At 46.6% G+C, this 71,738-nt stretch overlaps 2 protein-coding genes across 2 annotated transcripts; one reads left to right on the top strand and one right to left on the bottom strand.

Annotated features, from left to right (window-relative positions):
- Positions 1 to 42,971: 42,971 nt before the first annotated feature.
- Tsn (translin) lies at positions 42,972 to 47,561 on the bottom strand. The gene is made up of 6 exons (XM_038350168.2): positions 47,306 to 47,561; positions 46,093 to 46,186; positions 45,337 to 45,433; positions 44,343 to 44,458; positions 43,842 to 43,921; positions 42,972 to 43,491 (listed from the first exon to the last, which is right to left on the bottom strand). Exons 1-6 carry the CDS (start codon positions 47,369 to 47,371, stop codon positions 43,258 to 43,260), a joined length of 687 nt encoding a protein of 228 aa, XP_038206096.1. The 5' UTR covers positions 47,372 to 47,561; the 3' UTR covers positions 42,972 to 43,257.
- Positions 47,562 to 58,979: 11,418 nt separating this feature from the next.
- Nifk (nucleolar protein interacting with the FHA domain of MKI67) lies at positions 58,980 to 67,104 on the top strand. Its single transcript, XM_038349347.2, has 6 exons — positions 58,980 to 59,118; positions 60,860 to 61,000; positions 62,324 to 62,432; positions 64,088 to 64,299; positions 65,394 to 65,453; positions 66,311 to 67,104. Exons 1-6 carry the CDS (start codon positions 59,026 to 59,028, stop codon positions 66,500 to 66,502), a joined length of 807 nt encoding a protein of 268 aa, XP_038205275.1. The 5' UTR covers positions 58,980 to 59,025; the 3' UTR covers positions 66,503 to 67,104.
- The last annotated feature ends 4,634 nt before the right edge of the window (positions 67,105 to 71,738 follow it).

The following is a 71,738-nucleotide window of genomic DNA, read 5'->3' as shown; positions in this document are numbered from 1 at the left end:
ACCAACCAAGCTGATAATAAAAAAGAAAGAAAACTTAGCTTTCACTTTAGAGGGAAAGTAAATAACTCTATTGATAGATAAGCAGACACTTCCCTGGGAATTCATAACCACAAACCTGCCTTCACACAGATTTTAGGCTCAAGTTTATATAATCCAAGTTGATCTGGGAAACCCCAAGGTAAAAAGAAACAACACACAACTTGGTTCTTGACTAATGACGTCCCAAGGGACTTGGCCAAAGTCAACACTCCAGAGCTGGCTACATTCTAAGAAGACATAATATTACAGACATATCTGTCCTTTCCAAATAGATTCACAGAGTCAACAAATGCCATCAGAAGCCTAGCAAGCGTTTTCCTAGAAACCAATGCCTGACAACCTGAGGTCACTGCCTCCATCCCACAAGGTTACAGGAGACACGTGGCTCCCAGAATTGTCCTCTGACCTCCACAGACGCACATGTATGAACATAAATAAACACAAATAAATAAACAGAATTTTAAAGATAAATGCAAGAAGTGGCTGGAGAGATGGCTCAGTGGTTAAAAGCACTGGATTCTCTTGCAGAGGACACAGGTTCAGTTCCCGGCATCCACATGATGCCTCACAACCATGTACAACTTTAGTTTCAAGGGATCCAACATCTTCTTTGGCACCAGGCATGCATATAGAATACATATATACATGTAGGCAAAAGATTCATATGCCTACAATAGAATAAATAAATCTATAAATAAAAAGATTTTAATGTAAAAGCAAGAGAGCCAAAAGAAAAAAGCCCAAAAAGCAAAATTACAAGGTAGCCAAATAGAAGTACCCATGTAAAGAAAGAGGACTATATTCCTTTGCTTCAAGGATGGCCAAGGGACAACTAAGGGGCCCAGCAATGCACAGAGGCCTAGGCTGACAGTGCAGAAAAAGCACAGACCACTGGCAACTGTGACCCTGCCTCCCTGGCCAAGGAGATTTACCTCCTTGTTCCAGGAAAAAGATTAGACTGGAGACGCCTAGAAGATTTGATCACTGCAAACCCAGACATTCCTGCTTCCTACAAAGTCCCACAGTCACCACGGGATTAGAACCCAGTTGTGGCAACAGCCTTGGGTTCACACAAGAGTTCCATTTCCGAGAAGGAAGTCCCACCGTCACTCACCCAGTCCCTAGACACCAGGCTGCTAGAGCACAGTGATGTCCCCAGAAAGAAGCTGCTGTTGGAAAAAGCGCTGCCTTAAAGGACAGAAGCCCTGCATTCCCTGTCCCTGGCCACAGATGCCCACTACACTATCAAAGTCCCAGCTAGGGGCTAGAGAGACGGCCCAGTCTGTACAGTGCTTGCCATGCAAGCACACGAAAAGCCAGGTGTGGTGGCATGTACCTGTATCCCCAACACTGAAGGGACAGAAAAGGGGATCCTGGGAACTCACTGACCAGGCAGTCTAACCAACCACAGTGCAAATTCACATCGAGGCTCCTCCAGGAACTTGACTACCGTCTGACCCATCTACACCATCCTTGGGTAAACATTTGTGCTGAATAGCTTTGTCTTGATGCAAACCAGAGGCAACTGGGTAGAGGGAACCTCACCTGAGGATTTACCACAATCAGATTGGCCCATGGAGAGTTCTTGTGATTCATGATTGCTGTGGAAGGGCCCAGCCCACTCTGGGTGGTGTCATCCTTGGGCAGGTGGTCCTGGGGTGTATAGGAAAGATGATAGCTGACCCAGCCAGGGGAAGCAAGCCAGTAAGTAACATTCTTCTATGGTCTCTGTTTTCATTCCTGCCTCCCAGTCCTGCCTTAGTTCCTGCCCTGGCCTCCCATGTGATGGGCTATAAAGTGTAAACTGAACCCTCTCCTCCCCAAGCTGGCTTTGGTCAGGGTTTTAGCATGGCAACAGAAACCTAACAGAACAATACCCAAAGAAATCCAAATAGGCAAACTTGAGGGATACTTACATACCCATGTTTACAGCTGCTCTGAATGAATGGGAAGATAAAGAAAATGTTAAAAATACACACAATGGATTTTTATCCTACATGAAATAATTAAATTATATTATATGCAAGAAAGTAGATGAGACTGGAGATCATGTTAAGGGAAGTAAGTCAGACTCTGAAAAATAACTACAGCATGTTTTCTCTTGGATGGGGAGTATGGATTGAAATACAGAGTGTGAATGAAAAAAATGGAAGGGAAGCTTTGCAGCAGGAGGAAGGAGTTCAAAGGGGACAAAAGATAGTAATGGGGAGAAAGCAGAAAACATCGCCTGTTATCTCCACTGACAGAATATAGATTTAATTAGGAGTCGGAGGGTAGCAAGTAAGATGGCTCAGCAGGTAAAGCTGCCAAGCCCGACAACCTGAGTTCAATCTCACCCCTGTAAGTTGTCCTCTCCTCTCCACACATGTACTGAGTGCTCTCTCAGAGAGGACTGTCTGAGGGCATAAAGGGACCAGTGATCTGGGAGGAGAGCAGGAGGAGGGGTGGTGTGGATGTGTGTGGGGAAGTGTGATGGCAAAGCCATTTGGGGTACAGTAAATAGAAGTGTAAAGAAGGGGCTGTCAAGACAGCTCAGACAGTAAAGTGCGTGTCATCAAGTCTGATGACCTCAGCTCAATCCCAGTGAGCTACATGGGGAAAGGAAAGAACTAACTCCCGTAAATCCTCCTCTAACTTCCACACCCTTGTGAAGGCATGTACGTGCACAAAGACACAGATACACGCGCAAATAAATAAAAAGTAGCAAACCCTTAATAGATTTCAAATAAACAAGATTACAATTCAGTGAACTAAAAAAAATTACAAACCAAAATTAAAATTAGTAAGTAAAATAATAAAAATGAAAGCAGAAATAAACTAGAAACAAAAGATCAATGAAACAAATATCTGGGTTTTTATATTTAATAATAAACATAATTGAAAATCTTTACCCTACCTAACCTGGGTGGGGGGGACAAAGAAAGAGAGAGCATAGAAACACAAATACAAGAGTTCACTAAGGACAATTGCAGACAAACATACAGCAGGAAACTGGAAAACCTAAGAAACAGACCAATTTCTGCACACGTGTGGTCAACCAAAACTGAACCAAGAAAATGGAAAGCACTGTAGAACAGTGAGCAGCCAGACTGCCTCGGTAATGAAGCCTCCCAGCTAAGAGCAGCCCAAGGCTGGAAGGATTCACTGCATAGTTCTACAAGACCTTTGCAGGAGACACAAGGCCAATCCTTCTCCTACTATTCCAAAAATCTGAGAAGGGGGGAACTGCCAAAACTGCCTGACCAGGCTGGTGTTACTATGATCACAAAGACAGAGGGCAACGTAACAAAAGCTGAACCGTGGGCCTGGAGGTTGGCTCAGCAGTGAAGAGCACTTGCTGCTGCTGCACAGGACCTGAGTTTGGTTCCAGCACCCATTCTGGCCAGCTCATAATCACCTATAGCTCTAGTGCCAAAGATCAACCACGTGCACACACACACATACACACACACACACACATACACACACATACACACACATAAAATCTTTAAAAAGGAAAATGATCAACAAATACCCCTAATAAAAAATTCTCAAACCAGGTGGTCACCTTTAATTCTAATACTTGGGAGGCAGAGGTAAGCAACAGAGCAAGTTCCAGGACAGCCAGAGCTATACAGAGAAACCCTGTGTCAAAACAAACAAATAAATAAAACCAAAAATTTTCAACAAAATATTAACAAACTAAAGCCAAGCATAGTGGTGCACACCTTTAATCTCAGCACTCAGGAGGCAGAGGCAGGTGAATCTCTGTGAGTTCAAGGACAGCCAGAGCTATATATTAATACTCTTTCGTGGGGGGGAGGAAAAGAGAGTGTGTGTGTGTGTGTGTGTGTGTGTGTGTGTGTGCATATACATACATCTATATAATTTAACAGCACACTAGAAAGTCTATATACACTGGTCAAGTGATTTATCCTAGGTATTTAAGGATGGTTCAATTCACACAAAACAACAAAAGCAATATGTGAGATAGCACACACCAATAGGCTATCTTGTAGGAAAATCATCTGGTAAAACTCAACACTCTTCCATGAAAATGAAAAAAAAACACAACAAATCAGGTATTGGAGGAGTATAAGCAACCATGAGAAAGGACCCATATGAAAAACATCACCAACAAGAGACAGGAACATTGATTAAACATCTCCACTGAGATCTTGAGCAAACACAAAGATGTCCACTTTTACCATTCCTGTTCTGCAAACACTGGACATCTTTTACAGAATATGTAGGCATAAGGGCCATTCAAACTCAAAAGGAAACCAAGGTCTGCAGAGATGACTCGGAGTGCAGCTGTCTTGCCGTGAGTACATGAGCCCTGAGTTTGAATCTCCAGAACCCACGTGTTGTCTGGGTTTCTGTCCTGCTGAGTTCCCACAGTCATTTAGTCCCAAAGAAATCACACAGAGGTCTACATTAGTTATAAACTGGTTGGCCCATTAACTCAGGCTTCTTATTAACTCTTACAACTTATATTAGCCCATTATTCTTGTCTATGTTAGCCACGTGACTCAGTACCTTTTTCGGCAAGGCAGTCACATCTTGCTCCTTCTGTGGCTGGGTCAGGACTGCAGAATAGGACTTCCTTTTTCCCAGAATTTTCCTGTTCTCATTGACCCACCTCTACTTCCTGTCTGATTGTCCTGCCTATACTTCCCGCCTGGCTACTGGCCAATCAGCATTTATTTAAAATATAATTGACAGAAGACTGACCATTTTCCCACTCCACCCACATAAAAAGGACAAGGTAGCGTGCATCTGTGTCCTAATTTGGTTCTCATGCTGCGATAAGACACTGATAAAAAAAAAATAACTGAGGGAGGAAAGGTTTCCTGGCTAGCTGGTGCCAACTTGACACATCTGAGAGGAGGGAGCCTCAATTGAGAAAATGCATCTTTAAGATATGGCTGTAGGCAAGCTTGTTGTATTTTCTTAATTAGTGACCAATGGGGGAGGACCCAGCCCACTGTGGGTGGTGCCACTGCTTGGCTAGTGGTCCTGGGTTCTATGAGAAAGCCAACAAACAGCATTCCTCCATGACCTCTGCATCAGCTCCTGTCTCCAGGCTCCTGCCCTGCTTGACTTCCTGCCCTGACTGCCCTCAAGGATGAACAGTGAAGCTGAAGTGTAAGCCAAATAAGTACTTTCCTACCCAAGCTACCTTTGGCCATGTTATTTCACCACAGCAATAGCAACCCTGACTGAGGCAGAAGATTTATTTGGCTAACAGGTTATAGTCCTTCAGCAGAAAAGTCAAGGCAGGAACTGAGGCAGAAACCACAGAGGAGTGCTGGCTTGCTCCCCTGGCTTGCTAAGCTACCTTTCTTACACATCCCAGATCACCCCCCACTCACAGATGGCACCACCCACAGAGGACTGGGCCCTTTTGTGTCAATCAGTCATCAAGAAAATGCCTCCACAGGCATAACCACAGCCAATCTGACAGAGGAAATTCCTCAGCTGAGACTCCCTCTTGCCAGGTATGTCTAGGTTTGCTTCAAGTCGACAAAAACCATCTGTAACTCAAGCACTCTTATGGGGAGATGGGAGGCAGAGACGAGAGAATCCCCAGAAGTCTGTGGGCTAACTAGCCTGGTGCACACACTGGGGAGCAATGAGGCCTGTCTCAAACAAGACGGAAGGTGAGGGCTGACACTCAAGGTTGTCATGTTATCTCAGTGCACATGCTGTGGCCTGTGTACACCTGTACTCACACACCATGTGATGCACACACTCTCTCTCACACACACACACACACACACACACACACACATACACACACACACATGAATATAAGGACTAAATAAATACAAGCGGGCTGACAGTGCAACAGATAAGTGTGCAGCAGGTCTAATGAAAGGCCCTGTCCAAAAATAAATAAATCAAAATAAATGGAGTGCAATAGATGTAGATGTAGGTCTAGGCAAGTACAACATACATATACCAAATCACAAATCACACACACACACACAAACACACACACACACGCTAAAGATACAGCTCGATTGAAAGCACTTTTCTAGCAAGCTCACTGCCCCAGTCCCAAACACAGAGAGAAAGAGAAAGGGATGGAGGAAGGGGGAAGGAGGGAGAGAGAGAGAGAGAGAGAGAGAGAGAGAGAGAGAGAGAGAGAGAGAGAGAGATCCCCAGTTTGTTCCTCCTGGCCTCTGGAGTACCTTAACCCATCACCGTCCAGGATGTCATCACTACCTTGGGGGATGCCCCAGATCCATCATGGTTTGGCCCTCCAGAGAGACACCAAGTCAGTGGATGGAGCCACGCTGCTCTTTGATGGCAGAGTTCAAAGATGGCCAACGCCTTCTCTTGTACAATAATTTTCCCACTGATGGTGAAAACGGGCCAGCCCGTGGCTCTCTCCTTCACTTACAGTTACTTAAAATTCAGTGTACAGGACAATGGGACCTAAGACAATTTCTAAATTCTCCTTGATTAGAAGTTGAATCACCTCTCTAGTTGTATCCAAAAATATGTATTTTAACCACATCTGGGTTTTGATGGAAGGAAGTTACAGTTTGGTTATGGACTCGTGCTGATAAGCTCAGCTGACATCAGAGGGAAGAGCAGGGATGCCTGCCCCAGAGCCAGTGTGAACACTGTGAGTACCTGATTCCCAGAAGGCTGCCGATAAATACTCAACAAGCAAGGCCAGGAAGATGGTTCAGTCAGGAAAGTGCTTGCTAAGCCAGCTGCGGGGCCTGGGTTCCATTTCCCAGAACCACGTAAAGAAGCCAGACACTGCTCACAAACCTGGGGTTCCAGCACTAAGAAACAGGCTCACTTGCCAACCAGTAGAGCAAGCTCCAGGCTCAGGAAGAGACCTTGCCTCAAAAAACAAGGTGGAGGGCTAGTAAGATGGCTCAGTGGAATCCTTGCTGCCAAGTCTGACAACCTGAGTTCAATCCCGAGAAACCACATGATAGAAGGAGAGAACCAAATCCCACAAGGTGTCCTGACCTCCCAGTGTGTGCCACTGTATGCCCCATACACACAATAAATAAATAAAGGTATACAATTAATAGATAGGGTAGAGATCAATTAAGGAGAACACCTGATGTTGACACATGCAAACACACACATACACACACAAAAACTGTCATTATGACACTGCTGTCTATTTCCTATCAAAGGAAGAGCTTGTTTTTCAACTTGGGTATCTGTCACTTTGTCGTGTTGGAAATGAGTGTAATCTCTCAGCTTCAAACCATGTTGAACAAGGATCATTTCTAGGGACAGAGGTCATAGAGGAGAGTAAAGAGATAGGACCCCAGAGCTCTGAGAAGAGAGCCAGTGCCAGGCATGGTGGCATACAACTTTGATCCCAGCATTCAGGAGGCAGAGGTGGATGGATCTCTGTGAGTTTGAGGCCAGTCATGGCTACACGGTGAGATGATGTCACACACAAACACACACACACACACACACACACATCAGTCCCAGATTAATAAGGGACCCACCTCTGCAAACCTCTCTGGGACTCAGCTGGCTGTAGCTTTCTCTCTACTCAGATCCCACTACTCCTGTGAGGGAAGAGTCATTCGAGGATGCCCGTTCTTGAATGGATCACAGGTTAATCTCAACTTAGCCCCTAGTACTGTGGCCAGGAAAGGCAGGGTTCAGTCTGCTCTCTAAACCTTAGTTCTACAAGGACAGAATGCAGATCACCCTGATATTGTCTCGAGGAGGGCTGTTGATGTAGCTCAGCCGGTAGGAAGTTTACTGGGTGTGCATGAAGCCCTAAATTCAGTCCCAAGTCCTACATAAAGCTGGGCATGGTGGTGCACATCTATAATCCAGAGATGAGGGTAAGGAAAATAGGAGTTCAAGATCATCCTCAGCCATGCAGCAAGTTTGAGGCCAGCCTGAGATACATGAAACTTCTGTCTCAAAATGTGTGTGTGTGTGTGTGTAATTTTTAATAAAAGACCCAGTTTATTTCACAAGCATCTAACACAATGCCTGTCCAGGAGTAGGAATTATTAGTTTAATTATTATCATTGCTGCTGCTGCCACCAAGAATGAGCAGTTTACCAGCACATCTGAAAGAACCAAACCTCAACAGCAATCAGCAAAGATCACACTTAAAGAAAGACTTGAGCAATCCTACCACTATCCCAGAAGGGTGCTTTCTGAAAATTAGAAACGGGGTCCCACAAGACAAGCTTCCACTTGCCAAAAGACTGTCACATGACTCCCGGACCTACTAATGAGGCGACTTCCGGAGCAGCTACAAAGGCTTGCAGAATAGGGCACACATACAGGCTATGAGGAACCACAGGAAACGAGTTCACTGTCAGGATGAAGACTCATAGCCTCCCATGGGAGCTCAGCTGCAGCCCAGAGTTCACACAGAGGAAAGCCACATGGTCATCCACCGGGTTAGAAAGACAGAGCAGAGAGCGGATTATTGAGATGAGCCCTTCCCCAAAAGTCAATTCACCTCTTTCAAAAAGATTCTGTCTTTTTCCATTTGGCTATATAACATTAGAGGGGAAGAAAACTGGCAATACAGGCCGATCACTTCAAATATTGAGAATTTCCTCACCAAATGTTTGCTGTTTCTCTCCTTAGAAAAACAGAATCAGAGGACTGGGTGTGTGTCTCGGCTGGGGATTTGCCTCATATGTACCAAGCTCTGGGCTGTATCCCTAGTGTGTAACAGGCATACACATGTTAGGTAATCCCAGCCCGTAGGGAATGTGGAGGGAAGAGGGAAGTTCAAAGTCATCCTTGGCTACACAGACAGTTGAGAACAGCCTGGATGGGAGATCTTTTAAAGAGATAATCAGTCAATCCAGATAAATTAAAACCAAATAAATAAATAAATAAGCAATTATTTTTTCCTCATAATTCAGAGCAACTGTAACAAGAAAGACCTATTCCCAGGGTGCCTGGCAGGATATGACAAGAAGAGATGGGCAGATCTCTGGAAGATCAGGCCAGGAAAACGAGACCCTGGTCGAAAAGACAGAGAGAAAATACGAGCCAAACAACCAGGGCCCCGCTCCATTTTGCCCAAGCAGCCAGATAGTGAGGCTACTTTTAAGTGCCAAGTCTAAGCAGAACCCAGTTTTGCAGAGGCAAATAGATCTTCGTGAGTCTGAGGATAGCCAAGGTGACATAGTGAGGCCCTGCCTCAAAAAAAAAAAATTTAATATAAGACTCACCATATTTCTAACAGAATCCCCAATTTGGGATCACAATAAAGAATGGATTGAAAGATCATCTATAAATTTTCCAATCCAGTCCAGCCTATGTTCTGCAAACTGCCCCCTTCTCAGCCCTCACAACGGATTGTGAGTATCATGCATGTCACAGACTGTCTCCCACTCCAAATAAAACACAGAGCCAGACAGAAAGTGGAGTCTAAAGGCCTTATTTGTAGTAGTTTGAAAGAAAATGCCCCCCCCCTAGGGGATTGGTGCTAATAGTGGCCTTGTTGGAGAAAGTGTGTCATTGTGGAGGCAGCTTTGAGGTCTCATATATGCTCAGGTCACACCCAATATCTCCTGTGAGTCACGCTGTAGGACTCTCGGCTCCCTCTCCAGCACCATGCCTACCTCCACACCACAATGCTCCCCACCATGACAATAATGGACGAAACTTCCGAACTGTAAGCAAGCCACCACAATTAAATGTTTTCCTTTATAAGGGAATAGAAACACAGCAACAAAAACCCTAAGACAATACTAAAAAGTCTCTCCACCACTAGGAAAACAGTGGTTTGAAATTGTGCTGTCAGGGACTCGTTGCTGGGCTAGTAAGATGGCTGTCAGTAAAACGTCTGTCTTGCAAGCATGAGGACCTGAGTTCAATCTCCCAGAACCCATGGAGTAGAAAGGCCAAGTGTGATAACACGCTTATAATCGTGCAGGTAGAAAGGAGAGACAGGTAGCTCTCTGGAGATCAATGGCCAACCTCACCAACCTGGCAACTTTCAGGCCAGTAGAGGTACTATCTCAAAAAGCAGGGTGGGAGGCAGGAAATGGCTCAGCTGTTCAAGGTACCTGCCGCCAAGCCTGATAATCCCTAGGATCCATGTGTGAGAACTGACTCCCACAAGTTGTCCTCTGATCCCCACACACATGCCGTAACATGTATGTGTACATATACAAATAATATGTTTTTTTAAAAGTTTGAAAGACAATGTGGGCAACTCCTGAGGAATGGCACCAGACACTAACATCTGGCTTACTGACTTTACACACATACACGTACACACACACACACACACACACACACATACATCAAAAAATAAATAAAAGATTTATTGCTTATTTGGGGCATTAAAGGGAAGCACAGTAACCTGGGCTTGTAGGTGCTCACAGGGACTGAACTGCTAACCAGGGAGCCTGCACGGGACTAACCTAGGCCCTCTGCATATATGTGACAGTTGTGTAGCTTGGTCTTCCTGTGAGTCACCTAGTAGAGGAGCAGGGCCTGTCTCTGAGTCTGTTGCCTACTTTTGGGAACCTACTCCTCATACAGGGTTGCCTTGTCCAGCCTTAATAGAAGAGGAGGTGCCCAGAGTCACCGCAGCTTGCTATGCCGTGGCTGGCTGATATACACGGGAGGCCTGACCTTCTCTGAAAAGAAATAGAGGAGGATGGATGAGGAGGGGGTGGGGGAGGGGCTGAAAAAGAGCAAGTTCAGAACAGACATGGCAGGGTGGGGAGGGTGCGGAGACGGGATGGCCTTCCTCCAGCTTCGGAAAGGAGGTCAAGGGATGCAAGAGTGGATGCGTGACTGCTGGTGGCCTGCTCTGCGGGCTGCAGCGCTTACAGGGCACTGGGCTACAGATGCATGCTAGAAAACCCTTGAAAACGAGCCCCAGAGAAGAGAGCGACGGCAGGGCCTAGAAGTAAATCAACTATGGGAGAATTAAGAGAATCAATAAAAGAGTTTAATGAAACATAAACAGGTGCGGGAAGGGCTTAAATAAATCCACAGGCAATCCATAGTCAGTACTTAAGGTGCAGCCCCTCCTCTTGAAGGCTGGAGTTGTGGAGACCAGCCATGCCCTCCTCCAGGGCATCCCCAGAGACGGTGCCAGAGACGGAAGTTCTGGCTCCAGTCCTAGTGACCAGCCTAGGAGAGCATCCTCTTATTAATTTGTGAGTGTTGGGGCGGAATGGGAGCTGGAAGGCTGTCCCAAAAACACTGGCAAGCGACTCTTGCCTGGCTACGGGATTCAGAGCCGCGGGAGCAGAGCCAGGGAACAAGTCCAAGCTCCACTGGGATACGCAAGAAGGCCACAGTGTTGCAGGCAGACAACAGGGGAGTGTGTGCTGCTCAGCTGCCCTCCCATGGAAACTCAGGTCCTGAGGCCCCACCACATGGGAGCCCAAGCAACCCAGGATCGCCCTTCTGTTCCCTACACAGTATGTGCCCTTATACATCCCCCACGTGGAGGCAGGGGCAGGAGCTCCATGAAGAGGTCCACACTGGAGAGAACAGCGAAGCCCGTCTGCTTCCGTACCCCACTGGTCCTACCCCACTGGTCCTACCCCTCACCAAGCCTGCCGGGGTTCCAGCACTCTCAGCTGCAGAGAGGCCAGCCCCCAATCTGACCACTGCCTGCCTCTCTGCTGCTTCCCTAGATGGAAGGAAAAGCTGACCACACGTTCTTGCCTAGATAAAGCTCTCTCCCAGCTAAGGCTCACACCCACGCCACCCCACCCCAAGCAGCAAAGAAGGCTCAGCACCTGCCCATCCTGATGAGGAAGCTCTTGTCACTCCCTGTGAGCTGAGGCCTCAGCATTAAAATCCATGTACAGGACCCCAAGGAAGAACCCACCAAGCACATCCACTTTCCCAGAATGAATGGGACAGTTCTGTAGGTCATAAGCCTCTCTGCGTGCCTCCTGCTTCCAAGAGGAGAGGAGCACAGGAGCAGAGAGAGCGCTTCCTCTCCCCAGTTCCCAGTATTGTCAAGGTAAATCCAGGGCTTCGTTGCTGCATGTATTGCTAGGACAGATAAATACCTACTCACTTTTCCTTCCCTTCTATTGAGAGTCAGGCTTCAGTAAGGGACCCATGCACCCCAAAGGTTAGAAGACAATTCCTCCTCCCAGCCAAAGTATGCCTCTCTATCCCCCTGCACTTATAAATGAGCATGCCATCTGCTCCAGGCAGACAGGTGGGCGTGTCAGAAAGACAGGAGGCTGCAGAGGACGGAGCTGTGAGTGGAGGCAATGCAACTTCCCCAGCCTTCTTCCCTATGAAGTAAGGCCCCTTGGGTTTGAGCAGAAACACACACAGGCAAGCTAGCAGTGCACTTTCTTGATTAATGGTTGATTTAGGAAGGCCCAGTTCATGTGGGCAGTGCCATCTCTGGGCTGATGACTCTGGGTACTATAGAGCAAGCAAGCTATGGGGAGCTATGGTGAGCAAACCACGGCCTGCCTGTGCTTCAGTTCCTGCCTCAAGATCCTGCCCTGGCTGGGTGGTGGTGGCACCCTGGGAGATAAATTCTGCTGTCTGCTGGGTTGACAGACTACGGAAACGTTAATCCCAGCATTCGGGAGACAGAGGCGGACGGATCTCTGTGAGTTTGAGGCCAGCCTGGTCTACAAGAGCTAGTTCAGGACAGGCTCCAAAGCTACAGAGAAACCCTGTCTCAAAAAAAAAAATCCTTCCCTGACTTTCCTGGATAACGGACTGTGAGCTGTACGATGAAATAAACACTCCCTTCCCAAGCTTTTGGTTATGGGAACCCTAAAACAGTAGAATTCAGCTTCCAGGGTGCATGTGACTCTCAGTGAAGAGATGAAGATTCAAACCTGAACACAAAAACTAGTATTTACCATGTGGCTATTATAACAGCTGGCATTTTCATTACAGGGAGCCCCCATTGAAAGCCATAGGCCCTAGCGTAGAAGCTACTATTGTTATTTGCTAAGTGGTCATGTCATCAAATTGCCCTCTAAATATTTACGTTTGTACCCACAGACCTGGAAAGCTCTCAGCCTTGGTGAGAGCCGCTTCTTCTCGCAGAGGGCAGCAGTCCACAGAAAGATGCAGAACCTCCCACGGTGCTGAGAATGAGACAGAGCTCAGCCGGAAATGAGACATCAACGCGCACGCGCACACACCTCCCCCGCCCCCACCACTACTCCCGCCCCCACCCCCACCCCCCGTGGCTCGGGAACTCCAGGAGGAGGGGCAGAAAGACGGTGGGAGGAGTTGCTGTGAAATAGGCAGAGTCAAGCCAGTCACAATCCCAGCATAAATGGACAAAGTGTCCCAGCGCCCACCCCGGTGATGAATTATTGGCAAGATTATTTTTCTTAAGTTGATAACGGAGTTTATAGAATTAGTAGTGTACATAATAAGTTACAAGCTTGCAAGATGGCTTGACAGGTAAGGCACCTGGTCACCAAGCCTGATGACCTGAGTTCATTCCCTAGGGCCCATGTGGTAGAAGAGAGAACAGAGTATAGACTACCCTAGCCTCAAACTCAGAGAGGCAAGATTATTTTTTTTTAATTTTTATTGCTTTATAAATAATACCATTCAAAATTTCCACTTCCTCCCCTCCTCCCATTTCCCTCTCACTCCCCCACTCACCCTCCCCCCCTCCAGTCCTAAGAGAGGGCAGGGTATCCTGCCCTGTGGGAAGTCCAAGGCCCTCCCCCCTCTATCCAGGTCTAGGAAGGTGTGCATCCAAACAGGCTAGGATCTCAAAAAGCCAGTACATGCAGTAGAATCAAATCCCAGTGCCATCATCATTGACTTCTCAGTCTGCCCCCATTGTCAGCCACATTCAGAGAGTCCGGTTTGATCAAAAGCTTGTTCAGTCCCAGTTCGGCTGGCCTTAGTGAGCTCCCTTTAGATCAGTCACACCGTCTCAGTGAGTGGACAAACCCCTCACGGTCCTGACCTCCTTGCTCATCTTCTCCCTCTTTCTGCTGCAAGATTATTTTTTTAAAATATTTATTTATTAAGTATACAGTATTCTGTCTGCTTGCATGCCTGCAGGCACCAGACCTCATTACAGATGGTTGTGAGCCACCATGTGGTTGCTGGGAATTGAACTCAGGACCTTTGGAAGAGCAGGCAGTGCTCTTAACCTCTGAGCCATTTCTCCAGCCCCTTGCAAGATTATTTTTAAAGAGAAGATATGAAGTTGATTTGGAAAGAGGATTTGTTGGGGGCAGTATGGAAGGAATTGGAGAGGAACATCTGGGATGGATATGACATTTCACTATATAATTATAAAATACTTTTTTAAAAAAAAAGTCCCTCAGCCAGGCATTGGGGCCCACACCTTTAATCCCAACACTCAAGAGGCAGAGGCAAGTAGACTCTGAGTTCAAGGCTTGACTGGTCTATACAGCGAGTTCTAGGCCAACCAGAGTTACATAATGAGACCTTGGTGGGGTTTTTTGTTTTGTTTTTTAAAAGTCCCACCCAATTTCTCATGTGCTAATAAAACTGTGGATGGCAGGGAGCAAGGCTGGACTGTTGGGGGAACTCTGTGAAAGCAGACTGTTTTCTCATCCGCTTAGCTAATATTCCGGGCCTCTGCAGAAGAAAAAAAAAAGTAAGGAAAGGATTGCTGCATAGGTCAGCTCTGCCCTCTCCTGCCCCTTTCTTTTCCCTGAGGAAGTTTCTGGCCTTTGAAAGCTGGACTCGGTGCCACTTTCCCATCTATTCCCTCAGCATCAACACCCTAAAGATTTCCATTTTCTTTATTGCTTTGCTCTCCTCCTCCACGACTTCATACTCCTCGCCTCGGCCCGCACTGGACTCAAGTGAAGACTTGAGTCTTATTAACGCTGCTGGCGGCTTCACCTCCCTCCAGAGCACCTGGCACTGGCTGTCATAACCAGCATGTCACTCAGGCAGCACACACACAGCCCTGAGAGATGCGAGGAACCGTCTGATAAAATAAGGTAAGATCACTGAGGAAGAGCATGTACAGCAGTGTGAGGTGCAGAGGAGGAGGCAGAGGAAGAGGAGCCCACTCTGGCTCCAGTAAGTTCTACTAAGCCAAGACCATCATCTAAACCTCATCACCTAAACCTCGTCACCTAAACCTCATCCCATCCCATTCATATTCATCTCCCCTTTCCAATAGATGACAGGAGAGAGAGAGAGAGGGAGAGAGAGAGAGAGAGAGAGAGTTGTGGCTAGTGATAATTATCAGCTTGATGGAATCTAGAATTTCTGGGACTGAATCTCTGGACATGGGGGTTTACTTTGATGATCTTAATTGTGGATGGGGCCGTCTCTGGACCAGGCATCCTGCACTGTAAGAAGTAGAGAAATCACATGAACAAGCATGTGTGCATTGCTCTCGGTTTTTGATTGTGGGTTGCGGTCTGCGCAGCTGCCAAACTCCTGCTGCCTTGACGTCAGCACCATGACAGACTGTCCTATAAAGTCTAGACAAAATCACCCTTCCCTCTCTTGTGTCCCTTCTGTCAGGTGTTCTGTTACAGCAACAGGAAACCAAACTTTAAAAGCGTTCCACTGTAAACAGTATTTCGGTTTCTTTGTTTTGTTTTGGGTTTCGGTTATGGGTTTTTGGTTTTTGTTTTTTTTTTGTTTTTTTTTTAAGACAGGGTTTCTCTAGTTTTGGAGCCTGCCCTAGAACTCACTTGTTAAACCAGGCTAGCCTCAAACTCACGGAGATCCATCTGTCTCTGCCTCCTGAGTGCTGGGATTAGAGGTGTGGGCCACACCACCACCCAGCTGTGGACAACCTTTTCAAATCAGAGTTCCTGCTCAGCTGCTTCCATTGAGCTGAAAACTGACTGCCCCACCCCACCTCCCTCCCAACACACACACACACACACACACACACACACACACACACCTGCGAAGAAAGCCCTAAGGCTGAGGTTTTCCCAGAAGACTCATCCCTTGATGAGAACCAAGATGGGATCCTGCCCAGCAGTGATGTCCTTGCCCCCGCTCTGCAGTAAAGAGGAGCTGGGGTGAAAGGAAGAAAGAAATAGAAAGATAAAAGAGAGGTTCCTAAAGTGGAAACCACACCCAAAACTCCTGGGGGGGGCTCCTACAGCCGTACTTGGGAGGCAAGACCCGGTGGTCCCTGAAAAATGGGGGCTTCTGTGCCTGCCTCTAGGGCTCCTTTGCCCTCTCCACAGCCCCCTTGCCACTTGGTTTATTTAACGAAGTCATTTGATGTGCTAACGCTAGGACCATCCCAGCGGCGCTGTCCCCATCTCTGTCACTTCCATAGGAAGGAATGAGGACTCAGGAATGCGGTAAGGTCCCCCGTACTCGCTTATTGTGAACTACCCAGGGTGAGACTAAGGGGCAGAAGCCAAAGGTGGCAGCTAGAATAGAGACAAAAGACGCCACAGAAAAAGAGGACAGGGTCACCAGGGCCAGACTCAGGGAGGGTGTAGAACAGGCCCTAAGAAAGATATATCTGGGGCTAGAGACAGCACATTTTTGCTTAGGAGCTCCGGGCTGAAAACACTTGCTACCCCGACTCGCCGTGAGGCCCCAAATGCCTGTGCAGGACTGACCTGGGACCAGGCAGCCTGCTGGCTCGGCTTCTGCACTTGAAGCCAGCCAGTCCCTTTACACAGCAAAAGAAGGACTGTGTTGGCCTTCCCTATTGTTCTGCTTGTTGGCTTGCTTTCTCTGTTTCTTTTCCTGGTTTTTTGGCTTCCTCGTTAACATCATGTTCTGCGGAGGATTAAGAGCTCCAGTAGCCTAGGAACAGGCCAGGAGGCTCGGCAGAATCCGGGTTTTGAGGTTTCCCGGAAAGCCGCCAGCGCCCTGGAGCTATGCGGACTCGTTTGTGTCTGGTGTCCTCTTTTGGCCATTTTGGAGAAATGCATGTAACGGAGTCAAGGCACCGGGCTTTCAAGGCTGGAAAATCTTTACTTGTAGTCTAGCCGTGGTAGGAAAAAAGAAGGGGGTGGGGGAGGAAGGGAAGGAAGAGAAGGAGGTGGGGAAGGAAGAAAGGGGGAAGTGAGGGAGTCTTCTGCGACTTCATTTCTGAAACTTTAGGTCATGACGCAAGATGGCTAAGTAAAGAAAGGTACTTTGTATTGGCTCACACAGACTGGGTATCCCAGTGACTGCCTACACTGTGAGACGCTGAGAGCCTAGTAGCTGCTCAGTCCACGAGGCTACTGCCTCACCAGAAGGTTCCTACTTCAGATAACCTAATCATCAAGAAAGTCCTTCCTCACAGGCACGCCCCCACGGCTTGTCTCTGGTTGATTCCTGATCCAGTCAAGTTGGCAGCCAGGATTAAACCCTCGCATACCGAGTAACAATTTTAATACAGGCATTTAGAAAAGGCCATCAAAGCTGTAGCTCCAATGAGTGTTCCCCAAAGGCCCGTGACACTGTCAGGAGATGACAGACCCTTTAAGAGACAGGAGCTATGGACAGTAGAGATGGCTCTGCCGTTAAGAGCACCGGTTGCTTTTCCACAGGACCCAGGTTCATCTCCAGCACCCACATGGTGGCTCACAACCACCTGAAACCCCAGTCCCAAGGGATCCAACACCTTCTGGCTCCTCGGGCAGCACATGTATGTGTGCTCAGACACACATGCAGGCAAAATGCCCGTGCACAAAAAAATGAAAGGCGAGCGCAGGAAAGAATGCACAAGAGTGGAGGCAGTTCCTGGCAGAGGGCCCCGAGTGCTCACGGGAGTCTGAAGAGGACCGTGCACCCATCTCCAGTTACGTTCAGTTTCCTGCTCACCATGTAGGGAATTTTCTCACCACACGCTCCTCCCTCCCCCCCCCCCATATGCTGCCCTTGGCACAAACCAAAAGCAATGTGTCCATTCTATCTTGGATTGGAACTGTGAACTTTTCTCTTTATAAGTTTAATTGCCTTGGGTATCTCATTATAGTGGTGGACCACTGACTAATACACATCTCAAGAGAGAAAGCCTCCCCTCCAGATGCTCCTCTTCCAGAAAGAAGAAAGGCGGGAACAAATGAGAGCAGGAAGAAGGAAAATCCAAAATATTAACACCGAATAACCCAAGATCAGAGGTATTTAATTGCGAAGTGGGGAAAAGCTTTAACTACTGTAAGCTCTGCCTTTCAAGACTCTATCTCTTTTGAGTGTTGGATGCACGCCTTCTTAGAACAAAAATAAACACTTCTGGAGATTTAAAAGATGGTTTTACATAACAAATGTTTTTTTTTTTTTTTGGTTTTTCGAGACAGGGTTTCTCTGTGGCTTTGGAGCCTGTCCTGGAACTAGCTCTTGTAGACCAGGCTGGTCTCGAACTCACAGAGATCCGCCTGCCTCTGCCTCCCGAGTGCTGGGATTAAAGGCGTGCGCCACCACCGCCCGGCAACAAATGTTTTAAATGTCAGGGAAAAAAATGATTCGTATTTGATCCTGTCCTAAGTGGCCTGGGGGATTTTCACTCAAGTCGATGAGAGTGGGTTCGCTACAGTTGAAATGATGGGGAAGAGGGAGACTCAGGGCCCTGGAGGCCTCTGCCTGGCAGCCAGTCAAACAGCAAAATTATGTCACCTACCCAAGACGACCGGGACAGGTCTTGCTTTAAAAGAGAGAGAGAGAGAGAGAGAGAGAGAGAGAGAGAGAGAGAGAGAGAGAGAGAGAGAGAGAGAGAGAGAGAGAGAGAACCGAGCAAGCACTTGCCTTCTGCCTTTTGTCGGCACAGACAGAACAATGCTGATCAAATCTGCATAGAGGACGCTCTCTGTTGGGAAGTTTTACTAGGCAGTTTTCTTCCAGATTTACAGTTGGGTTGTGAGTTAGAAAGAACAATTGAGCTGTAATCACATCGCCCTCCCTGAGGTGATCTCTGAACAAGGAGGAGGGCTGCAGTTTAGATAGGGAAGGTCTGTCTCCTGTGTGCAGCTGGGTACAGCTGGGAGGTGGCCCACCAAGTAACAGGGCTTGCTGCGCAAAGCCGGCAATCTGAATTCAGTTTGTTTTTGATTTGTATAGCCAAATACAATAACATTCACTTGTGATTTCAATAGTGGAAGGAAGACCCCAAGAGCTCTCTGGAGCTCACTGGCTGACCAGTCTAGACAAATAGGCCAGTGGGAGACTTTGCTTCAAAACAAAGATGAAACCAGAAAAAACAAAAAAGAAAAAAGAAAACACACATACACAGAGCTATGGCCACCTAATTTTTAATAAAGGTATCAAAACACACTGGGAAAACAAATCATGCTGGCAAAACTACATTCACACACACAACATACACTCCCACAGACACATATACATAAATAAAAATAGTAAAAAACTTCAAATTAACTCAAAATGGATCAAAGACTTTTATGTGAGACCTGAAACTCCTAGAAGGAAACACAGGCAGAACACCTCAAGACACAAACACAGGCTGCTGTAGGAAATCCTTCAGTAGCCTTTAAGTTACCCGCCCACTTATAGGCCTATCATACTATAAATGCCAACGTAAAGGGTGCATTCCCTCTCCCAGCTGCTGGATCCGGTTGCTGTTCCCCGTTCGAGCAGAGGACTGTGATCTGTGAGTGTACCCCTAAATAAATAACCCTTTATCATCCTCGATTCTGAACTAGTGTGGGATTTCATTTTAGCATCCGCCTTCAACAGGCAACAGCTTCCTGGCGTGGACTCCAAAGGCTCAGAGATTGATAGCAAGAGCGGTAAATGGGATTGCATGACATTAAAGAGTTCTGTCAGTCAAGGAGGGCATCAAGAGATTGGAGCGACAGCTACACAAGGGGAAAGCGGGAGGGGCTGCCACCTTTACAGCCAACAGCTAATATTCAGAACCAATAAAGAACCCAGATTGTCCAATCAATAAATAAGCAAATGAATTGAACAGACAGTTCTGACCTCCTCCACCTGGAATCAGGCTTCAAATAGACCCTGTGGTGACACACATACAAGGACACGAGAAAGCCAAGCAGGGAGCATCAGGACCCAGCACCCAGACTCTCCAGGCAGCCCTCTGCACAGCTCCTTCCCAGCCTTACTAGCCCCATCCAAAGTTCAGAGTTCATAAAATGTGACCCTCTGAATTCTGAGATATCATTCTGAGGGGATTTATGGCATTATTAATATGGAAATATGCAATAACACCTCTGTAAGCCGCTCACTCTTTTATTAATAATAGTTATTCACGGTCCAGGAATCAAAGGCTTTTCTGTATGGATGCTAATGAAAACTGGCCCATGAAGAATGAGAGCAAGACCACAACAAATCCACCAAGGGTCTGACCATCTGTGTCAATGGGGTAGAGAAGGTCATCACCAGAGTGGGGTGACAAGCAGGGGTGAACCTCAAACTGTGGTCACTGAGCAGTGTGCTGGGCAGAGTACCATCCCTGTCACCACCTGGTATCTGTCACTGGGAAAGAAGCTCTATGTCCCAAAATCACCCATCATCCCCAAACTCTGCAGTCATTCAGGAGTGAGGAAAAAGAATTCCACAACACACACAAAATTCTGTTCTTGGCGTGAGACAAGGTTAAATCCCTAAAGAATTCCTATGGGAGGTGGAGGGGTCAATATGGATTGATTTGACTCGTTTCCTCAGGAAGAAAGGGGATTATAAAGTGTTTTTTCCTTCAGTGTTTGTACATGAAAACATGACATCAGCATGCAGGAAGGATAATTGCATTAGACCTGAGGAAAAGAGATTAACATACCAAACAGACATGAGTTAAGGAAGATGATGGGAAACCAGCACACCAGAAAATGAGGTCATCACTAGACCCAGACATAAATCCACACTCCTATGGACACCTGATTTTTGATAAAGAAGCCAGAAATACACAATGAAACAAAAGGATCTTCAACAAATGGTGCTGATCAAACTGATGTCAGCATATAAAACAATGCAAAAAGATCCATATCTATCACCCTACACAAAACTCAAGTCCAAGTGGATCAAAGACCTCCCTCAATATAAAACCAAACACACTAAACCTAAGAGAAAGTGGGGAGTAGCTTTGAACTCATTGTCATAGGAGACAACTTCCTGAACAGAAAATCAATCACACAGGCACTAAGATCAACAATAAATAAATGGGACCTCCTGAAACTGAAAAGCTTCTGTAAGACACTATCAATAGGATAAAACAGCAGCCTACAGAATGGGAAAAGATTCTCACCAACCCCACATCTGACAGAGGGCTGATCTCCAAAATATATAAAGAACTCAAGAAACTAGACACCAAAATGCCAAATAATCAAATTTTAAAATGGGGTACATATTTAAATAGAGAATTCTCAAAAGAATCTCAAATGGCTGAGACATACTTGAAGAATTGTTCAACATCCTTAGTCACCAGAGAAATGCAAATCAAAATGACTCTGAGATTCCATCTTACACCTGTCAGAATGGCCAAGATCAAAAACACTAATGACAGCTTATGTTGGAGAGGATGTGAAGTAAGGGGAACACTCCTCCACTGCTGGTGAGAGCACAAACCTGTACAGTTACTTTGGAAATCAATACAGTGATTTCTCAGAAAACTGGGAATCAATCTATCTCAAGATGCAGCTAAACCACGCTTGGGCATATACCCAAAGGATACTCAATCATACCACAAGGACACTTGCCCAGCTATGTTCATAGCAGTGTTATTTGCAATAGCCAGAACCTGGAAACAACCTAGATACCCCTCAACCAAAGAATGGATACAGAAAATGTGGTACATTTACAAAATGGAATATTACTCAGCAAAAAAAAAACAATGACATCATGAAATTTGCAGGCAAATGGATGGAACTATAAAAAAAATCATCCTGAGTGAGGTAACCCAGGCCCATAAAGATAAACATGTTATTTACTCACTTATAAGTAGGCATTAACTGGTGTAGGAGGACCTTTTGTATTTGTGTTGCTTTTATTGGTTATTAAAGAAACTGACTTGGCCTAGTAGATAGGGTGGAACTTAGGTAAGCAGAGAAGACAGAACTGAATGCTGGGAGGAAGAAGGTGGACAGAGAGAACCGCCATGGAGCTGCCAGAATCAGACATGCTGAATCTTTCCTGGTAAGCCACAACCTCGTGGTAAATACAGATTATTAGAAATAGGTTAAATCAAGATGTGAGAGTTATTCAATAAGAGGCTAGAGATGGGGCTGGAGAGATGGATCAGTGGTTAAGAGCATTGACTGCTCTCCCACAGGTCCTGAGTTCAATTCCCAACAACCATATGGTGGCTCACAACCACCAGTAATAAGATCTGTTGCCAACTTCTGTCTGCAGGGACACATGCAGGCAGACCATTATATACATAATAAATAAATAAATCTTTTTTTAAAAAAAAGGCTAGAGATAATGGGCCAGGCAGTAATTTAATTAATACAGTTTCTGTGTGGTTATTTAGGGTGTAAACTAGCCAGGCGGCAGGATGCAGCCCGCTCCTCCTGTTACAATTAACTGTTAAATAAAGGATAATCATGCTACAATCCACAGACCCAGAGAACCTAAGTAACAAGGAGGACTGGGGGTGGGACAATGGATCTCCCTGGAAAGGGAAAATAGAATACATTGTGCGGGTGAACTGGGGGTGGGTGGAGATGGGAACATGGCGAATCGGTTGGTGGGTGGAGAGAGAGGTACTGGGAGAGACAACTGGAATTGGGGGCACTGGGTATGGAGCAACATAGAAACCTAGTGTAGTGGGAACTCCTGGATCTTTGAGAGTGATCCTAGTGAAGACTCCTAGTAACAGGGATACAGAGCCTGAACCAACCATCTCCTAAAACCAGGCAAGGCCTCCAGCATAGGGACTGGGACATCAACCCAGCCACAAAACCTTTGACCTATAATCTGTCCTGCCTGCAAGATGTGCTGGGTAATGGTGGCATAAAGTTTGTGAGAATGGTCAACCGACTGATGCAACTTGAGGGCTATAACGCAAGAGGGAGCCCATGCCTGACACTGCCTGAATGGCCAGGAACCAGAGGGAGACCCAGGATGGGGGGGGGTCGTGAATTCAATAAAATGATTCCTAATGATATCCTACTCTACTCATAGATTGGTGCCTAGCCCAGCTGTCACCAGAGAGGAATCATCCCAGAAACTGATGAGGGCAGATGCAGAGACCACCATTAGGCAGAGCCAGGGGAATCCCGAAAAAGGGGGGCATTACAGGAGCCATAAGGGTCAAGGACACTACAAGAACACAACTCACAGAAACAACTAAGCAGGGCTCGTAGGGGATCACACAGGGGAATCACAGAGACCAAAGCGACGATCACAGATCCTATCTGGGTCTGCACTAGGTCCTCCACACATATGGTTGTATAGCTGAGTGCACTGGGGAGTGTCTCAGACTCTTTTGCCTGCTCTTAGGACTCTTTTCCTCATATTAGGTTGCCGCATCCAGCCTTGGTATGAGGGTTTACGCCTAATCTTATTGTAACTTGTTATGCAGTATTCAGTTGCTATCCCTGGGAGGCCTGCTCTGTTTTTGAAGGGAAATGAAGAAGTGAACTGGGGAAGGGGGAAGGTAGCAAAGAGAGCTGGAAACTGCGGTCAGGATATCATGTACGAGAGAAGAATAAGAGGAAAAATGAAAGGAATGAAGATGAAGCCATCACTTATGAGGGGCCCTGCATGGCCCATGTGTGCAACAGAAACAACAGCAAATCTTACTTTTCATGAATGGAAGATTTTAGGGGCTGGCAAGATGGCTCAGCGGGTTAAGGGCCTTGCTGCTGAGAATGACTGCCTGAGTTTGATCCTCAAGACCTAATGTTGGCAGAAAAGAACCAACTCCCAGAAGTCATTTGCTAACCTCCACATGTGCTGTAGCATGAACGCAGACATACATACACATGCATGCACACACTCATGTGCACATACAATAAATAAATAAACATTTTATATGGGAATTTCTAAAGTATTACAAGCCAAGCCTTTTCATCCACAGCTCTAGCCGTTGGTGAGGTTCCCTTGCAGTCAGCCCAGCCCCTCTCATGGTTCCAGTTTCCTGCTGTGTACCGCCAGGTCCAGCCCCCACACGGCAGCTCAAGATCGTTTCCTTTGTTTGATCTTCATGTAAAGATTCAGAAGTGTAATTTTCACATCCTACCTATCACACCCAGAACCCTGGCCCTATACATACTGTAATCTCAGCCGGCTGCTCTGAGGATGTCTGGACCAGCACCCAGAAGAGCCCATTAACTCAGATCTGAAACAGTTCTAGATGATGCAACTCAGGCTGCTGTGGGCAGTGTGTGCAACCAAGCATCAGCCTTGGAGTGCACAGGCTAAGCACAGAGCAGGACCCTCATGCTTATGAACTCAAAGAAACGATCCCAAAAGTAGAGGCTTGGGCTCTTGGCATTAACTTAAACCCTTTCACCTAAGGACCTGACACAGTGCACCGCGTTCCTTGTCTCCAGCCCCTATGCAAGGCTGCAACTTCCTTTAACATCAGAGCCCTTTGATGCTACTTGCTGAGATCCATGGGAAGCCCTGCCAGAGCTGTAGTTCAAAATCCCTGCTTGCCAGGGGCATATGTGACTATAACGCTAGGGATCACTTCCTCCAAGAAGCCTGGCTCTCCATCTCCATGTTTCCTAGGGAGCTGCCTGCCGTGCCCCTTCTGTAGCTTCATAACTATGTATTCTGGCATTCTGCACAGAGATGTGGTATCTAAAGTGTGACTCTCTTGAGAGCTAGTCAAAGGGGACGTCCAAACTGGGGTTCAAGGTTAAAATGCCTCCTTCTCTGTGCTGTCTCTCTTATCACTTTTTAAAAGTCACATTTTTGGCTGGGCACGGTGGTACATGCTTTCAATCCCAGCACTCAGGAGGCAAAGAAAGGCAGATCTCTGTGAGTTTGAGGGCAGCTGGTCTATATAGTGTGTTCCAGGACAGCCAGGGCTATGTAAAGACCCTGTCCAAAAAAATCACATTTTTATTTACTTGTATGTGTTTATATGCATCAGCCATGAAATGTGTATAGAGGTCAGAGAACAACCTTTGAGAGTCTGTTCTTCCCTCAGCCATGTGGGTTCCTGTTGCAAAGGTCATCAGCAAGTATATTTATCCACTGAGCCCAGTCTGGCCTTGAATTCAAGCCTCCTGCCTCAGCTCTCAAGTGTTGGGATGACCAGCCTATGTCCACATACCCAGCCCTCTCTCGTCTTGTATGTACATGTCTGTGTGTGCATACATACCTGCGTTGAAGGCCGGGGATCATCAATGCTCTTTGTCTTTGTCATTCTCCGCCTTATTTTTGAGACAAGGTCTCTTACTGAACCTGGAGCTCAATTCAACTAGACTGTTGGGCCAGCAAGCCTCAGGATTCTCTTGCTCCAACCAACCAGCTCAAGCATTACAAGTGTGCACTGTGGCACCTGGCTATTCAGGTCCTCATGCTTGTACAGGCAAGGGTTTTACCAGCTGGGCCATCCATCTTCCAGTCCCTCTACCCATCTGTGAACCACTACCACCATCCTCAAGGCCACCATGGAATGCCTGTCTAACAGTGCTGGCATGTACTTCAATGAGGCTATGCAATGCCCTGGGGGGTACACAGACTGCTGATGGTCTCATGAGCTACACAAGCCTGGAGAATCCAAATCAAGATTTTCTTAGAACCAAAAGCCCCTAGAGACTAAAGCCATCCTTCTCAATGCCGAAATAAGGACACCGAGGCCCTGAGAAGAGATTCCATCCATGTTTTCCCAGGTGCAAACAGGGCACAAACTCTGGTTCGTTAATGTCTCCTGTAAGATCTGGGATACGATAGATGCACAGAGACATGAACAAGCTCTTCCCGGGCTCAAGTCTGACATGTGTTTCCTCTTTTGCATCTCTTCACTGTACAGAGCCCACAAATGGAGGTGGCCCAGCCAAGACCAGCATCACCAAGGTGTGCACTGAACACACAAGACTCAGCACTATGCTTGGCTTAAAGACCACTGCCAATGCATCAATATTTTTGTTTGTTTCAGTTTTGTTTTTCAAGTCTCAGGCTGGTTTCCAATGTCCTGTGTAGCCAAGGATAATCTTGAACATATGATCCTCCTGTCTCTTGAGTGCTGAGATGAGACATACATGTACCACCACCTCCACATGTGGTACTGAGGACTGACCCCAAGGCTCCCTGCATGCTATGCCAGCATGCTACCAACTGCACTACATCTGCAGCCCATCTTTACATTCTTTGTAGTTTTGGGTTTTCATTTTGCACTGAGCTCCATCAGCTGCATAACCAGTCCTTAGCACAGCACACACCTACCATGTGAAATAGTCCCCTTTGCTTAGTAATAATAGGTTTTCTGTATCGCGATAATAGGCTTCTCTGCTAACGCAGTAAGCCAGAGCAAGCCAAATTGAAAAAGTAAAAGAACATGTTTATTTGAGCAAAGCAACTCCCAGGTGTGTCCTCCAGTCCCAGAGATCGAGGCCAGAGAAGTCACAAGACTGAACTAAAGCAGGGAGCTTACATAGCCTGGAGGCTAGGGGTGGTGACATGTATCCTCCACAAGCTGGGTTTGTGCCAAAGTATGGTCAAAAGCTGGGAAGCTGAGGCAGGGACTTGGGCTGCTGGCAGCTTCAGGGAAGGGCTACCGTAGCCACCAAGAATACTGGGCTTTTTGGTGCCTTCCCTTTGTTTAGAGATTCTCTAAGAGGGTGGAGTTGGAGAGAAAGGAACAGGCTTTCTGGATTAAGCAGGAGTGAGCTGGAGGTTCCAGCTAAACACTTAGCTAGCAAGAAACACGAGGCTGGGTCCTGCCTATGATCCCAAACATGGAAGGGACAGGATGGTTCCCAAGCTCAGATCTCTTCTCCTCCCCATGGCTGAGCCTCCCCTTCTGGGGACTTTCATGTTGAGCCCCAACTAAATCCTTCTGTGAATACACAGTACGGGCCACCTTCCTCTAATTAACCAACCTCTCTAAATTCTGTTTTCTTCAATTATAAAACCAATAAATACCCACCCACTGAGGTGGTGGGGCTGATCTAATGGGAGCTCACCAAGGCCAGCTGAACTGGGACTGAAAAAGCATGGGATAAAACCGAACTTCCTGAACACGGCGGACAATGAGGGCTGCTGAGAAGCCAAGGACAATGGCACTGGGTTTTGATCCTACTGCATGTACTGGCTTTGGAGGGGCCTAGCCTGTTTGGATGCTCACCTTCCTAGACCTGGATGGAGGGGGGAGGACCGTGGACTTCCCACAGGGCAGGGAACCCTTACTGCTCTTCAGACGGGAGAGAAAGGGAGAGTGGAGGTGGGGAGAGGGAGGAAAATGGGAGGCTGGGAGGAGGCAGAGAGGAGGCGGAAATTTTTAATAAAAAAATAATAATAAAATAAATAAATAAAACCAATAAATATTAGAGAAAACAAAGACAAAACATGTTTTTGGCTTTTGTGGGGGGATGTATATTGTTTTTGTATTTATTTGTTTTTAGATAGTATTTTGTGTCCCATGCTGGCCTTGAACAAGCTGTATGGCAGACAGCTTTTATTGACTGATTCTTTGACAGTTTCATATATGCATCTTGATCATAGCCACCCCAACTCCCTCTCTCCAGTCTCCTCCAAACCCCACAAATCATCTCCCTCCCAAATTCTCTTTATAGGAGATCCATAAGTCCAGGAAGTGCTGTCTTCCCGAACACTCCCATCGCTGCTGCTCTCACTCTCAAGGGCTGGGTTACAGCAGGTGCCACCACACTGGTTTAGGAGGAGGAACCAAGGTTTTGTGTATTCTATGCAAGCATTCTAGTGGTGGAGCAGAAATTACAAGATGTTTAAGGTGCCAAAGATAACAGTAAGAGTAAAGGCCACTAATAATCTCCCTATCCACACACCGTTATTGTCCAGACTGTTGGGTCTTCCTTCTCTTTATACTTAAGCTTTGATCTTCCATAGAAGGAAAGCCCACCTTCTGCTCTACCCCCCTCTCCACCCTCACTAAAAAACAAAAATATACTGGTAATTTTGGGATTCCGTGGCTCGTGGCCTAGAAGGCCCATTGAAGGATCAAAACCAAGTTGTTGTTGTTGCCATGGAGGAGGGGCTCAAATCTCTCCCCATCCCTGAAGATTTAGAAGGCAGCTAAAAGTTGCTGAAGGGAAAGGCTGACAAGACCCTACCCTGTCTGAGATCTATAGACAGATATATACATATATACATACATGTATTATTTGTTAAATATATACATATATGGATATATATAATCAGGGGCCAGTAAAACTGCTTGTTGTAGAATTTTTTGTACTCTGTGAAGATGTTACTCTGATTGGTTTAATAAAGAGGTGAACGGTCAATAGCTAGGCAGGATTTCCAGTCACAGGATGCTAGGAAGAGGAAGGGCAGAGTCACCAGCCAGGTACACACACACACACACACACACACACACACACAAACACACAAATAATAAATAACCTTTAAAAATTCCAGTATTCAGAAGATACAGGCAGATATCTATGAGTTCAAGACTACCCTGCTCTACAGAGTTGGTTCCAAGCCAACCTGCTGATTACACTGTGATAGTGACTCAAAAAAAGAAAAGAAGGAAGGATGGAAGGAAGAAAGGGAGGGAGGGAGGGAGGGAGGGAGGGAGGGAGGGAGGGAGGGAGGGAGGGAGGGAGAAAAGAAAAAGAGAAAAGACTAAAAGGTTTAATAAGAGATTTAAAATAGGAGCTGGTGAGGTGGCTCAGAGGTTAAGAGCACTGACTGCTTTTCCAGAAGTTTTTGAGTTCAAGTTTCAGCAACCACATGTTGGCTCACAACCATCTATTGTGAGATCTGGTGCCCTTTTCTGGCATGCAGGCATATATGCAAAAGGAACACTGTGTACATAATAAATCTTTAAAAATGCAAAAACCACAAAAAAGGTTTTAAATAAATAAATAAATCATAGCTGTTGTAATCCTGCTGGCCTGCCCTGTCACCTGGGTATCCTGTCCCTTTAAGAGTCAAATCTGCCGCTCCCAATCTCCCCCTTCCCAGCGAGGCAAGCTGATCTCCTGCCTCTTCTCATCCACTTTCTGTGTGTCAGTTCTTCTTCTGAAGAGGCAGCCTCTGCCTTCTCTTCCTCCCAACTTTCCTCTCTTTCTCTGTCCCCACCTCCCCTCCATAACCCCGTTACCCTTATATCTTATACTCTTCCAATACCCACTAAATAAACTCTATACCCAAGCTCTCTAGACATGGCACATGTGTCTGTCTCCCACCCTCCAGGGTCTTCCACCCATAATGGGACCCCACCCGGGTTGCACTGCCATAAATCACAACAATAGCATATTCTATAGAAGTAAAACAAAACAGGGAACTGGGCTACAGGGGCGTTGACTTGAAGCATCAGATGTGCTGACAGGGGCAGTCCTCTTGACTGTGGGCCAACAAAATTTGCTTCCGACCTGGCTCTTAGCACTGTAAGTCAGCGGCAATTTCTGCTGTCCTCTCTCCCTCGTTCCTGCCTGTTCTCCAGCCTGTTTCTCTAGCCCTACAGTCAACTCAGTATTTGCACAATGGCCTTCCTAGAACACCTGTTATGGCTGCTATCGGCCGGAGTGTGAAGAATGAAGTGAGCTAGCCAGCAGAGGTGTCTAGCACAGTTCTCTGGTTGGAACACAATACCTACACTGGCTGATTTATAAGGAAAAGACTCTTCTTGCAGTTCTGGAGGCTGGGACACCCAAGGGTGGGTGTCTGCTGAGGACCTTCTTGCTGCATCGTGCAACAGTGGAAAGCAGAGGCAGGTAGGGGTTGAACCCCTAAACAGCACCTTTAATCAGGACCCCCACATAATCACCTGCTCCCACAACTGTTTATTCATTTGCAAAGTTACCTTATCACCCCCTAGAAACCCCACTTCTCAAAGTGGTTGCATGTGGGTTAAATTTTCAAATGTGAACTAGAGGAACAAAACCACAGAGGTGGGGGCTGGTTGAGGAGCCCAAGACAAAGAGGGGAAGAGAGAGCTAGATGGATAGGGTGCTCAACAGGAGACCAGGGAGAGGGGAGATGGTCGATTTGGGAACTGAATTCATTTTACAGGATGCAGGTTTCAAACCCAGCCCACTTAAATTCTGAATCCTACCAATCTATCTTCCCCATCTGTCATGTTCCCTTAGCAGTGTGGAAAGGCTCTGAAGGGGCGGGGAGAGAAAAGAGATTGAGGCACGAGCCTCACTCTATTTATGCAGAATAGTGCACTGCTGGTGTCTGCCTGTTCCCCTGCCTGCGTGACCTAGTCTTGAGACTGCTGAGTCTCCAGGAAACAGTCCATATGAAGAATACACATTGTTTTTTCTGTGTGTGTTTGAGTATGGGTGTTCATAAAGGTATAATGTGTACAGGTGTACCATGCCTCAGACTCCTTCTGTTTTTTATTTCAGATGAGGTCAACCCTGGACCTGAAATGTTTCCAAATAAGTTAGACTAATTAGTGTTGACTGAGTTTTCTATCCTGCCCAGTTCCTGTACTCGTTAAGTCCCAAAGAAATCACACAGAGCTCTACATTAACTATAAACTGATTGGCCCAATAGCTCAGGCTTTTTATTAACTCTTATAACTTCTATTAGCCCATTATTCTTGTCTGTTAGCCACATGGCTCAGTACCTTATTCAGCGAAGCAGTCACATCTTGCTTCTTCTGTGGTTAGGTCAGGACTGCAGATTAGGACTTCCTTCTTCCCAGAATTCTCCTGTTCTCATTGACCCACCTCTACTTCCTGTCTGGTTGTCACACCTATATTCCTGCCTGGCTACTAGCCAATCAGCATTTATTTAAAATATAATTGACAGAACACAGACCATTGTCCCACACCAAATTAGTGTCAGGATTTGCCTATTACTGCCTCCTGTCTCACTACTGGGATAGAAAGCCATTGTGGCTGATTTTATGCACAGGTTTGGGGGATCACACTTGGATCCTTGTGCTTGCTTGTGAGACAGGCACTTTTACCAGCTAAGCCATCTCCCATCTCAAGACCTTCATGTTAAAAGAAAAATGTATTACATTATTCAGTAGGGAGGGGCTGTATACCACATCATGCATGCGAACAGAGAAAATGTTTTTAGAAGCTGGTTTTCTCCTTCCACCATATAAGATCTAGGGATCAAATTTGGGTTGTCAGACTTGGCAGCAAACACCTACTATGCCATCTCATAGCTCCCAACCCCCACCTCAAATGTGTTCTTATTTTATGTGTACGAGTATTTGGTCTGCAAGTATATCTGTGTACCACGGGCATGTTGACATGCATACAGAAGCCAGAAGAGGTCATTGGATGTCCCAGAACTGGAATTGTAAGTCACCATGTGCTGGGACTCAAACCCCACCATCTGGAAGAGCAGCCAGTGCTCTTAACCACTGAGCCGTCTCTCCACAGCCCTAGACTGTCTCTCTCAAGTAGCAGTTCTCTGGGCCCCTCCCAGTGGCCCAGAGCAGCCATACAATTGCTCCAGAGGGTTAAGTATGTGAAAAAGCTGGCTACTGTGTTAGCAAAAACACAGTAGAAATAGAAACAGCCCTGCCTCTCTAGCGGCCTCCCAGGCACTGTCTGTTACCCCTGCAATGTTAGCTAGCATGGCATTTTGTCTGAATTAGTTGCTGATATCTAAAAACTTGGGAGGATGCAATAAGTAAGTGGGTAAGTAAATAGATAGATGGATAGATGGAAGGATGGACAGACAGACAGACAGGCAGGCAGGCAGACAGACAGACAGACAGACAGACAGACAGACAGACAGACAGACAGACAGATAAAAATAGGGAATTCAAAAAAGTGTCTGCCAAGTTGGGGAGATGGCTCAGCAGTAAAATACTTGCCTTGCAGGCTCAAGACTTTCAATCCCAAGACTTTACCATAAAAAAATAAAAATAAAAATAAACAAGCCAGGCATGATGTCATTGCTTACAATCCCAGTGTTCAGGAGCCAAAAGCTAGTTGATTGCTGAGGCACAATGGCTCTCCAGCATAGCCACAAAACAAAGAAAAGAGACAAGAAGGGTGGTGCCTGACAGATAACAGCTGAGAGCCCTGACCTCTGCACATATGGTCACACAAGTACAGGCACCTGCAGACAGACAGACACACACACACACACACACACACACACACACAGAGAGAGAGAGAGAGAGAGAGAGAGAGAGAGAGAGAGAGAGAGAGAGAAATAACAGCTGAGAGCTCCAGACTCTGCACATACGGTCACACAAGTACAGCCACCTGCAGACACATACGTGCGTGCACACACACACACAGAAATAACAGCTGAGAGCTCCAGACTCTGCATATACGGTCACACAAGTACAGGCACCTGCAGACACATACATACATACACACAAAAATAAACAAATAAACAAACGAATAAACAAATAAATAAATAAATAAATAAATAAATCAGGAGGTCCAGCAACGGCCCACCCCAAGGCCTAGCCTCCCATGGCCTAGAAATCCTGTTTGAGCAGGGCACCTGCCTGCCTCCCTTGGGTGTGAGACTGACGGCTGCCATTGGTCATGATCACCTCTGTCACCTGCTGCACTGGGAACACTAAGAAACAATGAATACAGCACACAAACATACCCTGAGAGGCACCCAGGACTATTTCTCCACATTCTTAAATGCTTTGTAACCTAGCATTTTCTACTTACCTGTGGGAAGGTCAGAATCCAGAATCATGAGATTCTCTGATTCTCTGGTCACAAGGTGGGGGATTGTCCGATGACGCTAGTTGAGCTGGGAAGACCCTTCCTGAATGTGGACAGATCTGACCCCGGGTTATACAGTGGAGGACACAGCTGAGGACCAACATTCACCCCACTGCCTGATGAGGGCCGGATACAACAAGACTTCATGCCTGATGAGGGACGGATACAACAAGACTTCATGCCTGATAAGGGACAGATACAACAAGACTTCAAGCTCCTGTAGCCTTGACTTCCCACCATGATGAACTGCGCCTTGATCTAGAGCTGGAATAATCCCTCTGGGCCAGTGAGTTGGCTCACCAGGTCACCAGGCTTGCTGCCGGGCCTGGCGACCAGAGTTTGAGCTTCCATCCTTGGGACCCACATGGCTGAAGAGGGTACTGACTCCCAAAAGTTGTCTTCTAACCTCCACATGTGTGCCATGTTACACACACACACACACACACAAAATATATATCAATTTTTTAATTTTTTTTATAAAAAGCCCTTTCTCCCTTAAGTTGCCTTTTTGAGGATGTTTTATCATAGCAACAGAAAAAAAAACTAACACACTCCCACCCCCTCACCCCTCCATTCCCTTCGCCCCCTCACCCCTCCATTCCCCACCCCCACACGCCGCCAAACCACAAGAGCAGTGAGTGATGACGCAGCATCTGCCAGTGAGAACTCAGAATTATCCACATGGGAGATGGCCTCACCCAGGGCTGAAATCACACTCAGCCTCAGGCAGGGCAGCTCTCTGAGCAGCTGGTGCTGGCAGTCATGGTCAGCTTTGCAGGGTGCTCCAGGAAATGATACTGAGCAGAGGCTAGCTGCAGGCATGGGGCATAATGAACTCCCTTTGCAGTCAGCAGAGGCTTCAGAACCCTAGCCTTGGCTTTGGGCCTGGGGAGAGCTCACTAATTCAAAACCAGAAGTCCTTTCTCTTCCTCCTTTGTTTGGAATAAGCTTCCCACACCTTTAAAACATTCACTCATTCGGTAGGCAATGCTGAGCATCTATTGTGAATGAAGAGACCTTCTCTACCTGTCCTCTGAGAACGGCAAACTACAGAAATATCACACGGGGACTGGGGATGGCTCAACTAGTGAAGCACTTGCTGTACAAGCATGAGGACCAGAGTTTGAGTCCAGACACAAGAAAAGGAGGAGGAGGAGGAGGAAGAAGAAGAAGAGGAAGAAGAAGAGGAGGAGGAAGAAAAGGAGGAGGAAGAGGAAGGAGGAGGGGGAAGGAAGAGGAGGAGGAAAAGAGAAGAGGAGAAGAGGAGGAGGAGGAGGAGGAGGAAGAGGAGGAGGAGGAGGAAGAGGAGGAAGAGGAGGAAGAGGAGGAGGAGGAAAGAAAGAGAAAAATAAAGTTGGGCATGTATAGAATATTATTTTAATTGTATACAGATGTGTTGCATTTGTTTCACCTTGCCTGCCTAAGGCACCTGATTGGTCTACTAAAGAGCTGAATGGCCAATAGCTGGGCAGAGAAAGGACAGGTGGGGCTGGAAGGCAGAGAGAACAAATAAAGAAGAAAAATCTAGGCTTAAAAACAAAAAAGAAGGGATTGAGGGATATACTTAGAATAAGAATCCAGGCAGCTGCCAGGCAGCAGACATAAGAAGCAGCAAAAGTAAGATACACAGAAAGAAGGAAGAAAAAAAAAAAGCCCAAGGCAAAAGGTAGATAAAGAGAAACAGGTCAATTAAAGAGTTAGCCAGAAACTAAGGCTGAGCATTTATAACTGGTAAGAAGTCTTTGTGTCATGATTTGGGATGAAACACCATGACCAAAAACAATTAGGTGAGGAAGCAGTTTACTTAGCTTATGCTTCACATCATAGACCATCACTGAAGGAAGTCAAGGCAGGAACTCAAACAGGGCAGAAACCTGGAGGCAGGAGCTGATGCACAAGCCACTGAGGGGTGTTGCTTACTGACTTGTTCCTTGTGGCTTGCTCAGCCTGATTTCTTACAGAACCCAGGGACAGCACTGTTTGGGTGGAAAGTTCCAACTGGAGCCCCCTCCCTTGAGTTGCCTCAGTCTAGACTCCACCCCAAAGTCCGCCAAATGATGACTCCTCCTCAGAGATGCTCAAGACCACTCCCACAGCGTTTTTTAACTACCCCCTAGAGAACAAACACATGGTTTCCTGTCTTCCTTCCCCATCTCCTCTCTGAGGGCCTGGAAGGCCACATGAGAACGCTAGCATCCATTAAGCCTGGACTTTTTTCTAATTTGGTTTGATTAGATCTGATTTGGATTACATCAGCGGAAAGGTTTATTGGGCCACAAAAACTGTTCAGGCACCACCCAGAATGGGCTGGGCCCTCCCACATCAATCACGAATTAAGAAAATGCTCCACAGGTCTGCTACTCAATCATATGGAGACATTCTCTCTACTGGGTTTCCTCCTCTCAGAGCTCTAGCCTGTCTAGGCAGCATGGACACATGCCAGGGACACTCATATTTATCTGAATACTCAATCTCTTACCTGTTCACATATTGTTTCAGCACCCCAACACCTTTGTGGGGTGGGGTACACATGTATGCAGGTACATTTACATATGCAGAAGTCAGTGCATAACCTCGGGTTTCTTAGGCACCCTTTCTTTTTTTGAGGCAAAGACAGTCTCTTACAAACCTGTGATTCACTAGGTATTAGGAATATTTCTCAGACTAGCCTCTCTGCCCATGCAAATAATTCCAATCAGACCAAATTAGATAGAATAAAGGATGCCCATGTTCTAATGCAGTGACCCTGGATGGCACTGGGAAAGCATGGTGAGGGGGAGAGAGAAGAGAGGCCACGCGAAACCTGTAGACCACGTGTTGATTTTCTGGGGGGGCAGCTTAAATAGCCTGTGGGAGTGGTCCTGACCCTCCCTGGGAAGGGGTTACCGCTTGGCCGACTTTCCCGGAGGTGGAGTCCAGACCAAGGCAACTCCCAGGGGAGGGGGCTTGAAATGGATGCCTGGGGCTAGGGTGACACTTCCAACCAAATATCCCAGACTCCTTGGATATAGGGGTGTCAGGGGGCTGGGATCTCACTCCCAACCAAACAGTAAGCTACAGTGGCTAGCCAGTGAGCCAGGAGGGGGTATGGGCAGAGGTGGGGGCAACAGTAGACAACCAGTCCTAGCCTCCCCCACCACTGGCTACTGTAAGGACACATGGACAAGCCTGGATTTTTTCCAATTTGTTGAGAATGAACTCAGGTCCTCGAGTTTGTTAGGTGTGCCAGTTAATGTTAATCACCAACTCGGCAGAATCTAGACTCTCCTGGAAGACGGGCCTCTGGGCATGCTTTGTAGGGGTTATTTTGATTGGCATGAGGTGGAAGACCCACCCATTTTGAATGGTTCCTTTCAGTGGGCTCTGATATTGGACTGAATAAAAGGGAGAAGCCAGCTGAGCACCAGAGTGATTTCATTTCTGTCTCCAGATGGAGAACGAGATGTGAGCTGGTGCCTCAAGCTCCTGCTACCAGGAGTTCCCCACTGTGCCGCAGGGACTCTTGACCTGCGATCCAAAGTCAAACGTTTCTATTTGGTTTGCTCTTGTCAGAGTATCTAATCACAAACAACAAGAAACATAAGACACAAAGCCCTAACATTTTTAAAAAAGCCAAATCACCCCCGTATTTTCATGTTAATTTTAAAGGCAACTCTACCCAGATCAAAGTTAGGTTACTCTAGGATTTCCTCTCGGTCTTCTTGGGCTAGGGAGTAATCCCACAAATCATCAAGGTTAAAACGGTCTACGTGAACACTGAAGATACAGTTAAAGCAAGCCCAATAGCACGTGACTACAACCCAACTCCTTAAAAGACTAGCTGAAGCATCGCTTGAGCCAGAGTACAAGGCTAGCGTGGGCAACACATCAAGAGCCCATCTCCTTAAATCATTTCGATACAATCGTAAAAGGTAATTGGCTTTGCTTCAGTTTAGAACTTAGGAAGTTAAGGGCAATTCCTCTCCAAGCCAAGAAGCACATACAGCTCCCTGAATGCTGGCTGGGGTGCGCTCCAATGGGCAGAGTGCTCGCCTGCCGGACACAAAGCCTAGCACTGAAAAGTAAAATCAGGTATGGTCAAGCCTGGAATCCCAGCTCTGAGAGCGTAGAGGCAGTGTTAGGGGTCAGAAGACATCCAGAAAGCACCTGAATTCTATCAAGTTGTAATTAGCCGAGTTTTTATTTAAGCTACAGCTATCCTCAGTTCCCACGGGTGGCTCTGGAACTGAGCTAAGAGAGGGCTGCTATTAAAGCCGAAGGCCACGATTTACTCTTGTGAGAGAAAGTCACAGGTCTTTTGCATTCCTGCAATTCCTCCTGGTGTTGCCTCAGGAGCTGCAGACATCTAAGATGGAGTCCTCAGCTGCTACATTCCCTGCTGTCTCTGGCTCCTGTAAACCCAGTCATTGGCTCACATTTATGCAGTTCTAAAGGTTGATATCTTAACTGTGTTGACTGTCCTTTTTACTCTAAGTAGCCAGTTTGTGACACAGGGCCCTATGGTAACAATCAGAGCGAGAGGGGAGGATTTTAGCTGATGAGTACTATTTCTTCCTCTCTTCCACATAGATGTGGGGACGGGACAGGGAGGACACAGACCAAGACACAAGGGCGTCCCCCATGGGGTTCCAATTCCAGATACTTAGCAGGCAGTTTTCCTTAGCTATCAAAGCAGGAAGATGCAGGAGTTCAAGGTCATTCTTGGCTAAACAGCAAGCTGAAGATCAGTATTGGATAGATGAGGTCTTGTCTCAAAAAAAAAAAAAAGTTATAAAACACACATACAAAGCCAACACTGATGCCAGCTCAACTGTTATCTCCCAGGCAGGAAACCACAGATCCACCTGTCAGAACAGGCAAGTGTGGCCTGCGACCCAAGCCCACTCTCACTCTTGTGTATCGAGAGACACACTGAATAACCATTCTCCCACCCTCATATTTACTCTCCAGCTCCAGCTCCTGTCCTGCACCACACGATTTCACGTCCTGGCTTTTTATAGTTTAACAGGGCCATGAGTCTAGTTCACAGGAACTGACTCTAAAGGTGATGTGTCATCTCCAAAGAGGAGCATGTGTGGGTGCGAGAGCTTGCAGTTTTTTGCCTCTCCCTGTGACTGCCATTGTCAGGTTTGTAGCTGCCAGCTAGGAAATAAATAGAAGCAGATTCCCAGCCATCCTGCACTGCACAGGGCCTGCGTCAGAACGAGACCACCTTCAGGCAATGCCTGCAGACCTTGGCAGTGTTAGGACAACACAGCCCAAGTGACCTACCCTACAGTCACATGGTTCTCGGACCATGAGATGCTGTGTTAAAAATCTCCCGGCCTGAGTTTGATCCTCAGGATCCAGCAGGGGAGAAAACTGGTTCCTGCAAGTTGTTCTCTGACTCCACCGGTACCACTGCAGCACACCAATACCGGAAAGAGAACAGGAACAGCCAGAAGGGCCGTGATGTGGGCATGTCACAGCCCACGCGACCATGATCCCACAGCAGCAGCCACCGCCTACAGCGGGCCTGTAGACGGTCTCTCGACAGCCCATTAACAGTAAGCCCATGCGACCCAACCCTTCCCTGCCAAACTATACGCTGCCAAACTATATGGATTCTAGATGTGCCGGCTGGTGTATGGCAACTTGATACATTCTAGAATCATCTGAGACAATACCTATGTAAGATCCAGCTATAGGCAAGCCTGTAGAGCATTTTCTTAATTAGTGACTGCTGAGGAAGGGCCCAGTCCATTGTGGGTGGGACCAATTCTGGGCTGGCAGTCCTGTGGAAATGTAAATCGTATAAACCCTTTCCTCCCCCACTTGCTGCTGCTCACAGTGTTTCATCACAGCAATAGTAACCCTTAGACACTAGAGGAGGGGCAGGCGTGAATTATGAAACAAAACAGACAGGAACCTGGAAAAGGGACTAGGGGGGATAGGGCATTAGGGGTAGGAGGGAGACAGGAGGCAAATGCACTACATACAGGTAGGACACTGTCACAAGATCCATGTATTTATTCATTCATTCATTTATTGGTTTTTCCAGACAGGGTTTCTCTGTGTAGCTGTGGTGCCTGTCCTAGAATTCACTCTGCAGACCAGACTGGCCTCTAACTCAGAGATCTGCCTGCCTCTGCCTCCCGAGTACTGAGATTAAAGGTGTGCACGGCCACCACCACCCAGCTATAAAATTTAACTCTTATTCCAAAACCTTGTTAAGATTGCATCTTCTACTGGTTTCTGTGACAACCACTCCCACTTTTCTGCCAACCCCTCTATTTCCTCTGCCTAACAGATCTGGGTATTGTTTTGTTTTGGGGGTGGGATATGGCACCTGCTCACATGCATGTCCCAGTACATGCACCCGTACACAGGTGGGGGCCCAAGGAGAAGCCAAGCGTCCTACTCTGTCACACTCCCCTTCCCCAGAGACAGGGTTTCCCACTGAACCTGGAGTTGGCTGGCAGGCTGCAGGCCCCAGCAATTCTCCCATGTATCCCCAATATCACTTGAGTAAGAGCCACACTCATATCGAGTTTGTTTTTTTTTTTTAACTTGGTACTGGGGATCTGAATTCAGGTCCTCAAGCTTATGCAATCTGTGCTCTTAGCCACTTGGCCTTCTCCCCAGCCCCAACTCATTAAACCATGCCCTTAGGTGGTTTCTGCCTTCAGCTTGTGTTCAACATTTCACACATTCCCATGGAGCTTGACCATTTCTGACCAACCAACTAGCTGCTACACAGCATCACCCCAGACATTTGAAGGTGGCACTTTTAACTGTCTGTGGCCCATGCAGATGAACAGTTCCTCCTCCACTCCCCAGCTGAGTCAACTGCACCTCAGTCTGTTACCCAGCCCGTCCGCCCTCAACCATCCAGTACTAGCGGTTTACACAGATTCAACAGCATGGGTGTGGGTCACTGTCCGGTGAGGAAGTTGTTTTTATTTGTATAGATCTTACTATAATGGCCTTGACAGTTAATGTTAATCTCGGTTGTCAATTTGATTGGACCTAGGATCAACTAAAAGACACCTCTCTCTAGTTGGGTCTACGAGGGTATTCCCAGGAAAGACTGACTGAAGGGGGAAGACCCTCCCAGAGGGCCTTCGTGCCCTGCCGGTGAGAGCATCTGCCCTGCTGCTGCCATCAGCAGTCACCCTTCACTCAAGTCACTGGGGGACTAAGCCTCAGCCCCTGCAGTGTGCAGACAGCCACTGTTGAACTAAGCAGTCCGTATTATACAAGGAAGCCAATCTAACAGATTTATAATTTCCTCATTGCAAGAATCCTGTTCCTCTAGAGACCTGAATACAGCTGGATACCAAGAGAAAGTACTTTCGGCTTGTCCAAAGCCCTCCTGTCAGGCATGGCTAGGAAGCTCCAGCTGAAAGAAAAACAGTTCAGTCCAAATAAAGAAAACCTCAGTAAGAACAGGGCTCGGGCAGCTCTTCTACCTACCCAGGAGCTAGGAAGTCTTTCTGGTGCTTCCCTCTAAGAAACCCTTATTATAGCTTATTTACTCTGTGTACACATTAATGTGTAAATCAGAAGACAACCTGTGGACGTCCTTTCTCTCCTTACACCATGTGGGATCCTCAGTTATGTTTGATGGCAAGAGCCTTTCCCCATCAAACCATTTTGCCGGGCCCTATCTGGTTTTCTTTTTTAGTTTTGTTGTTGTTTTTGAATTTTACTTTTAATTATATGTATGCATGTATACTATGTAGGAGTACACAAATGTGTGTACAATTGCCCAAGGAAACCAGAAGAGAGCATCAGATTTCCTGGTATCCCTGAAGCTGCAGTTACAGCAGTTGAGACACCAGACTGGCATGGGTGCTGGACAGCCAATGCAGGTCCTCTGAAAGAGCCATCATCTCTTCAGCTGCCCTGGTTTCCTAAAATCAAAACACAGTTGAGGCTGAAGCTATCCATAGTTGGTAGAGTGTTTGCCTAGCATGTGCAAAGCCCTGGACTTAATCCCCAGCAGGACAGTTCTGGGGATCACACCTGAAAGCCTGGCACTCAGGAACTAGAGGCAGGAAGATCAGAAGTCTAAATAATCCTCAGCTACACAGCAAACTGAAGGCCAGTCTGGGCTCCGTGAGAATGTGTATCTCAGTGGTAGAATGAACGTTTAGCTATATGAGGCCCTGGGTTTAATCCACGGGTCATCAAAACAAAAACATAACTAAAACCAGAGGCACAGTTTCTTGACATCTTCAATTCAAATCCCTTTAGTTTCCTGGTGGAGGTAGAGTCCAGACATCGCCTGCACTTCGCATTAGAGCCCAGGAGTGGTCAGCGGTGTCTTGGTTAGTGTCACTGTCACACAGCAGCACACGCTTACCTCTCTCGGCTCCTTCTCCACGGAGGAGAGCTCAAACAGAAGCACACTAAGTTACAAAGGGACCAACAACAGTTTTATTGCTTTACAAGCCAGCAGCGAACACAACTAATTATCAACATGACGCTTCTAAACTCTCCAAGAGAATCACGACACCAGAGGTGCCCTTCGCTCTAAGTGCGATTTCACTGCACTGTTAGAACTCAAGTTCAAGAGTAGGAGCTGCAGCGGCACTGGAGAGAGTCCCAGCTGCTTGGGAGGCTGACACAGAAGGAGGGCTTGAGCCCAGTCTAGACAACACTACAGGTGGGACGTCACACCCTCTGTCTCTGAACAGGAAAATCTAAAACGTTTGGCAAGAGCTTTAATGTGTCCAGCAGAACCCACACCTGAGCAACAAGGTAAGGACCTGTGGAACCTTCTGTCTCTAACTGAATGTGCTGCTGAAAAACCTACTCAGTCCAGCCTGTGCTAACACTGAGCATTTTAAACAACCTTCCTGGACACTTTCAAGAGCCTAAACCTGTACTCAGGTGGAAACAGAGGTGTGAGTCCCAGGCCAGCCTGGACTATAAGCAAATCCCTGTTTCAAGGGCAAACTAACAAAAAATAGCCTAATAACCTATTCTAACCCCGCAAAAAGGACCATGAAGAAAGCTGGTCTACATGCCCAACCATACAGAGCAATCACATATCATCCCTGTGACGGGGATTAAGGTCGGCCTTGCCTCATCCCACTGCAAAATGAGGGGCTGAACCTAGGCCTCGAACACGCTAGAAAGACACGGTCGCTGAAACACCCTAGTCTTCTAGGTTGTTTATGTCACAAGGTCTCATTCAATTAGCCAGGCAAGCCTTGAGGCCTGAGTTTGCCATCCTCCTGCCTTAGCCTCCTGAGTAACTGGAGTACAGGCCTTCACTCTCAGGCCCCACTTTCCAACCACCACCTGATAAAAGCCAATGTCAAATATCCCACTGCACAAACAAGAAGCCCAAACTATTATCAAGCAAGAAAGGGACACTCCTAAATAGTTCCTTACACCAGCAACACCCGCAGCTGCCTTTCACAGGCTACAAAAAAAAAAAAAAGCAGGGTATTTTGTTCATTGGATTTTGGGCTTTTTGTTTTTTTAAGTCCCAGGGATGGACCCAGGGCCTCACACCTGCCAGGCAAGTGCTCTACCACCGAGCTACATCACTAGCTGTGACTTTTAACAATTTCAGTCCTGCCCCAAGAATGGCCAGATATGCATTCTTATACTATCTAAAGAGAAGAAGGGTCGGAGAAGTTCACAGGGTTTACATGACTACCCTGAACTACACATTTAAAACGTACTGAGAGCATCAAAACCTGAAATTTCTTATTCCAAAAAATACTACCAATCACATGGAATTTTTAAAGCCAAGTTTTACTTTCTTCCACAGCAACGGCACTGTTTTCTGTAAGAAGACGCTCCTCGGGTACAGCTAATGGATGAATGCTCGAGGATGGCTTTCTACTCCCAGACCAGGTCTAGTGCCTGCTGGGAAAACGTCTCATGGCTCACGGATACAGCACACAGGTGTTAGCTCAAGACAGGTGTGGAGACTACAACTGCTATGGCAGGCAGGACGTAAGGTGGCCTCAGAAGACAAGGTGCTCTAAGCAAACAGACATCACTTCAGAGAAGGTCTTTCTAAACTGGCCTTGCTGAGCTGGACTACACAGCTCCATCTGCTATATTCTCACGGCAGTGAAGGAATCGGGGCCTCTAATTTTCTTGGAAAAAACTTAACTAATTTACACAGCTTACAATAAAAAGGGGAAAATAAAGTTCCCTTGTCTATTCTCACACTATATCCAGGCTAGGACTGGGAATGGAGCACAAACTCGGACCTAGAAAACATGGGTCACTTCTGGAAGAATCACAAACAAGACAACAAACTTGTTAATCAGTACATCAACAGTCTGGTAAGCAAGAAAAAGACTTTTACCAAGAGACCGACATTTACACTTTTGACAAAATGGGAATACAACAAAAGTACACAGCAAGTTCACTGAAACTTCAACAAAAATCCTATCCGTGGAAAGGGCTTTTATATATCCAAAAAGTATCTCAATTCTGATACGCACACCACACAGCTGGTTACGAAAATAAAGCGCAGTGTTTAGCAACTGGCGTGCTGACTACAGAAGAGGCACCGTGCTACCCTCCCTAGCAAAGGCCGGGTCGGCAAGGCCAGCGCAGGGAGAAGCTTCTATTTTTCACCACCAGCCGCCGCTGCCTCCTTGTTGAAGCCGCGGATGGAAAGGTCGTAGACCACCTCCTCCACTTTCTTCACGTCGTACTTTAGGCCGTCGTAGCGCTTCCTCAGCGAGTCGTTCTTCAGGTTGAGAAGGCGGAAGCCCGAGTCCAGCTCATTGATGAAAGTCGAGATGTGAAGGGGCCGAGAGTAGTCCCCGGCCGTCACACTGTTGACAGACAGCCGCGACTGCACGGGAGAAATCGGGCATCACTGTGTGGTTTCTCCCTCGGCACCTCCTCCCAGTAACCGCTAGAACCTCAAATCTAGACACCTACATGAACTGGTGCTCCGTGTCATGTACACATTAAGCACAGAACCCACTAAAACTTGTCTTGTGATTTCCATGCAGACTCCATGGCACATGCATGCACACAAACACAATAAACATGATTTTTTTTTTCTTAAAAAAAAAAAAAAAGGTGGCCAGCACAAGGAATGACAGCAAGTTTGTCCTCGGATCTCCACACGGACATTCACAGATGTGCACCTGCACACACCTACGCCCAACACCCACACCACACACCCACACTTCTTACCAGCTCACTGGCAAGAATTAAAACTCCTGAGAGATAATCTTCCACATCCAAATGAAATCCTTTTTCCCGATCTGGTTCAACTAAAATACACATCAGAATAAAAAAAGACAGTCATGATATGAAGGCAATTTAAGTAGAAGAACATAAAGATACAGACATATACAATTAAATGAAGAGATGAAAATCTTTTCTAGCATCTTAGGGTGTTCCCACCCTTACCAACTCTATAGATACTACTGCATGTGGCTCATGGTGGCCTCCCAGCCTGATGACCTCAGTTCAATACTGGGAACTGACTGACGGGACAGAGGGAAACCAACACCCAAGCTGTCCTCTGACCTCCACACGAGCACGTTCTGTGCACACACACAAATAATTCACTGCAGTTATTGACCTCACGCATGCACGCACACACACACTCACAAACACAGAAGATAGTCCCCCCGACACCAAAACCTAAGCTAATATACAAGTTTCTACAGATCACACGGAGGCACTTACTGCCAAGAATCTCCGTAACCGCCTCTCGAGTCACCAGGGTCTCTGTTTCCAAATACACTACGAACGCCGCCAGGAAGACAAGGCGCTGGAGCACAAACCGCCAGTGCTCATGAAACCTGCAGCAAAGGTACATTAGGTACCAAGTGAAGGACTGCCACAAGGACACACCAATATGGCTCAACCAGTGGATTAGAAAAGACATTCTTCTACAAACAAAATCTGTGTGCAACCCCAATATATAATAGACAGAAGCCATTCAGCACTTAAGATACATTAAATAAATTTGGTATAAGTTTGATACGTTCAAGTAAATATTTATAATATTTACTTGTAAGTTCAATCAACTAGAAGCACAATTCAATTTTTTATTAATATAAAAATTAAAATTGAAGAGGGCTCAGGTGGTATAGTGTTTGCCGTGGGCTCTAGTCCACACACAGTATACACCAGGAATGGTGGCACACTTTGTAATTCTAGCACTCAGAAGGTAAAGGCAGGAGGGTGAGATGTTCAAGGCCATTATCCTTTACTATACCAAGTCTGAGGCCTCCCTGGGCTAAAATGAAAGGAAGGGAAGGGGAGGGGAGGAGGAGAAATGTTGCAATTAAATTACAATCTCAAAAAATAAACTTTTTTAAAGTAAAGGTTTCCTTGTAAATTGTTTGAAAGTAAATTAGAAAATATGAAAATGCAGCCGGGCTGTGGTGATGCCTGCCTTTAATCCCAGCACTCAGGAGGAAGAGGCAGGCGAATCCTTGTGAGTTCAAGGCCAGCCTGGTCTACAAGAGCTAGTTCCAGGACAGCTAGGACTGTTACACAGGGAAACCCTGTCTCGAAAAACCAAAAAAAAAGAAAATATGAAAATGCTAGTTTTACTGCCATTATTATCAACATAATCCTTGTGGTTCCTTCTACAAGACTTTAACTATCCATATGAAATCATCCAGAACCTTCAGAGCCTGATGTTACGAACAGTGCCCGTTTTCTTACAGACCTGTAGTACTGCTCAGCGGGGAACTTGGTCTTCAGAGACGTCAGATGCGTCTTCACCGTACCAAAATGTTCTCGCGCTTTCAAGCACCTCTTTGGAACTGGTCAGAAAAGATAGTCATGTTTAATAATGAAAAACTTACCGAACTGCAAATACAGTCCTTGCTTAATAATCTATGTAGTCTGCCTGGACATGAAACAACTGAAAACCAGAGACTAGTATCCCTCAGCATCTACTCCTACCTGTCCTCCGATGCCCGACTGCTGCTGCCTCAGGGCAATTCTCAGACTGATAAACTCTACATCACTATGTAAATGACTTGCCTTAGAAACCTGCAAGCTGTTACTATAAGACTCCACCAGAAAACCATCTCAGCTCTTAGCTACACTGGCTGCATCTTACAACAGAGATCCGCCTGCTTCTGCCGCCCAAGTGCTGGGATTAAAGGCGTGTGGCACCACCGCCCAGCTAGATTTACAAGGTTTTTAAGCAGCTGTAATTAATGCCAGCAGAATGTCACAGCAACAAACATTCTTATTTCAACTACACTATGCACAAGCTTGGTATCAAAATACCAAGAATATGGCAAATCCATAAAATGATCAAATCACTACGCTCCAATTTTTACTATGATAAAGCATAATGGACATTTTACACAATAAAATGACATGGATGTATTAGGTATATCTTCTTAATGGAAAGTGATTTAGAGACTGATAGATTACACAAATATCTTCAAAAGGAAAGTAAAGCACTTACTGTCCTGAAACCCCGTGCCCTGATGGACCCCTTGAAGCAGGGTCAAAATCTCTCGAGCAGTTTGTTCTAAACTCTGTACAACTTTTCGGATTTCCTAGAGAATTAAAAATAAAAGTTAGATAAGGTCAGTGTAATCATTACCACAGAAACATACAAACAAGCTACCACAACCTCACATGTAGGCACAGCCCTCAGGACTTCCACAAGAAAGTCCTCTTCAGGCGTGAACCCACACTCTTCCCTGGACTTCTTCTGGTCACTAAAAGCCTTAGATTCCTCAGGGGGCCAGAAGAGAAAAACAGCCACCTTCCCAAGTACCGATCTTAAACACTTTAAAATAGAACAGTCAACACTGTGAATATTGTCTATAGAACAAAGACTTGTTGAGTGGTTGTCATTCATTCAAACACACACTCATTAAGCACATTTAGTGGCGGGCATTAGCAACCATTGAAGAAGCCAGCAATCCCTTTGGCAATTTAACAAATAGGACACTCAACAATTTTTTTTAATTTTTCAAGACTTTAAAAGCTGGCAGAAAAGCAATCCTTTACGTTTTAAGGTCAAGACGAGAACTACATATTGTTCTCGTGGTGACGCCCGTTTCTGTAAAATCAGCACTAAAGACGCTAAAGGTTAGAGCTTCAAGTTCGAGGCCACACAGGGTCTCCGGTACAAAAGGAAAGAGTCAGCGAAAGCAGGAGATAAATTCCAGCAAAAGCAGACAGTACAATATCTGAAGCACTAAAGGAATGAAATAGTAAATTTGAACACACACACAGTGACAAGTGTAAAATGAGATCAGGGAGAGAGACCTTATGAGCCACAGCAGCATCTATATTTTTGTTTTAATTCTATGTGGGATGAGAAGCTATAGGAGAGTTTAGTTTTGGTTTTGGTTTTAAGGAAGGATAGTAAGTACTTTAAAAAAATATATACCAGCAACCAGTACAGGAAAGGTTTACTGACTGATAGCCCCGGGCGTTGAGGAAGCCTGGGACTGGAATGCTGAAACAGTGGTATTTCAAAGTGGCAGGAAGGAAAGGTGACATTCAAAGAGGCAGATGATGCTGAGGAGCAAGAAGAGAAGTCGAATCCGGAACCGAGAGGCGGCCTAACCTGAACCCATCGGACCGAAAACAAGAGACCGAGCAGGGGCGGGACCAAGTAGCCCAGCCTGGCAGGGAAAGGGGAGAAAGGTGGGGAGGCTCGCCTCTCGGATGTCCTGCTCGGCAGCCAAAAAGCCCTGCAGCTCCACGAAGATCTCGCTCACAGACATGGCGCCGGCCGCCCAACAACCAGCCAGCGCCGGAGCCCCGCCGAAGAAGCGCGTCTCACGGACGAGCAGCGAATTCGCTCTTAAAGCCCGTCGCTGTCGCTACCGCCGCGTCCACCGGCTCTGCGCCACCGCTGGCGCCGGGGTCTTCCCACAGCCGCGGCGCGCCCGGAGTCGGGGCTGCCCGCCGCGCTGCCTGAGGCGCCGCGCGCACTGTCCCATGCGGGCGCGTGTCCCGACGCCGGACAGCAGCACTAAGAGCGGACTTCGCCTGCCGCCCGCAGATAGGCATCTCTGCAAACAGCCCTACCGAGGGGGCCTCGGAGGCACGTGGCCATAGGCCAGCTGATAGGCAGCTCCAACTGAGGAGGCGGGGCCGAGGGCGGGCACAAGTCCTAGGCTTGCAGATAGGCATCTCGGGAAACAGGGGGGAGGGGGGAGTCGCCTTAGCGGCACGTGGCTCAAAGAGGGCGGGGCCTGCGGATGGTGCAGTTTGCTTATGCATATGCATATGTTATTTACATACTTCAAGGGAAGAAAAAACAGTTCGCACACTTCACAACAAACAACATGCATAAACTTAGTGTAAAAGAATGTCGAAAGAAGTAATTTGTTAAACAAAAACAATAAAAGAGCGGACCGTGGTGGCTGCCTTTAACCCCAGCACTCCGGAAGCAGAGGCAGGAGTATCTCTTGAGTTGGAGGCCAGCCTGGTCTACAAAGCAAGTTCCAGGGCAGCTAGGGATGTTACACAGAAGAACCCTGTCTGGGAAAACCACCACCACCACCACCACCACCACAAACAACAACAACAATAATAAACGACCTAAATAAATATTAACAAAAATGTTATCTTCTAAAAAGTTTGCTAATGTAATCTTTAATTGATAAATACACTTCAACTGTGAATGTGTTTGGAGCTTTGAAGTCCTTGTACATGATCTGCCCACCACTACTCTCTTATACTCCCAGTGAGGATCTTGAAGAACTGATCTTGAGTTATCTTGAAGCACCCGGAATTCACCTTGTAGCTCCTCTGCCTGGTCAGGGAGTCCACTTACCATCTGAATGAGCTTGGGTCGACTTCTGTAAGGTGTTTCTTTGACAGAGCATCTTCAGAAGCGGAGTGGATGGTTCTTAACCATTGGAAGATGGCTTAACAGTTAAGAACTTGTCACCAAGCCTGATAGTCTGATAGAAGGAAAGAACCAACTCCCACAAGCTGTCCTCTGACCTCTTCAGGCACACACACCCCAAATAACTAAATGTTCAATGTTTGGAAGGCACTCTGAAATTCTCCCCACAACCCAGAAAATCTATTTCAACCTCAGAAGAGGTTAAAATATTCGAAGGGGCAAGAATTAGCCAAGATACCACGGCCCTATTGTGCAGGAACTGTTTTCTGATCATGTGATGGACCAGTTACCTCATAGCTTAGCAGAGAAGGGATATTCCAAGTGTCACTTACCCTCAACATTTACCTTTCTTTGATGGCTCTAGCTGGGACTTAGAAACCTTGCTGGAGCATGGGAGAGGGGATGGTTCTTTTGATCAGAAAGTTTCTTTATTCCGGCCGTGGCTTGTCTTCTTTGGATTTTCTGTCTGTTTGTTTGGGTAAGGCAGGTGTTAGGTCTCAAACCCTGAATGAGTCTCACTTAGTACCTGTGACTCCTCCCAGCGAGTCTCACCAGGCCCCCTGCCTTAAGCCCCTCTCTCCAGGGCTGGGCTTGTACTTCCCTTTCCCCTGCTTGATCCTTATATAACTCAACCATTTTGACTATATGTTCCTTAGTTCCCTGGCCCCTGTTAGGCCCCTTGGTCCACAAGCCCTTCTGTTCCTCTTCCCACCTCATTCTCTTCTCATGGTCTGGTCTGGACTCTTCCAGATGCTTCTGACTATTCCCTTTATCTATAATAAACTTTTCTAAACCATAACTTGGAGGGCCAGGCAGTGGTGGCGCACGCCTTCAATCCCAGCACTCGGGAGGCAGAGGCAGGCGAAATCTCTGTGAGTTCGAGGCCAGCCAGGTCTACAAGAGCTAGTTCCAGGACAGCTAGGACTGTTCCATAGGGAAACACTGGGGAAGGGGGGATGACAAAACACCTGGGGGCAGTCACATGCTCATTTGTCATCCATCAGGGTCTTCATCTTCCCAGTTGGGATGACAAGCATGGACCAGCTTTAAGTCACCTCCTCACCAAATTCCCATGCCTGCCACTTTATGCAAGTACCTTTTGGGAAAGTTTCTAAAAACTCCAAGTGCAGGGATGTGGCAGACATGAGGACAAATAGCTCCAGTAGCAACAGTTGGGAAGAGTGGCTTAAGGAAGATAAGGGCCTCTTTCTCTGCCGAGTCCTGTGTTCCAACAGAAATCTCTGGCCTCCTAGGTGGACCACACCAAGTGGCTATAGCTGGTATGCAAACCCAGGAGCTAGGGAATACAGGCAACCGGTGAGCTAGGAATACAGGCAGTGAGCTAGAGAATACAGGCAAACCGTGAGCTAGAGAATATAGGCAAACATTGAGCGAGAGAATACAGGCATATGGTGAGCTAGGGAATACAGACAAACGGTCAGCTAGGGAATACAGGCAAACGGTCAGCTAGGGAATACAGGCAAACGGTCAGCTAGGGAATACAGGCAAACGGTCAGCTAGAGAATACAGGCAAACAGTCAGCTAGGGAATACAGGCAAACAGTTGAAACCTGCTGGGTCCTGGGACCGCCCATCAGACAGCAAGACCAGCAACTGGGAGTGTGTGACTTGAGATAGCTTTCTTTTTTACTTGAGGGCATGGCTTCTCTCACCAAATTACAAATTACTAAATCTTATCTCTAAAAGTTAGAATTACAGCTCTGAAAGGTACCTTGGGGAAAGTCTCATATCTGCAGTTTCAGCTACCTGGGACAGACGTAGAAGGATCTCTGAGTTAGGAGTGTAAGGCCAACCTGGGAGCACCACTGAGTAGCATTGTGAGACCCCCATCTCAGAGGGGGTTAGGAGAGCAGCGCTGTAAGACCCCTTTGTAGGGGTGCAGAAAGGGTAGCTGGGCCAGGTGTGGTAATGCACACCTGTGCAACCGGCACTTTTAACAGCCAAGGCAAAAGGATTGGAAATTTAAGGACTCTCTAAACTAAGAATGAGACTAGGTCAAAAACTTTTGGTGAGGGCACCAAAAGTGCACGCCAAACAGAACTTCTGTCTTTATGAGTCTAACTATACCTCATAGAAATGTAACTCTGGGGTCTAGGGATGCCGCTTAGTTGCTTGAGTGCTTATCCAGTGTTAGGTCCAAAGAGCCGCCCAAAATAGCGGGTATTGATGACAATGTCCTAAACAGAAGCATTGTTATTGGATCTGGAGGAAGGTTGTTTCCTAATTTTCTGAGAAATCACCACACTGACATCCAAAGGAGCTGTACCAGCTTGCATTCCCACCAGCAATGCAGAAGTGTTCCCTTTTCCCCACAACCTCTCCAGCATAAGTTGTCATCGGTGGTTTTGATCTTGGCCATTCTTACAGGTGTAAGATGGAATCTCAGAGTTGTTTGATTTGCATTTCTCTGATGACTAAGGATGTTGGACATTTTCTTAAGTGTCTTTCAGCCATTTTAGATTCCTCTGTTGAGAGTTCTCTGTTTAGGTCTGTACCAGGAATACCACTTTTGGGTATATATCCAAAGGATGATCAATTGTGCCACAAGGACATGTGCTCAACTATGTTCATAGCAGCTTTGTTTGTCATAGCAAGGACTTGGAAACAACCTAAATGCCCATCAACCGAAGAATGGATAAGGAAAATGTGGTACATTTACACAATGGAGTACTACACAGCAGAAAAAAATGACATCTTGAATTTTGCAGGAAAATGGATGGAGCTAGATAACATTATTTTGAGTGAGGTAACTCAGACACCGAAAGACAATTATCACATGTATTCACTCATATGTGGTTTTTAAACATAAAGCAAAGAAAGCCAGCCTACCAGCCACAATCCCAGAGAACTTAGACAACAATGAGGACACTAAGAGAGACTTACATAGATCTAATCTACATGGGAAGTAGAAAAAGACAAGATCTCCTGAGTAAATTGGGAGCATGGGGACCTTAGGGGAGGGTTGAAAGGGGAGGGGAGAGACAGGGAGGGGAGCAGAGAAAAATGTCAAAAGGAGAAGAGGAGGAGGAGGAGGAGGAAGAGGAGGAGGAGGAGGAGGAGGAGGAAGAAGAAGAAGAAGAAGAAGAAGAAGAAGAAGAAGAAGAAGAAGAAGAAGAAGAAGAAGAAGAAGAAGAAACAACTGTTGCTCCTGCAGAGGACCCTGGCTCATAGTCTGCAGAGGACCCCGGCTCACAGTCTGTAACTCCAGTTCCAGAGTTCTAATGCCCTCTTCTGGCCTCTGCAGGCACTGCACACATAGGGTACGCATACATACATACATACAGGCAAAATACACATACACATAAAAATAAAATAAATAGAGGCTGAAGCTTACAGTTAAGAACATGTTCTGCTCTTCCAGAGGACCTGGATTCAGCTCCCAGTGCATGTGGCATCCTACAATTGCCTGTATTTCCAGCTCCAGGAGCTCCTAAACCTTCAGCCTCTGTGCTCACCTGCACGCATGAATACTACCCACACACAGGCACTCATATAAGTATTAAGATATAAGTAAATACTGCACTGTTTTGTGTTTGAGACAGAATCTCACTATGCAGACTTGGATGGCCTGGAACTCACAGAGGTCACCAGATTCTACCTCCTGAGTGCTGAGCTTCAAGGCATATACCACCATGACAATCAGTAAAATAAGTGTAGAGGGGAGGAGAGAGATGACTCAGTGGTGAAGAATGCTGTTCCTTTTTTTTTTGAGACAGGGTTTCTCTGTAGCTTTGGAGCCTGTCCTGGAACTAGTTCTTGTAGACCAGGCTGGCCTCGAACTCACAGAGATCCGCCTGCCTCTGCCTCCCAAGTACTGTATTAAAGGCACGCGCCACCACCGACAGGCTAAGAGTGCCGTTCTTCCATGTGACCGGGACTCTGTTCTTTGCGCCATATTGGAAGGCTCAAGGCTGTCTGAAACTCCAGTTCTAATTGATCTGAAGTCCTCTCTGTGAAATACACAAATAGATAATTACTTAGCTAATTAGTCAAAAACATATTTTTTAGGGTCAGGCACTGGTGGCACCCCATTTATGTGGTTTGAATGCCAGAGTAAGGCTGGTGCAGGGATATACATAGCCCCAAAGTTGGTATGAAGATTATTTATTAATCAATCATACTTTATTGATATTATTTTGTATATTCATGTATTTGTGTATACATATGCATGCCATAACATATGTGTGGAAGTCAGAGGATACCCATGATTGGGTTCTCTTCTTCAACCATGTAAATCCCAGATACTATGCTAATATGGTAAAAGCAAAGTTTTCCCTTTCTTTAAAGATTTTTTTTGCATTTATTTTATTTTATTAAATATTTTATTTATGTGTATTTTCTTCATGTATTTCTGTGCACCACATGTGTGCCTGGCACCCAAAGAGGTCAGAAGAGAGTGTTAGAACCCCTGAAACTGGAGGTAGGGATGGTTGTAAGCCACCTATGGGTGCTAGAAATTGAGTTAAGCATAAACAACAAATAAAAATTATTTTGATCAAAATTACAGTTTGGGGGCTGAGCTCTGGTTGGTAGAGCACTAGTCCAGCATCCACGAAGCACTGGGTTCAATCCCCAGAGTCACATGAACCAAGTGTGATGACACACACCTATAATCCCAGCAGTCAGGGATGTGTACACAGGCTACACAGTAAGTGGAGACCAGCCTGGGCTATCTGAGACACTGCCTTAAAAACAAAAGATGCATTAAAGTTTTGTTTCTCAAAGGGCAGTATCAAGGGGGGAAAAAAGCATGCCAGTCATGGTGGTGCACACCTTTAATCTCAGCACTCAGAAGACAGAGGTAGCCAGCAGGCAGATTTCTATGAGTTCAAGACCAGCCTAATCCACAAAGCAAGTTCTACGGTTGTTGCATAGACAAACCCTGTCTTGAAAACCAAAAAAAAAAAAAAAGAATAAATAAAAATAAAAGTAAAAATAAAGACAGAAAGAAAGGAAAGGAAAAAGGAAGAAAATCCCAATATGAGACAGAATACCATGAGTCATAGCTGCTAAGGGACTAACCTCTAGAATATATTGTTAAAATGTGGGGAAATCTCAATTAAAAATGTACAAGTCGCTGGGTGCAGAGCATTCACCTGTGATGCAGCTATTCAGGAGACTGAGCTAGAAGGTTTTCCAGCAATAGGTCAGCTTGGGCAGCACATGAGACCCTGTCTCAAAAACATCTGGGGAGATGGTTCAGTGAGTAAAGGACCTGACTTGGAAGCATGAAGACCCCAGTTTAACAACCAGGAGTCAGGTAAAAATGTTGGGAGGGTACAGGGTGATAGTGCTCCCCCAATAGCCATCTAACAGGACCCCCAGCCAGAACCAGCCATGGAAACCTCCATCCGAGCTGTTGGTTAGGTGGAGTCAGGAGGGTTCTGAAAACAATATAGGCTGTTGCCATTGGCCATGGTTGCCGCCCAGAACTTGAAGACGAGTCTATTGCTGAAGACACCATACATTTCAGACACAGGACTTAGAGGAATCAAGCTGGGACTGGCCTGGAAGCCTCCTCCCCGAGGACTAACTCTCAGAGTATCAGAAAGTACTTTGCAAACTGCAGAGGAAAAAAGTAATCAACAGTCTTACCTGGTTGTAAAGCCTTCAGACCGACCACAGCAGCGACCTGCCTGGTGAGCTACCCACAACATTGCAAGGGTAGCAGGCTTATAAGGGGTAGCCAACAGCTGTCTAATTGGATTCAAGGCCCTCATAATGAGAGAATTCATGCCTAATCCCTTTTTTTTGAGATAGGGTTTCTCTGTAGTTTTGGAGCCTGTCCTGGAACTAGCTCTTGTAGACCAGGTTGGCCTCAAACTCACAGAGATCCGCCTGCTTCAGCCTCCCGAGTGCTGGGATTAGAGTCATGCTCCACCACAACCCGGCTTAATCCATTATTTTTTAAACGTAGTCTAAATATTTATATCCACAGATAAATATAGCTCTCACCTATTGGTTTTCTTCTCTGCTTCTATGATAAAATACTGACTAAAAATAACTTGAGGAAGAAACGGTTCATTTAATATTATAATTCCTGGGTTATAGTTATTGCTAAAGAAGTAAGAACAAGAACTCAAGACAGGAGCCTGGAGGCGGGAATTGAAGCAGAGGCCATGGAGGAGCACTATTTATTGGCTTGTTCCCATGGCTTGCTTATTGTTTAGCTCAACCTGCCTTTTTTCCCTTCTCTCTTTCTTTCTTTCTTTCTTTCTTTCTTTCTTTCTTTCTTTCTTTCTTTCTTTTTTGAGACAGGGTTTATTGACCCCTGGTTGTCTTGGAACTTGCTAACTAAACCCTAGACTAGGCTGGCCTCAAACTCACAAAGATCTGCTTGTCTCCACTTCATGAGTGTTGTGATTAAAGGTATGCACCACTATGCCTGAACCCTGGCTTCTGCCCAGGACCACCTGCCGAAGGGTGGCACCATCCACTATGAGCATTAATACATTAATCAAAAAAATGTCCCACCAGCATGCTCACAGGCTAATCTAATGGAGGTAATTTTTCAATTGAAGTGACCTCTTGCCAAATGAGTCTAATCTGTGTCAAGTTGTCAAATACTTAACTAAACACACTCCTTGTCAAAAAAGGCTGCTTTTGCAGCAGATCAAAGACTTACTGAGATCCATAACTAGTCACAATGCAGAGGCTAAGGGGCCATGTCGGTGCCCTGCAGCAACAGATGAACCTACAATGAAATCCCTACAACTGTGGAAGAGTGGCCAGAGTGTAAGAATCAGAATAGCAGGATGCCTGTCCAGAGGTGGTATCTTCTAGACATGACAGGGAAGCTGCACCCATGAAATCTCAGCAATAGGGTTGCCTGAACAAGACCTGCATAAGGACAGCATGGACGGGAGGAATTTCACAAGGCCTTACCCCTAGATGAAGAGCTACAGGCAATCCATGGCTGCTGAAAGAGGGAGAATCTACCTCAAGGAAAGAGCCCCCGATAGGTTAGCCAATCCCAGGAGGCTGCTCCCAAACACCTAGACATGTGAGCAACCCTAAATGGGCTCAGCAAGAAATATATGAAGAGTTCATGAATCAGAGAGCAAGTGACAGGAATATGGGTGGAGTGGGAGGGGGCGAGGGAGTGGGGAAATGATGGGAATACATAAATACAATATTTGTGTATGAAATATCAACAAATAAAAATCTTTTAAAGAAGCTGGGACAGGCCCAGCCCAGGCCGGGGTGCAAGGCAGCCAGAGGACATAGGGAAGGGGTCACCCCATGAACAAGTGTGAGATGGAGAGAGGGGAGAGAGAGCAGAGGAGTGGGTTTATGTACTATGAAAAGAGGCAGAACTGGAAATGTGTTGGTGACAAGTAACAGCCTAAGGTGAGAGGTCTGTGCCATGTCTCCACCTGTAGCTGTACCGAAGCAGGAGTCTGCATCGATGTCTGTGGCCCATGAGGACATCCGTGGTCTGGGCTGCCTGCCATCTGGGGATATGTTGATGACCGAGTGCCACGCTGAGTCAGCCTTGCCCCTTGCCATTGAGCTGGCCTCCCTGGAGTAAGCACGGGGAAGCTGGAGGGTTGATCAGATCAGCTACCACCCAGAGCCACATCCAGGGCTTTGAGGTGGCCCACCCCCAACACCTACCCCATCTACGAACTGCTGGAGCTTGTGAAGGGACCAGCCCTGCAGAATCAAAGCTGCAGGGTCTCCCTGACTCAGGGCAACAAGAGGATATCAGAGAGGAGTTCTGGTGAGGATCCAGTATGGATGGTGTAGCAGAACCCAGAGGCCTCAAACCAGACCAATGACACTTTGGAATGAACACTTGCAAGTAAAGCCATTTGGACAAAAGGATAGGATATGCTGTGTGGCACACTGCAGCATCCACGGTGACATGTTTTTCTTTTGGGGGGAAGGTAGGAGGCGGAGGGTAGATATGGATGGACTGGGAAATGGGTAGGGTTGGGGTGCATGATGTGAAATTCACAAAGAATCAATTTTAAAACTATGGGGGGAAAGTTGGATGTGAGGCTGATGAAATGGCTTAGTGTTGAGAGCACTTGCTCCTCTTGCAGAAGACCCAGGTTCTCTTTAAACACCTACACAGTGGCTCACAACCTTGTAACTCCACTTCCTGGGGATCCCACATCCTCTGGCCTCCTCAGGCACCAGGCATACATGGTGCCATACATACAAGCAGGCAAAACACTTATACACGCTCTTTTATTCAGATATACGTGCTTGTGGTCCGAGTGCTGGGGATTTGAAGACTGGGAATCCCTGGCCAGCCCGCCTAACCTCACTGGTGAACTATGCCAGTAAGAGACCCTGTATGAAAGGAAGGGGACAGCATTCCCAAGGATGGCACCGAAGGTTGTCCTCTGACCTCCACATGGTCATTCACCCATGAACGTGCTCACCCACACACATACACATTCACACACATGAGAAACGTGGACAAAGACTTGGAAAACGTTTGTTTTTAAAGATTTATTTAGTTTTAGCCTGGTGAGGTGGTACATGCCTTAAATTCCTGCACTTAGGAGGCAGAGGCAGTCAGAGATCTGAGTCTGAGGTCAGCCTGGTCTATGTAGTGTGTTTCAGGACAGCCAGCACTACGTAGTGAGAGCTTGTCTCAAATCAAACAAACAAAAAATTATTTGTTTTATTTGTGTATTAATATAGGGATGGGTACAGTCGGAGGCTGGAAGAGTGTGATGGGTCCCCTAGAACTGGAGTTACAGCACTTGTAAGCCACTTGATATGAGTTCCAGGAATCAAATTCTAGTCCTCTGGAAGAGCAATACACTCTCGTAACTGTTCTCCAGCCCCTTGAATAGACATTTCTCAAAAAGTTGCCCAGATGTATCCTAAATATGTGAAAAACCTGAATAATGTCCCTAGTCACCAGAGAATGCAACCCAAACTACCAAACACCACTGAGCGCACACGCACACACACACACACACACAGAGAGAGAGAGAGAGAGAGAGAGAGAGAGAGAGACAGAGACAGAGACAGAGACAGAGACAGAGACAGAGAGAGGAAAATGTGGAGAAGTAGGAATGCTTGTGCAAAGCTGATGAGACTGGAAACTGGCTGCTGTGGAAGTCTCAAAGGCTCCTGAAAAAAAGTGTAGGGGCCATGGAGCTGGCTCAGCGGGTAAAGCCCCTGGCACTGAGGCTGACATAATGATTTGATCCCCAGAGCCTACATGGAAGGAAAGAAGTGACTCCTGCAAGTTGTCTTCTCACTCTACATGTGCACCATGGCATACACTGCCCCACAATAAATAAATGAATGAAATACAGGATTGAAAAGCAAACTTAAATACAGTGTTTCTGTAAACAACACTAATAAAACTTGGTGGGACACACATTAACAACTGATTGGAAGGTGGGCTATTTGGGAAGGGGTCAGCAGGAGTGGGAGGAGAAAGAGAGGGTAACGGGGGTGAATATGATCAAAATACACATGACACGTATGTAGATGTCATAATAAAAACCCATTGTGATAACCACATCTACTATTAAAAACACTAACAGTAGAGTTAAAGCGATCCTGGCCGCCGGAAGCCAAGGAATGCTAGGTGCTACAGCTCAGGTGGAGAGCATTCTGGCAGCTGGGAGTACAGGTCACAGTGAACAGAGCAGTTTGCCTCTCTAGGGAAAGGCTTCCCAATGTAACAGCTCCGCTCTGGCAGAAGAGGGCTTCCCCAGGGAAGTTGTCAGTTTGGCTCTGGTGCCCCAGGGTATAGCAACACCACTGCCACTCTGGTACGGGAACTTGTCTCCTCTGCTCCATTCTGGTGAAAGAAGTTCTTCACCCAAACCTCATCCAAGAGATTTAGTGGGAGAAAGAACTCAGGAGAGTGGCTGCCTCTGCCAGGGTGGAAAAGGGGCAGCAGCAAACAGAACAGGTGCAGGGTTTATATAGGACTTCTTAGGGGTGGAGTTTTCCCAGGGAGAAGAGGGATAGGTTAGTTTTCCCTACTCAGTGATTGGTTAGTTTAGCTGGTCAGTGGCTGAGATGGCTGATTTCAGGACCAAAGTGTATTTCTTTCACTGGCGTATTTTAGCTTTTTGGCTTTAGTTTGGGGTCCAAGGCATAGTTTTTTCCCCCACTGCCTCTGATTCTAGGACCAAAGTGTTTCTTAGGCACTCGTTTCAGGGTCAGGGTGTATCTCTTTGGTTCTGGGTTCGGGGCTAAAGCATTTCTTTCACTGACTCAGGTCTCAGAACCAGGGTGTGCTTCATTCACTGGCTCTGATTACAGACGTGGAACTCCAGTCTCCGTTTCCAACCCAGGACTTCGTGGAAGCTAGGCAAGCACTTCACCAACTGAGCCATAACCTCCGCCTTGGGGTTTTTCAGTTTCTGGCCAGTAGGTGACGCTGGAGCTCGACCAATACCAGACACAAGGACCTGAGCGTCCTTTGCTAAGCTTGCCCCCGCCTCTCTACTTCCGCTTCCGAGGGCCGTCACTTCCGGGACCTCCGCGTGCAACGGCTGGGAAGGACTCCTTCAACATGGCTCCCGCAGAGACGAGTCTAGCGCTGAACCCGCAGGAAGACGCAAAGTTTCAGAAGGTTCTGACACAAGCCCAACATCTCGTGAAAAAGGTGAGCGGCCGGGCGCCCCGGCCCAGCAGAGGCGGCAGGGTTGGAGACTGCGGTTCAAGCGGGGAGACTGAGGCAGGTCGGGAGTCGGTGTGAGGTTTTGCTCCTTAGGCCCTCAGGACTCACGTGGAGAGAAAGGGATACCACGTGTAGGAGCATGGCACATCCAAATCGCAGAATATATTAAAGTTGCAACGACTCCACTTTAGCCCGCAAAGTGAGGGTTCATGGGCTCCCGCAGCCCTCGGGAGGTGTGTATGTCCTCTTCCGTTGGAGAGCTTAGGAGGCGGAATTGACGTCCAGAAACCCAGCGCCTGGGAGGAGGACGCAGAAAGAGTGAGAGGCAGAAATAGCCTGGATTACATATTCAGATCAGGGCTTAGCGGAAAAAAATAGAGACATTGCCTTGCCGGGCGGTGGTGACACACGCCTTTAATCCCAGCACCCTGGAGGCGCAGGTAGGCGGATCTTTTGAGTTCGAGGCCAGCCTGGTCTACGTAGTTCCAGGACAGCTTGGGATACATAGAGAAACCCCGTCTCGAAAAGAAAGATCAAGACAAAAAAAAAGAAGAAGAAAAAAATAGACATGTCAGGCAAGCTCTAGTTGCCCGCAGTAGCCCCTAACAAAGGTTAATATTCCCTTTGGTTTTTAGCATGAAATGCACTGGAGAAAATGAAATATTTTTTTGTGGGGGGTCTTTCAGAAAGGGTTCTTTTTTTCTTTTTCTTTTCTCCTCCACCCCCCCCCCCACAGGGTTTCTCTGTGGCTTTGGAGCTCTCGTAGGCTGGCCTCAAACTCTCAGAGATCCACCTGCCTCTGCCTCCCGAGTCCTGGGATTAAAGGCGTGCGCCACCACTGTCTGGCTGGATCTACTGTAGCCCAGACTAGTCTGAAATTTATTGTGCAGCTGAGTCCTTTACCCTTGTATCCAGTCCACTTCCTGAATGCTGGGATTACAGGCCTGGGTCACTCCCTGATAGAAAACAAGTAGGTTAGCATATGGTGACAGAGAAGTAGTCTGCACTTTGAAGGGTCACAACTGGAAATAACATAGTCTGGTTAGGTGTGAATAAGCTGTCGCTTGCATTCAGAGTCAAAGTCTCAGGTTCTGAGTGACAATGACAGACAATTGCCTGTTTATCCATTCGCTCAGTACAGCTAGCTCTCAAACACATGTCCTGAGGTGATAGAAGACTTTCTTCGGGGGGGGGGGTGAGTGTGCACATGTGTGTCTGTGGCGTGTCAGTCAGAAGACAACCTTTAGGAGTCTGTCTCTTGCACTGTTGCTCCCTATGATTGAGCCATCCTGCTGCTCCAGAAAAACCATTGGCAGCCCAACAGTTTTCCTTAAGAAAACTTTGATAAGAGAGACATCAAACACCTAGTTCTTTAATTAGTGCTGTGCCAGAGATGTGAGTAGGTTTACCGACCAAGGGGGTTGAGAGCCAGGCAGGGTGATAGATACCTGCAGTCCCAGTGCTGGGGCACACAGGCAGGCAAATCTCTGCTTACCTCCAAAGCGACTTCAGAATTAATATCCCTCAAAGGCCACGGTGGTTCAGGCCTTTAACCCCAACATTCAGCAGTTAGAGGCCAGCCTGGTCTACATAGTGAGTTCCACGCAGCCAACGTTCTGTAGTGAGACCCTATTCAGGAAGGTACTCACTCACAAACACACATACACACGTTTTGGTACAGTATGAGTTTGTATTTTTTTAAATGTTTATTTGTTTTTGTTCTCAGCAAAAGAAGGAAGAAAAAAGTCTTAATCCTGGAGTGATCTTTGTGGGCCACCTGCCAGCAATATTTTCTGAAAGTCACCTCTATGATTACTTTACCCAGTTTGGCACTATTAGCAGATACAGACTGTCGAGAAGTAAACGGGTAAGAGTGTGAACTCAGCTGTGTGTGTCTGTTTTCAGTTGTTATCGTCCATTGTGTTCATACACACGGCACTGTTACCTACAAAGTTGACACTCAAGAACTTTTCACAAGCCAGGCATGATGGTATGTGCCTTTAGTCCCACCACTTAGAAAGCAGGGACCAGCACATCTCTGTTGACTGCAAAGCCCTCCTCGCTTGTATCATGAGTTCCAAGACAACCAGGGATACATAAGGATGTTCTGACTAGAAATAGATAAGCATAAATAACTTCACAAGTTGCAATGGAAAGTAAGCCTGGCACAGTGGTGTATTCCTTCAGTCCCGATACGTGAGAGGCAGAGGCAAGCCACAGCTGTATAGTGGGGAATCCTGTCTCAAAAAGAAAGTGAAAAGTTGTGAGGTGGGGAGCGCTCAGTCTGTAGCTCTCAATCTGCAGAGGCCAGGTGTGGCTATGTGCACTGTAACCCACTGCTGGGGAAGGTGAGGACGGGGTTCCCGAGGCTTCCTGATAAGCCAACCTAGCTCAAGTCCAGGCCACTGAGAGACTGTTTGGGGGCTAGGGAAATGGCATAATGGCTAAGAGGTCTTTTGCTGTAAGCATGAGGTAGAACACACACATCAGATTTCATAGCAAGTGTGATGGGTTATTTTATTTTGTTGTCCTCGTTCCACGGAATGACAATCTGAGTCTTACATGTTACTCTGTGCCTTGTGACACTGGAGAGTTGGTAGTGTTCGCCCTTGGCCTGTGAGATAGGTTGTGCTGCCTGCATTTTCCGCTTTAGTACTAGGGCTGGAACCCAGGGCGTAAGAGGTAAGCACTAGGTGGCGTTCCTGTCTTATTTTTGAGACAGGGTCTTAACTAAGTTGCCCAGACTGACCTGATTAGACTTACAAGAACCAACAGATTGTCCTGCCTCAGCGTCCTGTGTAACTGGATTACAGGTGTGCCCAGACTGCTATATTCCTAATGAAACAACATGCTTATGACACAGGAGATCACCAGTGAAACAACCCGTGAGTCCAGGGCTGTGGGAGCCCAAAGATGGACTTCTTACCACTTACTTACTCAATTGCTATTGGCTACATTGGCCAGAATACTCACATGTCATACTGAGGGGAACTTTAAGGATACTAGAAAATCCGTTTGTTCCAAGTTGTGACCGCCTGGTTGTTTTCCTTTTGAATAACAAGTTCAAGAGTGCATGGAGTGGAGTTGAAGTGGCAGTTGTGACTGCTGTCTCCTGAGCACCCACAGGGGTGTGTTAGAGCTTGGTGATGTGTTAGATTTAACTGCTCTTTCTGTGGGTTTTCATTTGCAGACTGGAAACAGCAGAGGGTATGGTTTTGTGGAGTTTGAGTCTGAGGATGTTGCCAAGATAGTTGCAGAAACAATGGACAACTACCTTTTTGGTGCAAGACTTCTATCGTGTAAGTACTCTGACGTAGCTGAGGGCCGTTTCTACACAGATACGGTTAAGCAGTTACTTGTGGGGCTTGTACTCAGGAAGAAGAGCTTAATGGGTGATTGAAAAGGACTTGGTGGACTGGAGAGTTGGCTCAGCAGTTAAGAGACTCTGCTCTTCCAGAGGTCTTGAGATCAATTCCCAGCAACCACATGGTGTGGCTCACAACCATCTGTAGTGAGATCAGGTGCTCTCTTCTGGCCTGCAGGTGTACATGCAGGCAGAACACTATACATAATAAATAAGTGAATCTCAACAAAGAAAAGGACTTGACTGAAGACTGGCGGGTTAAAGCCTAACATGGTGGTACACACCTTTAATCCCAGCACATGGGATATGAAGGCAGAAGCAGGCAGATTTGTCTCAAAGAAAAGGGGGGACTAGGCATGAGCCAGGTAAAGGGGTGCAAGTATAGACTGAGGTCATCTCTGACCACATGAATGGTAAATGCTGAACCAGAGGTGACTTATATTTATTTGTTGGGGAATGTAAGGGAACTGGAATAGGGGGAAAATAGGCTATAGGTCAGATTCTTGATACCCATAAAATTAGAGTTTATTCTGAGGTCTGGGTACAGCCTTCATGGTGTCTAAACAGGATCATACCAAAAGTAAAGAATCCTGTCTCAAAGTCAGACTAAGTGACATTGGATGCAGCTCCAGGTTCTGTGAGAGGATCTGAAGGACACAAGGCAGAATGGTGGAGCAGAAAACCACATGCTTTCCTCCCGCCCCGCACAGATGCTCTCAATCCAAACCACATGCATTGCCTCATTCAGTTACAGCCACTCAGTTCGGTGTCCATCCCAAGACACCTGTAGATCACTGTCCAGATCTTTGTCCTTGGAAGATAGGCCTACGTTCCCGCATCTACATACGTCCATAGTAGAGTGTGCTCTACCTTGGGACTGGTCCACAGGGCTTCCTGGTAACATTGTTCTCCCAGTTCCTTCGCCATGAGAGACATTCTCGGTGGCCTGATGGGGGTCCCATGCTCAGTTGACTGGGCAGGAACTTGAGAGTACAGGGTCTGCTCTTTGTCTGCTTTGAGGGAAACATTAGAAAGGGCTCTGGATTCTACAGACTATTGTCTGTTCAGGATAGAATGGGATCGTCTGGGTCTGGAGTTAGCTTGGCTGGTAGAGTGCTGGCCTAGCATGCACAAGGCTCTAGATTTCATCCCTAGGGACTCAATGACACAGGCTTTTAATGCTGTATTCGCATTAAATGTGGACGTCATTCTAGCAACATGGGTTTAGAGCCAGCTAGACTACATGAGACCCTGTGTTTAAAAGAAAGAGCAGAGTCGGCTTCACAGGTAAAGGTTTATGCTGTGAAAGTATGGCAGTCCAAGTTCCATCACCCAAACCCACATAAAGGTGGGAGGAGAGAGCCAACTTCACAGAGCTGTCCTCTGGCCTCCACATGCGTCAAGGCATGTGAACCCATACACATGGGTTTGCATACATAGCAATAACTGTTTGAGTTTTAAAAAGTTATTTTTCTATGATACAGTTACTTCATACGATAAGAAATGGCCCTAGGGAAAATATAAAATTAAAGTTAAAATCCTTTTTGTGTGTGTGTGTGTTCTTTTTTGTTTTGTTCTTTTTATATATAGGTAAATTTATGCCACCAGAAAAAGTCCATAAGGACCTTTTTAAAGAGTGGAACGTTCCCTTTCATCAGCCATTATTTCCGGCAGTGGATCGCTATAATCAGAAACGGGGGCATTTGCAAATGTTGAAGATGGAATATCGGTTCAAGAAGAAGGAAAAATTACTCCGGAAGAAACTAGCTAAGAAGGGGATCGATTATAGTTTCCCTTCGTTGGTAGGTATCCTTTCCTGAGTCTTTCCCAGTGGTTTCTCTTTGGGATGGGGTTTCTACCTCACTAGTTCTGGCACAAATCTATATGATTGTCCTCTATTCCAATGCTTCTCACATGCTAAGGTTTGGGTTGTTTGGGGCGTGTAGTTCTTTTGGCTGATTGGCAGCCAGGCGAGACTCCGCCCAAGTGAGGCAAGTGGTCTGTTGCTGAGCACTTGTACAATTCTGTGTGTTAGGGTTTTTACTGAAACTTTGAAACACTGCATTGTGGGTTCTTGTTAATGTTTATGGCCCCAAGGATGGAATCCAGAGCACTGAGTATACACCATCCATTCCTCCACCCAAACCCTGTGTCCCCTTTCTGGAGAAAACTCTCTGAGTTGCATGGACTGGTTTGAAAGCAGTCTAGCTTAGGGAAGCCTTTGTCATAGTTCCTCCTGCGTTTGCTCCTGGGTAGATAGATGGGCTTCCAACCCTACATAGGCACCTGCTGCTATTGATGTTGCTAAGACTGGGTCTTTCGTTCCAAGCTGGCATCAAACATGTTATGCAGCCTCTTTGTCCTGAGTGCTGGGATCTAGGTTTATGCAATCCTGAAGGTATAACCTGGGGCTTTAGGTATGCTGCATTATATGAACTACGTCACCAGACCCCTGCCAGATTTGTTCCCCCAATACAATTCTTCACCTGTGTCCCAAACTGAATACCAGCTACCTCAGAGGCCAAAAGAAGGCATTGGATCCCCTAAAACTATAGTTGACAGATAGTTGTGAACCATCATATGGGTGCTGGGCATTGAACCTGGGTCCTCTGAAAGAGCAGCCAGTGCTCTTAATTGTTGAAGCATCTCTCTAGTCACCAGCATTTTAAGCCAGGGTCTTGCTACATGATCTAGGCTCCCCACAAACTGGCGATCCTTTCGCCTCAGCCTTCCAAGTGCTGTGATTATAAACATGAGATACTCACCTGGGTTATAACAAAGCCTTTGCCCCTGGTTACATTTGAACCATTTGGTAGCTGGACATTGATGCTTAAAATAGTCATTCAGCTACAGCATGTTCATATAGCTGATAAATATGCAAATTGTTTCTTTGCAGGTGTTACCTAATCCAAAGAAAGGGGCTTCACAGGGCACTCCGGAGTCCAAGGGTAACCAGGTGAGATCGGCTCGATAATGGCCACAGTTACTATAGAAATACTTTCAAAAATGTTGGCAAGATGACTTGGGATGAAGGCACTTGGCCTACCTAGTTCAGTCCCGGGGTCTCACATGGTTTGAAGGAAAGAGCTGACTCTTAAAAGTTTTTCTCTGATCTCCATATATATGTGTACACACACAGAGTAATTTAAAAATTTTTAAGGCTCATTACCTGAAAAAAGAAAGTTAATTTCTGCTACTTTATTTTTTGTTGTTGTTGTTAAATTTCAGTTGGGCAGTTGTGGCGCACGCCTTTAATACCAGCATTTGGGAGGCAGTGACAGGCGGATCTCTGAATTTGAGGCCAACCTGATCTACAAGAGCTAGTTCCAGGACAGGCTCCAAAGCTGCAGGGAAACCCTGTCTCAAAAAACCCCAAAAAACAGTTGAGGGGGTTTTTAGGATTTTTTTGAGACCTAGTGATTTTAATGTAGCCCATGTGAACCCCCATCTTACTGTGTTGTGAAGATGAATGTCTCATCCTCCTGCCTGCCACATCCCTAGTGCTGGGACTCTAGGTTTCTACCACTATTGCTGGTCCCTTGCATTACGGATTGTTTTGTTTTTTGAGACAAGGTTTCTCAATAGCTCTGGAGTCTGTCCTGGAACTTGCTCTGTAGACCAGGCTGGCCTCGAACTCACAGATCATTCAACAGCGACTAGGAGATAAAAACAGATCCCATGGTACAACTTAGAATTAGGATGGTGGTGGTGGGTGGTTGTTCCTGATAAAGCCAGGAAAGCAGTGATGGTGGGTGGTTGTTGTAAATGCCTGCTCTCAGCCCTGGACTGTAATAATAGACTTGTTGATTTTAGGATCCCACACCAGTTTGTACACCAACATTTTTGGAGAGACGAAAATCACAAATGACTGAAATCGATGACAATAAAGATGATGAAATCATTTTCAAACAGCCCGTGCCCACAGTGAAAGAAGAGGCACCAAAGACTCCAACACCTGCGCGCTCTGGGACAAAAAGACCAAGAAAAAGGAAGAGCAACCAGTGATCCTGAAAGCATGCTGTGTGTGTCTTCCAGGCAGATGTGGTTTTGTTATAAAGGCCTACATTTGTTACTGGTGCTGCGACATGCAAGCCACTGACGAGATTATTGGAGGAAAAACACGTTTGTTCATGCCGGTGAGGCACGCCATCAGGAAGTTGGCTGTTGTGCCCTCTCCTGGCCTGAGTTTTATTCAGGCTTCATGGCTGCCTTAGTTTACTCTGCCTGTATCACATCACAGACTTAGATACCACCAGTGCTGTGCACATAAAACCCCAGAGAATATGGCAGGCTTCAACCTTAGACCCCAGAAACTGGAAGTTAAATACACATGGAGGACGAGAAGGCAGTTCACGTGTGAATACACATTTGCACAAGTGCTATAAGAACCTGGAATAACTTGTTTTCATACATAATTACAGTGAGCTAGTTTAGGTTTGACAGATCAGTTTCAGCAGGAATAATCAAGATTCAGTGGCCAAACGTTTCTACCATTTATCTGTGTATAAGAGAAAAGAAAACTTTTTGTATTGGGGGGGTCCACCATCTGTTTGTTGCTGTGCTTACTATTGCTCATGCAGGTTTGTTAATATACCTATCAATCACCATTGAGCGTTCTTTTCATCCTTGTGTGGGGTGTGAGCATATATGCTTGTGTGTGAGTACGCAAGCCTGAGGGGAGATCCAGTCTTCTGTCACTGCCCTTACTCATTTGAGATAGGACTGTTTCTGGTTTGTTTTTTGAGACAAGTGTTTCTCTGTGTAGCCCTGGCTGTGCTGGAACTCATTCTGTAAACCAGCCTGGCTTCAAACTCTACCCCAAGATCTTCCTGCCTGTGCCTCCTAACTGCGGAGATTAAATGCATGTGTCGCCATCACCCAGCTTGAGATAGGACTCCTGATGAACCTGACGTAATGGACAGGCCATAACAGCACCTGGATGGCCTGGCAGTGAGTTCAGGACCTAGGTGAATGCATTGTGTGTGAGAGAGCCTCTTTTCACCAGTAGACACTTGGCTAGTTTCCTGATGTTTGTTTAAGCTAATGAATAGAATTTAGAATGTAGGCAGAATGTCATCTTTTGTATGTGGTGTAAGCTGAACTCTCTTCAGTCACTTTACCTTATGTGTATATGTCTCATGTTAGAGGAGGAAGGAGCTCATATCGGCATGGCATGGTTTAGAAGTCAGAGCAATCCTTTTGTCTCTTCTGCCCAGTGGTGCATCACCAAGCCTGGTTCTTCAGGATCAAACTGAAGTGCTCACATTTGTGTAACAAGTACTGTACTCTGGTCCTCCCAGACTCATTCCAACCCTCCTGAATCCATCTCTAGGTATGTGCCACCTTACCTGGCATCTCCCCTGCCACACCACACTTCATTCTACCACTGTGAATCCTCAACCCTAAGAAGTGGTTTTTAATTAATGTGTTAGGGTTGCTGTGAAGAGACACCATGATGACAGCAACTCTTGATAAAAGGAAAATTTTCAATTGGGATGGCTTACAGTTTCGGGGGTTTAATCCATCATGGTAGATGTGGTTCTGGAGAGGTAGCTGAGCGTTCTGCACCTTTTGCAGGCAACAGGAAGTGAGCTAAGACACTTAGTGGTATCTAGAGCAAGTATGCATCCTCAAAGCTCACCTTCACAGTGACACTCCCTTTGGGGGCCACTTTCTTTAAAACCACCAGAAATGACTAACATTTGTCTCAAAGTAACATTGGTGTACTTTATGTGCTTATGATGATGTCCTCTGGCCTCAGTATCTGGACATCGACACTTATTAAGATTATGTGTGCTGGGCACTGGGGGCATGCACCTTTGATCCCAGCACTTGGGAGGCAGAGACAGGCAAATCTCCTGAGTTTGAGGCCAGCCTGGTCTACAAGGGCTAGTTCCTGAACAGGCTCCAAAGCTACAGAAAAACCCTGTCTTGAAAAACAACAACACAAAAGATCAGTTTAGGGAGTGGCATCTCTATTTGGCCATGAGCAGAAACAAAATCTCATTACACATGGGCATCCACAGGCCCATGATTACCAGTGATTTGGGTAGTAGGAAACACTTCTACAAAACCTGCAATGTGGGTGTAATCTAAGGAAATTTATAGTAATCTAAGGAAAAACAAAACGAAGCTGCAGAGATGGCTCAGCCTAACAGCACTTGTCCTTCGGAGGAACTAGGTTTGATTCCCAGCGCCCACACTGTAGCTAACAGTTGTCAGCAACTGCGCTCTCCTGGCCTCCAAGGGCACCAAGCAACAAATTGTGCAGGCAGAGTGCCCACAGATACATCACAGTGCTGACTGGGCTCACAGCGTCCACTTGTCATCAACACTCAGGTGTGACATACGGTTCATTTGATGGCACCAAAGTCGACATTGTACCGCAGGGCCTGGTGATATGGCTGTCCCATAGACACTAGAATGTCACTACCGACAGTATGGTACACCACACGTGCCACTGTGGCACCACCAGGCGCATTGTCGTCACAGAACTGGGTTGTTAATGCTCCATTGTGTAATCACACTGATTGTGTCATCACACTGTGATTGTGTCATCACACTGATTATGTCATCACACTGTGATTGTGTCATCACACTGATTGTGTCATCACACTGATTGTGTCATCACACTGTGATTGTGTCATCACAGTGCATCAGTTACCACCACCCAATTGTGTCCTTGTGAAGCACTATTTGGCGTAGCACACCCCCACTGTAGCATTTAGTTTGCTATGTCACAACCCTCAGGTACAATGGCAAAATGCTTCATTGTGTCCTTAAACTGAATTTTGCTTCCTCAGTGCTGGGTATGGCGCTGCGGATCTGTAATCCTCAGGAAGCTGAGGTAGAAAAGTTTGGGGGGCAACCTGGGTTGCATAGTACAATTGTTTATGAACAAGGGAAATCATCTGGAGATTAGCTTTGTAGTGTGCCTGTTTGGCGAGCTTGAATCCCTAAGGTTAGTTCCCAGTATGGAAGATTGGTTATGGTGGTGTACAGTGGAGGCAGGAGTATCTGAAGTTCAAGATTATCCTAGCTACATAGTGAGACAAGGCTGGCCTGGCACGAAAGAAACCTTGTCCCCAAAGGGGAGGTGAGGATGGTATGAAAGGCTTTGAAGCCTTGAGTTCCCATTTACGCACTCATAAATATCGGTGAGTGTTTGGGCGGTGGTGGTGCACACCTTTAGTCCCGGCACTTGGATCTCTGGCCTAGAGAGCGAGTTCCACAGAACCCTGACTTGGGAGGGGAGCATGTGATTGTAATTTACAGTGTTTCCACTATTTTGTGTTTCTTTGTGTCAGACACTGTTGGGAGCACTCTGAGTATCTTTGCATTGGCGGAGGGGGTTGGGGGTGGGGTCCTTTCTAAGTCGTGACTCCCTTGTTCCTGCTGTGCGCTGTACTCCAGCCTAGCTGCCCACAGACTTACAGGGGATTCTCCTCTCTCCGCCCGTTTCACTGAGTGCTGGGATTACAGATGCACACTGCTGCATAGAGCGTTCTCTGTGGTTTCTGGGCTGAACTCAGCTCTTGAGACTTGTAACATAAGCGCTTCTCCCCGCTGAGCTGTCTTTCCAGCCTCAAATCTTTTGTTTGTTTTGCTTTATTTTTCGAGACAGGGTTTCTCTGTGTAGTCCTGGCTATCCTGGAACTCACTCTGGAGACCAGACTGGCTTTGAACTCACAGAGAATTGCCTGCCTCTGCCTCCTGCCTGCTGGGATTAAAGACGTGCGCCACTACTGCCTGAGTCTAATTCTCTTTGAAGACAAGATTTCTTCCTGAATTTGGAGCTCACCATTTTAGCTAACCTGGCTGCCGGTGGCCCCAAGGACTACCCGTCTTGGCGTCTGGCGCTGGGGTTTCAAGCATGAACTGTCACTCTTAGCTTTCCACGTGGGCGCCCCGGTCCTTACTCAAGCTTGCGAAGCAAACACTTTTCCCACTGAAACCATCTTCCTAGGTCCTAACTGGCTTAATGAAGCAGCTGTTACTATTCTCGTCCCAAAGAGGAGGGAACTGAGGACTAAACCAGCTCAAGCCCTTGTTTCAGCGGGAAAAGCGGGACTCCTGTATTAGTCTTAGCAGTGTAAAAGGAAATCACAAAACCTTGTGGGTGAGACCTGATGACTGAAGGGGGGTGGAAATGGGGTGGTGGGGCAGTTACTCCGAGGAGGCCAAGACTTCTTATTCAGATCTTTGCTGGCTAGTTTTATGTCTACTTGACACAAACTACTTGAGAGGAGAAAACCTCCATAAGATAGGCTGTGAGCAGGCAAGCCTGTCAGGCATTCTTAGTGATTGATGGGGGAGTGCCCAGCCCATTGTGGGTGGTGCCATCCCTAGCCTGGCAGTCCTGGGTAAGAAAGCAGGCTGAGCAAACCAGTAAGTAACACCCTTCCATGACCTCTACATCAGCACCTGCCTCCAGGTTCCAGCCTTGAGTTCCTGACCTGACTTCCTTCAAAGCATTGGGATTTGAAAATGAAAGCAAAATAAAGCCTTTCCTCCCTAAGTTGCTGTGGTCTTGTTCGATCACAGCACTAGAAACCCTAACAAGACAGGCTCTCCAGATAACAGCAGCATACCACTAGGTGGCAGTCGAGCCTAAATACGAATCCTAAAAAACTAGATCTGCACTTTACAGATTGCCAGAAGTACAAGATTATTATGGGATTTATACTGTTATTAACTTAAAAAAAAAAAACCAAAGTCTCCTTTATGCCCTATTAACCTCAAACTTGCTGTGTAGCTAAGGATCTCTCTGCTTCCACCTTGCGAGTGCTGGGATTGCAGATGTGTACCAGTGTGGTGGTTTTGCAGTGTTGGGCCCATGTGCATGCCGGGCAAGCAATCCTCCAACAGAGCTAGATTCCCAGGCCCCAGCCTCCACTTAGAACTAAAAGTCCATGCAGGGAACTTGGCTTTGCTACCAAAGTCACTCTAAAGACAGCCTTGTTTTGTTTTGTTTCTTTAGGTGTGTGTGTGTGTGTGTATGTGTGTGTGTGTGTGTGCGCAGGTGCCTGCAGAGGTCAGAAGGAGGTATTGGCCAGAATTCCAGACACATGCTAGCCACCAACATTAATGTCAGATCCAAATTTGGATTCTTTGGAAAAGCAACAAGGACTCTTAAGCGCTGAGCCATCTCTCCCGCTCCTAAACAGTCTTTCTTTCACGATGCATTTTCAACGCGAGTGTATCTATTTAGATGTTTAAACTCTACCCAGAACTGTGTCAC

The sequence above is a fragment of the Arvicola amphibius genome, chromosome 12 (genome assembly GCF_903992535.2).
Source record: "Arvicola amphibius chromosome 12, mArvAmp1.2, whole genome shotgun sequence".
Classification (NCBI taxonomy): domain Eukaryota; kingdom Metazoa; phylum Chordata; class Mammalia; order Rodentia; family Cricetidae; genus Arvicola; species Arvicola amphibius.
Note: the sequence above shows the minus strand (reverse complement) of the source record. Positions and strands in the feature narration are given on the sequence as shown.

Coding starts and splice junctions, on each gene's coding strand:
- Tsn (XM_038350168.2), bottom strand. CDS start 47,371: ATGTCTGTGAGCGAGATCTTCGTGGAGCTGCAGGGCTTTTTGGCTGCC. Junction 44,459..45,336: donor CCCGCTGAGCAGTACTACAG/GTCTGTAAGAAA, acceptor CCTTTGCTGCAG/GTTTCATGAGCACTGGCGGT. Junction 43,922..44,342: donor GGTTACGGAGATTCTTGGCA/GTAAGTGCCTCC, acceptor TGTGTATTTTAG/TTGAACCAGATCGGGAAAAA.
- Nifk (XM_038349347.2), top strand. CDS start 59,026: ATGGCTCCCGCAGAGACGAGTCTAGCGCTGAACCCGCAGGAAGACGCA. Junction 62,433..64,087: donor TGGTGCAAGACTTCTATCGT/GTAAGTACTCTG, acceptor TTTTATATATAG/GTAAATTTATGCCACCAGAA. Junction 64,300..65,393: donor ATTATAGTTTCCCTTCGTTG/GTAGGTATCCTT, acceptor GTTTCTTTGCAG/GTGTTACCTAATCCAAAGAA.